The sequence below is a fragment of the Prunus avium genome, chromosome 1, assembly GCF_965620075.1.
Source record: "Prunus avium chromosome 1, drPruAviu1.hap1.1, whole genome shotgun sequence".
Taxonomy (NCBI): Eukaryota; Viridiplantae; Streptophyta; class Magnoliopsida; order Rosales; family Rosaceae; genus Prunus; species Prunus avium.
Window position 1 is genome coordinate 57273255 of NC_142284.1, and position 69356 is coordinate 57342610.

A 69356-nucleotide genomic window follows, 5' to 3' on the forward strand; every position below is an offset into this window, starting at 1 on the left:
TGCGTGAGTTTACATTTTTCTTTATTAAGTGCAGCTCATCTATATCTTGATGCAAACTATTTTCGAGCCTGATGCACCTGTTCATGCAGCTACATCCAACAACTGAGAGAAGGTGTCCACAACTTCTTTGTGACATTCATTGAAGTATTACGTGATAGGCCTCCTGGTCATGATTGGGAGCTTGAACCAGGCGTCACATGTGGGGACTACCTGTTTGGAATGCTACAGGTTTTTTATTATCTGGAGATGATATTTCTGTTTAATTGTTTTACAGCTTGCTCTCCTTTTATTTCCTGTCTACCTATATCCATCTGAACGAGTTTTTACAGGGAACAAGGTCAGCTCTTTATGGTAACGACCGGGAGTCAATTACGGTTACTGTGCAAGAAGTGACACCTAGATCTGTTGGTGCTCTTATAGCACTTTATGAGAGAGCAGTTGGGATATATGCTTCGCTTGTCAACATTAATGCGTATCATCAACCTGGTAAATAAATATGTTTATCCATCCTTGGGTCTGGAAGTGAGAAAGCTTTTCATCTTTGTTAACCCCTTCCATTTTATTCTTGGCTCAGGTGTGGAAGCTGGTAAAAAAGCAGCTGGAGAAGTTTTAGCTCTTCAGAAGCGGGTTTTAGCTGTACTCAATGAGGCCAGGTATGTTGTCAATTATTAGCAGTCCAGCTCATTTTGTGTATAGGTTCTGAAATGTGTCGACTCCGCAATTATGTGTGTGGTGGCCCTTGCAAATAATTTTGAATTTGTACAAAATTAAAGGAAAAAAGCTATTTGCTTTTGGAACAAAATTGGTGTCATTCAGAGACATCCTTGTGTCGACAACACGCCTGATTTTGAGTGCAAAGTTCATACAAATATGGGTATGGCAGGGAAAAAGAAGTGTGTGCAAGGTGTTCCTGCAATACTTTTGAGAATGTGACAACAGATCATTATTTGGAAAGATTCTTAGAAACAATCCGGATAAAGTAGTTTTGTATTTTTACAAAATTAAAAGGAAAAAGGAAAATTGCTATGGAACAAAATTGCTGTCACATCCTGGTGTTGAAATGCCTGATTTTGAGTGTGAATGTGTTTCAAATATGGAAAGAAAATATGTGGAAGGTTTTACCTGTTATCCTACTAAGAATATGACAACATTATCATTATTCGGAAAACAGACAAAACCCAGATGAAGGACCACCTCTACCGTGCCACATAAACTATAGATGTGACTGGATTTGTCATTGTTTTTAATTGTCACCATTCACCACTATCTTTCTGTTTTCAGCTGCAAGGAGCCTGTTGAGCCGTTGACGCTTGAAGAAGTAGCTGACCGGTGCCATGCTCCCGAAGAAGTATTTCCACTTTCTCAGTTTCATTCTTTTCTTTATGAAATCCCGTTTCAAAAATTAGTTAATTTCTTTGCTAACCTTGTTACATAATTGCTTCAGATCGAAATGATTTACAAGATCATCGCTCACATGGCCGCCAATGACAGAGCACTCATCGCCGAAGGCAGCTGCGGTTCACCACGGAGCATCAAAGTTTTCCTTGGGGAGTGTAATGTCGATGCGTTGTACTAAGTTTGTTTTCTCCTGTATTATGCATGTATTTGAATTTACACATCCGAAGATTTGATCTTCCTTCCCATTGTATCTTGTCTCTTATTTGGTCAAGTTAGCTTGGAAATAATAAAAAATTATGTTCCGGCATTTAGGAATAATAAGCTGGTTTATCAGAAATATTATATATAATATTCTCATAATCTTCATCCTTTGTCAACATTGTCTTCAGTGTGCCAACATTTTTTTTTTCTTGATCAATGTTTTATTTGATCGTAGTAATAATAATAATAATAATAGCAGACATTCCAACACCCCAAGCGCAGGAAAGTTTTGATGGTATGATTGAGGGCCCACATGGTAATATACACTTATTGTTCATACGCTTTTATTATAACGTCATAATTTTTGTTAAAATTTCAAGTGCTTTTAAGTGCTATGAGCTTCTCCGGAAAACTTTTGTATGTCTTATAAACACTTTAAAATTGTTTTGTCATTATAAAGGTCTAGGTTTGAGTCATGCTATTGACAATCCCTCTTTGTGGGTAATTTGTAAAAACCAAAAAACAGGATTAAGGGATGGCGTAGCCTCCCCTCCCCCTACACTTTTAGCAAGCCAAAAAAAAAAAAAAAGTTCCGTCAAACGCAATTAGAAACATTCTTGGCTCATTCTGAAGTACTTACAGAGCCAATTTTCAAATTTTCAAAATGCTTTTTGAAAATGGTACTCGACTAAAAATTGACAAAATAAACGGTCTCAATAATATGGTCCAGCACACAGGCTGCAAAAGACAACAATGGATGATTGTGTGTGTTGGGGCTCTGATATTGAAATCCACTTTGTCCATGTCACCGTCCATCTCCAAGATTCCAACTGTTGCCCACCCTGTTTTCATTATCAAACAGCACACGCCTAATAAATTCCTAGTACTAGTAATACTCATAGTCATTGTCTTAATTAAATAAGATAGTTTGAAAAGTGCAACGCTGGAAAGCTTCATCTTTGAATTTTTTTCCTTTATCAATGTATATCCATCTTTTGTATATCTTATGGAAAAAGGTATGTACAACTACGAGTAGCACTCAATTGAGTACGGACAATCCAAAATTTTTAGATATGACCTTAGGAGACTTTACCCATACAATATCCATATAGTCAAGATACATATTATTTTCACTCTTGTTTTTGGAGATTTGTCGTATCGCTTACGAAATCGGTATTTTGTATTCATATATGAGTAAAAGAGTCAATTATACTCTCAAGGAAATTGTTATCAACGCCTTGAAATAGTCATTGTGTACAAATTACTCTTGTATATTCACATGAGAAGAGAGATAAAAAAAGACATGAGTAGTGACCCTTCTAGATGTGAAGCTCATGCATCTCACCCGTTTTATGTATCAACGTTTACCTAACAGACACAGAAAAAAACACACCACAAGAGAGAGAGAAAGACTGAGGTTTGGTTGGCGGTGCGAGTCGCATGTGGTCGTAGTGGATCCCAGCCCATGCAAAAATTAAAATAGCTTAAGGGCTAAGGCAACAGCCACATTCAATCTAGTAATAATTTAACGATGCACCAAATTAATCACACTTAAAAAGTACAACGACCATACTAAATTACTAATTAAATAATTTCCAATTCCATTTGCAGTGGTACGAACAAATTTAGAAAAATAATTTTATTTTATTTTTTCAAATTAAAGTGACCAGAAGCCCTATCCATGATTTCACATTCTACCCATGACCAAGCAAACAAAATAAGTGCCAAAAAAAAAAATTATAAAAGAAGAAAAAGAAAAAGTTGGGCCGGCGGGACCCACTGGACCACCACCACCCATGTGACCGGATTCTTTAGTTTAGCGCGAAATTAGACCAAAAAAAGTCTGTCTGTCCCCACCTCCAACGTTCGAAACTTGTTTTATTTTCTTCGACTTAATAAAATACTAAAAAAAACAAAACATTCAATTTATTATTCAAACAAATTAAAAAAGGTCAAAACAAAAAATTGGAGCTCCGGTTTGCCACGTCAACTACCCGTTACTTTGTTGACAGCTACGTGCGCTTTATTTCCGGAATTTTATTTTTCATCATTAATAAATCTATGTTAAGTACGTTGAATCAATAACACAAAATCCACTTATTTCGCTCGCTGCTACGTCGCCGTTTCGATCTCAAAAATATTCTACCGACCACGTACGAGATTTCTTGGGGAGATTTTTGAAATCCAAAAAATGCAAAAAGAAGAGGAAAAAAAGAAATCCCATTAAATAAAATAAAAGTAGAGAAACAAAGAAAATATAGTTCACAGTGAGAGACTCTCTCTCTGACTCTGAGTAACGAAACAAAACCCACCCCGCAGATTTGCAGAGAGAAAGATCAAAAGAAGCAGCTTTAGGGTCTTCTGATAGCTTTTTGGAGAAGCCAACTTTCTCTTTCAAATTCTCCTGCATTTAAGTTGATCTTCACTGAAAATCTCTCCCTCTCTCTCTCTCTGTGTTGTTTATATAGCAATTCACATTTGGGCTTTCGGCATTGTTGTTGTTGAGCGTTTTCAGTGGTGCAAACCCACAAGTTTGATTCATATGTGAGTTGTTTTTCGGAAGAATCTGTGAAAAAGTTAATTTTGGACTTTTGGTTTCTGGGTTTTGAATTTTTTTGACTTTTTGTGCAGGTAAAGGAACAACCCAGAAGATATGTTCACTGAAGGTCTTGATAGGAGCGCCCTTCGTTGGGTTAGAGAGGTTTGCTTCACAAACTTGTTTACCACTTTCCTTTCCTCATTTGAGAAAAAGTAATAAAAATTAAATAGACTTTAATTTGTACTATTTTTAGAGTGAGTGCTGTTTCTTGTTCTAGTGTTTTTATGATCTGGGTATGTGTTAACTTGCATGTGTTCTTTAAAGTTGACAACTTTGGTTTGAAATTTGACTTTATGGGTTTTGTTCTTAATCAGAAGGATGTTCCATTCTCGAGTTCTAATTTGAGACCTCGAATTGATCCGATTACACACATTCGTAGTGGTAGTGGCGGCAGGGGATTTGGACTGCCGCCAGCGTCAAAATTTAGAAGTGGACACTTGCCTTCCAATGCCATACCGGTTCGGACAATTCCAGCTGATGGGGATGAGAGTGCGTCTGCTTCTGATAATGACAGAACCACTGATTCAGAAGACGGCATTTATGGAGGTAGATACTCACTGGATTCATCACCACAAGATGATAGGGTTCCCAGTGCTTCTGCTCATAGGTATGGGAAGCCGTCGCAAGGGCAACCCCATTATGGCAGTGATTATACGTACTCAGATGTCAGTTCATCGATGGACACTGTTGTTGGGAGACATAAACCTGCGGCCGAGAAGTTGGTCAGGGGAACTGGGAAGTATCCAGTTGCAAGGAATGGTTACACTGAGGATGAGTCATCAGATTCGGCTGCAAGCTCAGAATATTCTACTTCACAAGCAGGAGGAAGCATCAACAGTGGGGTGCCACGTAACAGAGCTTATGTTTCAGAGGGATATGCCTCGAGCGTGCCTTCACAGAGGAACTTGGAAAGCTCTGCCAAAAAGGTTTGTGACTTTCTATTTGTTTAATTGTGCTTGGATTGTTGTTTGATGTCAAAAACACCATGCAATGAGGCTTTAGCGTTATGGTGACTAAACAATTGGTTTATATTAGTTCATAAATGTTGGATATTATTTCCTATTTTCCCTCTACTTAAAAGGTTGGCACAGGTAAATTGTTGAGGAATAGTTTAATTCATGTTGTAAGGACTTTCTATCTAACAAGCTGGCATTTTCTTTTACATCAATGTCGATAAATAATGGTTTACTCTTGTAATGATGCATAAATCTGTTGATTTTGCAGAATTTTAATTCCACAAACCTGCAGAGTGAAAAGTTATCGGATGATGATGTTCCTAGTGCACCACCTTTTTGTGGTGCAACTCAGGAAATTAAACAGGATGATGAGATAAGTCCATCTAGAGTACATAGGACACCACATGCAACTGCTTCATCTGAGTTCAAAACAACCCCTGGTAGAAAGCAGGAGGGCAATATTGAAAATGGCAATCTTGGCCAGTTTGTAAGGTCTGTATACTATTTAAATACTTCTCTTTGGGAAAATGAGATGCAATGTGCTTATGTTGGAAAGAGACATGACACTTGTGGCTTCACAAACATAAATATTTGAGGCATGCTACTCTGGTTTCTATGTTTTTTACACTAATGAATACACATTTGTCATATATATATGTATAAATTTGGTTCAGCTTATGTTAATCTCTGTTCACAGAACTACCACTAGTTCTGAAGCTGCTGTGCCATCATGTCCTGCTCGCCTCCCCACCTTTTATGCAAGGTATCTGTAACCAACACCACAATTGTACATGCTTTTTTATGTTGTGTACAAACCTTTTGTTCTGCCATCTAAACTTTTATTAACTGTGCATGTGCCATTTGCAATGCAATACTAGTGCTCTAGGGTCATGGCATGCTGTTATTGCGTATGATGCATGTGTGCGTTTGTGCCTTCATGCTTGGGCAATGGAATGCATGGAAGCTCCCATGTTTTTGGAAAATGAATGTGCTCTACTACGCGATTCATTTAGGTGAGTCCACGCTCTTCATCACCTTATTCGTCTATCTTGCCTTCAATTTAGTTGGATTTATGATATATTCTTGGACAGGACCCTTTGCTGTTGCCAGTTTGGTGTTCAAATCTTTGCATAAATTCCTATTGTAAAGAAAGTTCTGTAGATCACTGCACTAGGTCATTCAGTGCTATCCCTGATTTCTTTCTTAGCCAATTTTGTTTATTGTAAAAAAAGAAAGAAGAAAAAAAGAAAATTTATTGCTTAAGCTAGGTTTGCGATATATAAAATTAGTATAATTGAGTTTGTTGCTGCAACTTTATAGTTTGGCTAAGACCAAAGTTGAAAAGTTAGGTAATGCTAGGTTTTCAGATAACAAATTTGAACCTTATGGGAGTTCAATCCTGTTGAAAATGTTTTGATCTGAATAGCTAGTAGTATTTAGTGCTGAAATTTTGACAACAATGTCTGCGTGATATAAAAGCTTCTGACTTTTATCTATTCCATTATTACACGAACTCCTAATATTGTTAAAACTTTGTTCTCAAAACTGTAGTTTACGACAAGTACTTTTACAATCAGAGGAAGAATTGTTGTCAAAGCAGACTTCAGAGCTTGCTGGTGAGAAAGCTGCTCCAAAGCCCAAGAAAATTGTTGGCAAGATGAAAGTGCAAGGTAGCATTTCTCGCCCGTTTATAAAGTCACTGTTTAAGTAAGTGCTTGGTTACAGGATAATCCTGAATTCTTTTTCATTTTGCAGTGCGTAGAATGAAACCGGGCCTGGACCCACCTACTGGCTGTAGTATTTCGTCTCTAAGGCCACCAGTAATCAAACTGGAATCCATTCGATATCGTCTCTCCAGCTTCCAGTCTACACTCGCTTCTGGATGGCAAGCCCTTCGAAGGATTCGAGTTGTACCTCGTGTACCTGCAAATGGTTCTTTTTCACGTCAAAGCTTGGCATATGTGCATGCTGGTACTCAGTATATAAAACAGGTGTCTGGACTCTTGAAAACTGGTGTAACAAGTCTGCGGGAGAGTTCGTCCTCATATGAAGTTGTGCATGGTATGAGAATGGCAATTTCATGATCTCTCTCACTGTGTATATCCAGATTATTATATGCTTCTTTTGTCATTAAATCATTGAGTTATTTAATAAATATATATCTTCCAAAATGATGAAAATTTAAGGGCTGCTCATGAGGCACCCTTATTCTTTTTTGCTTGCATGTTACAAGTTGCTGATATATACTGCTATGTTTGTAATGTATAAAGTTCCATTCTCTTCAAATGTTTTTCATGAGTTACTTGAAGTTTTAACCCTCACTCTTATTGGCATCAGAAACGTACTCTTGCTTGTTAAGACTGAAAAGTTCAGCTGAAGAAGAGGCTGTCAGGATGCAACCTGGATCTGGTGAAACTCATGTCTTGTATGTTCTCTTGTCCCTACTCTTTTGAACTATATCTGCTGGAAAAAGGTACTGACAACTCGTACAGCTTTCCAGATAGTTTGGGAGATGATTTAATAGTTGAAGTACTTGATTCGAAGGGAAAACATTTCGGAAGAGTCCTTGTTCAAGTGGCAACTATTGCTGATGACCCGGTAAGACTTTCTTGATCCTGATTGTAGCTATAAGGATAAATTGAAATGGTAATGGCTATGGTAGAAAGGCTCATCTCAACGTTGACTGCAGGCTGACAAGCAACGCTGGTTCTCTGTCTATTGTGAACCTGAACATGAGCTTGTGGGGAAGATACAGCTTTCTGTATATTATTCAACGAGTTCAGATGACAATCCCAAGGTGTGCTTTTGTTACTTTAGGAGCCTTAAAATATTTCATCCTTGTTTATCATGTGTTTTTCGTTGTTTCATAATTGAGTTAGCCTTTTGTAATCTAAATCAATGGTAAACCTTGTTTAAAAAAAAATAAAAATAATCAGACAAGGTTACATAACAGCCGTATCTTGATGGTTCAAGATTGTGGGCAGAATAGATGAAGACGTGATCTTCCAATTACTTTTCATTATCGTGTTTTGGGCCCCTAGGTATATCATTTATATTTAGGCTTGAGTGATAGGACATTAAAAACGGCATCTCTTCAATTCTCTTTTCAACTGGTAGCTATTTTTTTTTGGTTTGAGCTCAGGTTTTTCATCAAATAACAAAATATGCTAACATATACCCTCACTAAATATTGTGCTGCTGGAATCTTCTAGGAACGATAATAGTTTGAATATTTTCTTGAGCAATTCTAGGACTATTCATCAGTAATGTATGTAATCCCCCCACTCCCCTCCCAGTCTTGGGCCCAAAATGGAAAAACGAAAAAAAAAAGGGAAGAAAGTATAGAGGTTTCTTTATTGTTTGGACATAGTAATAATATTGTGTAAAGAATGATCCTTATTATATTACCTGAATGTGGGAATCCGATTACTTCATTTTATATAATGTATTCAAACTAGATTTATGATATTATTTGTTTTTGCGGTTCAGTGTGGCTCTGTTGCAGAAACGGTTGCATATGACCTAGTTTTAGAAGTTGCTATGAAGGTTCAGAATTTTCAACAAAGGAATCTATTGTTGCATGGTCCTTGGAAATGGCTTTTAACAGAGTTTGCATCATATTATGGTGTTTCTGATGTATACACCAAGCTGAGGTAATGGAGTGTTGTTGGGTAGATTGCTTGTTCCTGTTAAAATGATATGGCCATGTACTGTCAGTATTATAAGTCCTTTTTGTTCACTGATTCCATATCTGGAATTTCGATAGATATCTCTCTTATGTTATGGACGTAGCTACACCAACAGCTGATTGCCTCAACTTGGTCTACGATTTGCTAAAGCCTGTTTTGATGAAAGGCCACCATAAGAGCATGTTGAGTCACCAAGAGGTACAATTGCACTTGTCTTCAAGCATGTATTTTTGTTGCTTCTTTTGATATTGACCTTTATGTTTTGACTAGCTTATGCAGGTTTGGCTTGCTTTTTGTTTTTGTTTTTGTTTTTTCATTCTACTTGTCATTCTCTTCTAACAGAATGTCTAATACTTTTGGTTGTCACAGAACCGAATCTTAGGAGAAACTAAGGTTCAAATTCAACAGATTCTTGCTCTAGCTTTTGAGAATTACAAGTCCTTGGATGAGTCATCGCTTTCAGGTATTTTGGAGGTTTTTCGACCTGCAACTGGGCATGCTGCACCTGCATTGGAGCCTGCTGTGAAACTTTACACGCTCCTTCACGATATCTTGTCTCCCGAGGCTCAGACTGCTTTATGCCACCATTTCCAGGTTTGTGAAACTTTCAGTTTATTTAACAATTATTTCTGTAGTTGATATATCTATTTGCTACTCTAAGAGGTAGTGTGACTTGCCAGGTTGCCGCAAGAAAAAGATCAAGAAGGCACTTGGCTGAGACAGATGAATATGTTACCAACAACAGTGATGGAACTTTGATTGATACTTTGAGTATGACGACAGCGTACCAGAAAATGAAATCCTTGTGCCTTAACATTAGGAATGAAATCCTCACTGATATTGAGATCCATAATCAGCATATACTCCCCAGGTATGTACTTCAAACCGTCAAGTGGTACTTTCAAATATGGTTAATTATGCTGTAAAATTATTTGTCATTAGAGCCGTATCATTTTTTTATGCTTTTCTTAATTTTTGAACAAGTAGGCTGATCTTATATTAGCAAAATGATGTTCCTAAAAAGATATTAGCAAATGATGATAAAAATCTGTCATGCATATTGTAGGCGTCATTTGTGGATCACAGTACTGTAAGCCCACATGAATTCATATTTTGACATTGGATATTGAATTTGTGTTGCCACTTGATTTTTTTAGTATATGATACAGTTATGTCGAACTATCGTTAGCTTGAATAATGATTTCATGTGCATATATGCTCTGAACCATTGCAGTTATGAACCACTGAAGACAATCTCCTACTGTAGTGAACTTTGCCATATCTGCATAATTTCCTTGCCATAGTTAAATGCCTGCTTTCTGTTATTTGTTCCAAAACATGTAGGTTGGAATCGTTACTTCAGGTCATCCTTTATGTTTTCAGATTGCTTATCTCACAGCTTTTTCCTGGTGGTTTGTCCGGCTGTCTGATGTTGGATTGATAAGATTCTAATGCTTTAACTTTCATTGAACAGTTTCATAGACCTCCCACATCTGTCGTCATCAATATACAGCACAGAGCTGTGCAGTAGATTGCGTGCTTTCCTCATTGCATATCCCCCAACAGGTCCTTCACCTCCTGTAGCGGATCTTGTTATAGCCACAGCAGATCTTCAAAGGGACCTTGCCAGCTGGCACATCAGGTAATGTTAATTTTGTTGCTACTACTATTATTAAAACTTTATAATATTACTATGTTTGCATGGTTCTAACCCATTTTTTATTATCTCAGTTATGTTAAAGGTGGAGTGGATGCAAAAGAATTGTTCCACCTATACATTATGCTGTGGATTCAAAATAAACGCGGTTCTTTGCTTGAAGCATGCAAACTAGACAAGGTAAGTGTTATATATGTAATCCTTAAGCATGGATACTTTTGGATTATATGGAGATAAAACAATTTGATTACACTGATGTATCTCAAATGAGTCTGTATTCTATTTTGTGGGTGGTCATTAACATTTTTACCCCCACCGTTTTGGAGGACTATGTTGAAGGATGCTTTTGAAAGATTTCTGTAATTTTGTAAATTGGTGTATGTTTTAACGTTGCAGTTAAAAAAGGCATCTAAATGTTATGCACTTGCAGGTAAAATGGTCAGGAGTTAGGACACAACATTCCACGACTCCTTTTGTGGATGAAATGTATGATCGTCTGAAAGAAACTTTGAGTGACTATGAGATCATCATTTGCCGGTGGCCTGAATATGCCTGCATTCTGGAGAATGTAAGTCAGATTCCTTGTGTCTCAAAATCTTTATAATTACTTTCGTATTTTTCATCACCATCATCCATTATGATCCCAACAATTTATTGTTGGAACTGCACATGTGTGCCCCATCCATGAATGTAGGATCCATGTGGGGCTCATGCGTGCCTCAATGAAATTGATGGTAGAGATGTAAATGCGTGCACGTACCTCAATTGTTGGTGATTCTCCCACCATCACCTCTTTCGTATTGATTTGCTTACTTAATTTAATCCTTTCATACATCTGTGAACTTGATGATTGAAGAATAAAAAACGGAGCTATTCATTTAGCTTATCAGAAATAGGAAAATGCTAGTTAGTTTTATCTTACAACAGTGTTGTTCACCCGCACATTTCTATATTCAGTTCATAATAAATAATGTTTTCCTTAATTTCTTAAGTTTTGTCGTGTTTTTACTTTTCTTGGTTTAATTTAAAGAGTGAACTTCTTAAACTTGTTTTATAATTTCAACTATGTTTCTATGAAAGGCTATTGCTGATGTTGAGAAGGCAATAGTAGAATCTCTAGACAAGCAGTATGCAGATGTCCTGGCACCATTGAAGGAAAATTTGGCACCCAAGAAATTTGGCCTCAAGTATGTTCAAAAACTTGCCAAAAGGTCTGTGAGCTCTTATACCGTCCCTGAAGAGGTTAGTTGATTTTTCCAAATTTTTGGGTTAGATTGAAATACGATTGTTTGTATTTTGAAATTCGATAATTGCATTTCAGTTGGGAGTCCTGTTAAATTCCTTAAAGAGAATGCTTGATGTCCTTCGGCCCCAAATAGAAGTTCAGTTCAAATCATGGGGTTCCTGCATCCCAGATGGTGGAAACACAGTTGCTGGAGAGCGTCTCAGTGAAGTTACTGTGATGTTGAGAGCCAAGTTTAAAAATTACCTACAAGCAGTTGTGGAAAAACTTGCAGAGAATGTGAGTATCATTGTCGTTTGGTGCATTGCTGTTTGAAGTCTTGTGAAAGTGTTGTAAAATTAAAAAGCATATGTTTGGAGAAAAAATAATTGATCTGGAGATCATCTAAAACTGTCAGTCTTGCGGAGAAAGTCTTGTTGAGGGAATACATTAACTGTCAATCTTTCACGAAATAATTAATTGATCTGGAGATCTTCTAAGTATAAATAGATGCATCTGCAGGGACAACGTGTTTGGGATAAATAGTCTTGTTGAGTGAATATAATATAAACTGCCAATCTTTCATAATGTACAGAACGCCTTATTTGTCCTTAAAGAATAATAAAAGCCAGGTAAGGTCTGTCTCATACAGTAGTGTGTATTTATGCATGTTCTGTGTGTGCGTTTATGAGACTAGATTCTCGTGTATAAAGATCTCAGTTGCTGGTACATTAGTGTGTAAAGAGCTGAATAACTGGTGTCCTCTTGGCCAAGAGAAAGAATTACTTGGCTGGCCAAGCTAAAGAATATGGATGCTTTAAAATTTAGTTATTTTGTAAAGGGCCACTGATTTTCATCTTTTATTCCAGACAAAGTTGCAGAGTTCTACAAAACTGAAGAAGATTCTCCAAGATTCAAAAGAAACTGTGGTAGAATCTGATGTGAGAAGCAGAATGCAGCTTTTGAAAGACCAGCTGGCAAATACAGTCAATCACTTACATACAGTGTTTGGGACTCACGTCTTCATTGCAATTTGTCGAGGTTATTGGGACAGAATGGGACAAGTAAGTTCTTCAATCTAGTCTTTCAAGAATCCGGGCAATGGGCTCTCGGCTGATGCCTTTTCTTATCTAATGGAACTCTTTTCTGTTACAGGATGTGCTGAGTTTCTTAGAGAACAGAAAAGAAAATAGATCATGGTATAAGGGTTCACGAATTGCTGTCTCTGTAAGTAGTGGCTGAACCCCTCCAACCTCCCACCTTTTTTTCTTCTGGTTATGGTAGTAGTTTCCCTTCTAATGTGCAACCTTTCTTCGGTTTGCAGATTCTAGACGACACTTTTGCATCACAGATGCAGCAGTTGTTGGGGAATGCACTGCAGGAGAAGGACCTGGAGCCTCCTCGATCCATCATGGAAGTCCGATCAATGCTTTGCAAGGATGCTGCCAATCACAAGGACAACACCTATTACTTTTAGGTGCTTATTGTGTTAAATGAGTGAAGAGGACATGGAATGCATCATCAAGAAAGGTGAATGCTGAACAAGTTGGGGAATGAAAGTGCTGAAAGATCAGCTTTTCAGCCTGCATGTTCAACACCATATTGCTTTAGTTGTCAATGTGTATAAGCCGGGTGCTGCTAATTTTGTAGAGGGAGCAAGCAACTCGGCTGCTCCGGAGTCACAATTCTGCTATGTTCACATATTTATTGCTCAAGATATAGGTGCTGCAAAATTGATTCACATTTTTTTTGTAATTGGCTTAATAGTTTTGGTTTAAGCAGTTTTGTACAACTCTTTTGAATGTGCCGTGAACTCACGCACCGAAAATATTAGATGGTCCACTTTCACAGAGATGATATTATTTAACCCCTCATGCGATGCATCTATTAAAATATATACATTTATTCTTTCATTTGCGCTAGCGACCAAGCAACCTTGAATTCACTTTTGTTCTTATCGCAACAATTTCAATGTATAGAACCTTATACTGTTGACCCAAAAGAAAAAACCCTTACACTAATGGTTTGAAGTTAAATCTTAAACCGATAATTATGTCAGCTTGGTTCATTGGCTATGTTAAGATGCCAGTTAATAGTTAATAGTTAATAGCATTGGCACGACCAAGTTGGATCAAGACCCTGAAAAAAGCAATGGATGCACTTAGGTCAACTGCAATTACAGATTTGGCCAATCATCAGCCACCGACACGTAAAACGTAAAGGCATACCAGGGCAGGGAAGAAAAATTCTGTTTATTGAAGAGAAGTTCCAGAATCAGATTGGATCATAAGCTCTCAAGGCATAACAGCTGAAGCACATACTAGCACAACGGTTTAAAAGAAGGGGCTTCACAACTTAAACGGAGCCCTACAATCCTATAGTGAATGACTGAATACAAGCTTTCATTAAAACTTGACCTAAAAAACCTGCTGAACTTGTGAATGTCAAGATACATGAACAGCAGAAAAATCCGAGCCACTCTTACATTACTTGTATCTCACTTTGTCGAATATGCTCAAAAGCCACGCATTATAGACATTTCAACTATAACTCACTCCTTCACCTCTTACAACCTCACCGATGCGGTAAGCTTTATAAGCTCCATTTCCATCCTCAAGTATCCTGTGGGATGCCTCTTTACTCACAACAAGAACCATCCCAATACCCATGTTAAATGTTCGCATCATCTCAGCGTCTTCTATTCGTCCCGCCTGGTGTTAGAAATAAGTAAAATCAGAAAACAACTACAATCCATAATTTCGAGATGCCTCCTAAAAGACATTCATCCAATATGAAAATTTAAAATTTTAAAATTGGGATGCTGGATGAAAAATATTTTTACCTCTTGGATCCATTTGAAAACGGGTAGGATTTCCCAGGAACCATTAGAGATGACAGCTCCTAGGCCTTTTGGAAACACTCGAGGTATATTGTCTGTGAAACCACCCCCTGTGATGTGGGCTACCCCCTTTACACCTCCCTTGCTGATAATGTCAAGCACCTGTTTTTGGTGCAGGAAAAAATAAGGAGAGGGGAGCATTTTCAGCAGCTAGCAAAACACAAGATAATGAGCATATGCACAAGACAAGGAGATTGGGAAGCAGGATTTAATGTTGACCTGCTTAACGTATATCACAGTTGGGGCCATCAAAGCTTCACCTAATGTAATAGCTTCACCAGGTAGTTGGTCCTTCAGAGATAGCCCACTATGAGCCAGTACCCTGTCAAGATATACCAGTAGGAATTTTGTCATGAGTTTCTAAAGGGTCAGACTGCAAGGAACATTCTTCAAATTAACTGCATCTATTGCATTTAGCATATAATGTTTTCTAAGCAGCACCAACCTTCTTACAAGAGAGAAACCATTAGAATGAACCCCACTGGATGGTAGGCCAATGAGGACATCCCCAGCCACAATGTTTTTCCCATCAATCACTGAATCCTTTTTCACAATTCCCACCGCAAAACCACTGAGGTCATACTCTCCGTCTGCGTAAAAATCTGGCATCTCTGCAGTCTGAAGTAATATATATGCAATTCAGTGAGCCCTACCATATCAAAATATGTACAACATGTGTGTGCAAAAAATAAAAGCGAAGACTATATTTAAACAATTAACTGCAAGAATACACGCTTGATGTATGTCTTCTCCAGATCACAGGACAGTGGCAATTCACAAAACAACAAAATCATTTTAGAATACCTCTCCACCTAATAGAGTACAGTCAGATTGTTGGCAGCCATCGACAATACCTTTTACAACCTAGAAACAATAAAACAAAATTTCAACAAGCTTCAATTAGTGGTATGAATTTACGCAATCAAAGCACGTTTTAGGCACACTGCGACCTCTACCTTTTCAGCAAGATCAACATCAAGCCGGCTGGTAGCAAAGTAATCAAGGAAAAATAGCGGCTTTGCTCCAGAAGTAACAATATCATTGACACTCATAGCAACCTGGGAGTTGAAATTGATCAGAAGAGCAATTTTTATTTATTTATTTAATGACACGTGCACCACATGAAGTTTCACTTGAAACATTAGCATTACCAAATCAATACCAATGGTTTCATGAATTCCAGTATCAAATGCAAGCTTAAGTTTTGTTCCAACACCATCTGTACCAGCAACAAGATATGAATCGCCTGTTCACCAAAAAACTCCATCAGCCCAAGTAAACAAAATTCAAACAAACAGAGCACAACCCAAAATGGGTAACACATATACACAATTAGCTAACAATATATTCAATACCAAGAGGGTAAAGACCCCCAAAGCCTCCAATCCCAGGAGCCATTTTGGCAATTCGTCGAACAAGTTCCGAGCCAGCATCTATATCAACACCAGCATCCTTATACGTCAAACCACCATTTCCACTTGCACTTTCTCCGGACTCGTTCTTCGACAGTGAAAATATGGGTCTGCTGCGGGAAATTTCAGTTGATGGAGCCATAGATAGGCCGGAGAAGGTGTTGGAGAGAGACCCAGATGAGAGTCTGCATAGCTGGGTTTGGCTGGAGTTGGGTTTGGAATAAGAGGGTCTGAGGGAAGAAGCAAAGCAACAAGATAGCTCTGTGTTTGGGTTGACGGAGGTGACCATGGCAGCAAGTGAAAGAGGCCCTGAGGCAATGTTCCACTGACTTGCTGCTGGGTTTTGCCGAGAGTGACGGAGCTGAGAAAGAGAGAGAGAAAGGGGCGGGAATAAAGTAGGAAGCTAGGGTTTTTGTTTATGTAAAAATACGTAAATTGTGTTGCTATTTGAGTGGAACAATTATTAATTTAACTTCTATTTTTAAATAATTATTAGTTTTTTATTTTTAATACAAGTCATACTGTATTGGGGGCAGGGGAGTTGAACCTAGAATAATTATTTTTCGACTAAAATGTCTGTTTGTCATTGCTTATTTGGGGTGATAAATGATTTTTAAAAAAAATTTGGAAAGTCCAACTCATTTGGTAAACTATGAGAAAATCACTTATTGTTAAAAATTATTGTGAGATAAAATTATAAAGGAAAGTAGCTAATTAGATGCTTTCATTCTTCGATTATGCAGAAATCAGTTTTGAAGAGGCGTTGAGTTTAATGATTATAAGGGAATCATTTTCTGATTATGTGGGAATCAGTATCAACACTTTTAACAAAAATTTTATCAAACGCCAAACTGCTTTATCTCACAGCTGCTTTCTCTCAAGCTATAGATAATTATTACATATGAATTTGTAATACCAAATCAATACCGATGGGGGAGAGATAGAACTCGATATTCTAACCTTTAAAATATTGTTTTATTTATTTATTTATTTTACATATGAATTAGTTCGTATTTGCAATTGTTTTTTTTTTTTCATGACACAGGAAACAGGCACTTAAGCTGTTCATCGATTTTGAACCAATTCATTTTAGGGATAATTCAAACGGTCCAATTAAAGTTTTTGGTTTTTACACAAGAAAAAGGCACCTTTATTTTTGTTTTTTCTGATAATCTGCTGCATATAATATTGCTTGAACAAAGAGAAGTCTTTTCTCAAACCAAAGTCGACAGAATTCCAAACCAAATGAAAACACGTTTGAAGAAACGTAGATTGAGGACATTTAGATGCTTTATGAGGTTTAACTTAAATGGTATCTTTTGTTTGACTTTCTTCTACATGTGAAAGATTGGAAGCAACACAAATTTTTTTGAATCTTGTTATGAGAAAGTGTGCTAAATGTGATCTGAAGTTCGAGTTCTGGCAAACATGCATCTTGTGCTCACCAGTATTGGTGAAATTAAACTGCAGTCATGAGGGAACGAAAGCATTTCGATGCTATGTTACATAAATTTGAATTGCACTCTCCAACCAGAAGAAAATATTTACAAGATTAAATTTGATCAAGGAATCAAGCCATCTGTAGCAGGAAAAGAATTGCAGTAATGTTACAGAATTTTGGGAACACGGACGAAGCAGAGTCAGCAGTTCAAAGCACCAAATACAACAAGCAAAGTCTGAGCACTAATAACCCTATCCCCAGCAGCACACACAAATTAGAGAAGCTTTGATATAACTTGACAAGATGTCCAGAAGGCTTTCGTGGCGGCCCTTATTATTACAGGGTTTTGGTATATCCTGTGAATAATGAAAAACATTAGAGGTCGAAGTACAGTATAAATGTAAATTAAGACTGAGACAATGATTGATGTATACATGAATTCTAATTATAAATTCGGCAAGCAACATGACTAGATTACGTTAGTGATCAAAGACACGCTGCACAATGATGGCGGGAAACTTTAAAACCATCAGATTAGGTAACATTAGATTTAAGTAAACTACCCGATGGCGGTTGCCCCCCATGATGCTACATTATAAATGACTTTGCTTCCATCCCAAGCCTTTCGAAGTTTTCCCTTCTTCTTTCTCACTGAGAATGTTTTGCTAAGGGCTACATAAGAAATAGGAAATGTAAGATTCCATTCCTAAAATGTGGGAAACAAACTTGGTCAAATAAAGCACAAAATGCACACAGAACAGATTTGAAGTTAAGAGAATTTTTCAATTTCTCTTCAAACTTAGGAAGCAACATAAAAACAAGTATCAGACTCACCATCCTGAAGTTGATTAGGGGTCAATTCCTGAAAATCACACAGCAATCAATTAAAAAGAGTCAATACATCATATCTACTACATAATCCAATTTGGTGTATAAACCATGCTCAAACAACAAGAAAGGCCGCATATGCACAATCTGTTCAAATTGTTTGACAATCATAGAAAGAAATTGTCCACATGTCAACTAGACATGTTAAAAATGCCAACACTAGTGCTAATGTGTAATGGTTCATCACAATAAATTCAATGGTTCCACCTCTTAATCTACTTGCATTGCTCTGCGCAGTTAATGATAGATGTAAATACTGGGAGCGAGAGAAGATGGTAAACTATGAATGCAGTGAAAGCCTGATCTCTTAAGGTCTGTCATGATCATTAGGTCATACATCAAATACCTACCTTATAAAAGAATACCAAAATAGACTAAAAACAAAAGTTCTAAAGAACTCTCACTAAGCAAACTATTATTTTATGGGACTCCTATCAGGGAAAAAAACAATTCTTTGCAGGATGATGTTGGGCTTTAAAGCAAAAGCAAGAGCAACATACCCTCCTAACAGAGATGAGAACATTAAGAAGACAAATGATAAGAATGGGAATGCTAAGATGATGAGTAATACGAATGACCAGAAAAGATCAAATTAAAAACATATGTATAAGAGACAGATTAAGAGTGGAACCTATTAATTGTAAAGTACAAGAAGCTAGCCTATGTATTAGCAACACATCCATGTAACATAGAGAATAATGCTACATTGAGAGTGCCATGTATGAGTAATAAGATACAAGAAACAAGGCTAATGCATAGGTGCTCTCATAACAAAAGGAAGACCAGTAATACAAAAGGATATGAACGTACTACATGCCCACGTATTGGCCATGCAGGTTATCGCTAAATATTAGAATAGGATGAAACTAGCACCAATAGTAGGGCCAAACTTTTCAATTGGCATAATTCATGTTTAACCATAACATACTGCATCACAAAAATCCACCAAGCAGGATAGACCTGTTTTTGTTTTGTTCATTTGGTTTGTAGAAAAGTAACTGGATATGGCTAAACACAATATTCTGGTAGACAGTCATGTTGGGGTAAGTTTCTATATATGCGTCGATCATAGTTGTGGTAGTATAAAATCAAATGAAGTCTAATAAAATTATGTTGAGCAGAGTTTCAGGGTACCTTAGTCTGTTTAAGGGATAACAGGTATGCAGCCATAAAGCATGCAATACCCTCTACTATATCTTCTTGCCTAACAAGAACATAGTCTTCTTCACCCAAGTCGCTATCCTCATCTTCCCATAGATCATTCTCATTAACCAAATCCCAAGAACTACCTTCTTCTGCTGCCATACAAGAATAGTTTAGCACGGCACCATATAGAGAACATAGTCAAGAAGAAGTCTAAAAAGTCTAATCTTCATAATGCAGAAGACATATCACATGGTTATAAAATTTCATTCTGACCATATTCAGATGCATACCAGCCATATTTTGGGAAACTGATGATGCTTGCGCGCATTCTAGCTTTTCAAGGAAGTCGGGACATTCAACTCTAGATTTTAGAAGATTGCATAACTGCATCCAAATGCAAATGACTTGTGAGTTAGAATATGGAAAGCTTTGATAACAAGTAGTACAGTGTCTCCCCTTTATTCATCATTACAATTCAATCGAAAAAGCAAAGTCAGCAATATAAGGTTTCACTTGGGATTAGACTCAAGGTACCATCAGAAGTGAAATCTGAAATTTTTATTCCTACAAAAAGACATTATGCTGTGAGCTTAGGGGAATCAGTCTACCGCCACAAAGAAACCAGAGAACATATTGGTTAGGCATTATATGGTTTTACTGAGCTAGTCGAAGCAATTGTGTTGATCATATAAAAAGCTTAATCCTTTAACCTTAAAAGCAACACTCCACACAATTGTCAAGCTCAACAATTGCCATTAATCATACTAATAAAGTACACGATTCACCATTAATTATTGATTAAACCCTTAACAGCTCAATTGCTCTTTGCTTAAACATTTAGGAGAATAGCGTCTTTTAAAAAACCCTTAATCCCAATCTCAATCATTTAACCAAAATTTAACATTTTCCAGTATTCAATCAAAAAGTTCCAAAATCCCCAAAACACCAGAATTCAATCAAAATCGAACCCTAAAATTGAGCTCAAACCCCACACGGAACCCCAATCCATACCTCGTCGGCTTCGCAGTCAGGACGCGAACTCGTCGATCTGCGGCCTTGCTGGCGCTCATCGTCATCGACAGCACCACGAGAACTGTTATCATCATCATCGTCTTCATCCTCACCGTTATCATCTCCATCGCTGTCGCCGTCAGCACCCCCAGTGGTATCGAGCGACTCGAGGGCTCTCTGGCACTGCTCGAGAACAGCCTGCAGAGTTTTCCGCTTCACGCGGAGCTTATCCTTCTGCGAATCCGCTCTCCTCAATTTCGCATCGGCCGAGGGATTCGAACCGGAGACCTCGACCTCCATCCCCAGAACAGAAAGCAAGCTCCGAAAGCCTTGAAGTTTGTTATGCGATCGCCGACGAAGAAGGCCTGAGAAGGATTGAGGGTTTTTTCGAAGAGAAGAATTATTGGGGTGGGTTTTCTTCTGCTTCTGCTTCTGCTGATGTTGTTGCTGAAATGCAACAACATGAGATTGATTAATGGTGTTTTTTTATTTTTGTTTTGTTGGGTTGTGTTTTTGTTTTAATAATAAAAGTGGTTTAATTAGTGTTATGATTGAATTTGGATTTGGATGGTTGGGTTGCGGGTGGGATTGGATTTTGGAAGGGAAGAAGGACTAAATTCTAACATACACTGTTGGGCTGTTTGGTTCCGTGGAAAAGAATATCTCCCACTTACCCAGAATGACGGAACCGTTTGTTTGTTTTCTCAATTATATTATTATTCTTTGGTTTTTGAGGTTTTCTATTCCTTAAGTTATCTATCTCTCTTGCTGTACTAGGTTAACCCAACTCTAATCAAATATAGCCATGTGATGTATGTCACAATATCAATAGATTATGATTAATATGTACCCTAATAGAGAATGATCAACTCATTGATCTAGGGCTGCACACGGGTCGGGTCGGATCGGTTATGGGCCCAAACCGTACACCGAATCGGGCCATGTTGGCAGGCCCAAATGGCAAACTGCACACCTGTTTCTTAAGCCCATTTTCGAGTTAAATCGAAACCCGAATTAGGCGGGCCGGTTTGGTTCGGTTTGGATGTCTGCCGAGGCCCAACAAAAAGCAACAATTAAAGCTGTTTTTTTTTAAAGTTTTCCAGGCCCATTCTCCTTTTTTGGTAAGATTTCGAGGCCCATTCTCCTTTTTGGGTCAGATTTCCAGGCCCATTCTTCTTTTTTAGTCAGATTTCCAGGCCAATTCAAATTTTAGGGTTCCTTACGTTTTTCCAGGTTGTTTAATTTTGCATATTTAAAGGACTTGGGAAAGCTAAGGATTGTGGGCTTTGTTGAATAGAGGAACATGCACTCATATTTGTTGGAGTGCCTGCAATTTCCATTGGAGATGGCTTGCATCCCTGTATCCAAAATAAAATAGACATTTAAAACAAAAAATTAAACAAGTAAAATATGAATGAAAAAAATGGATTAACAGAAAGCTAAATAATAATAAAAAGTCTGCTTGGAAAATTAGGGTCTTTTGTTCAAATAACAATTGGATTTCAACAAATTAGTATTTGAAGCAGGGTAAAGTGATGACCTGCTGGATACAGATCTCACCCACAATTAAAAAAACAAAATTGCATGACCAAATCACAACCTTTTCATCCTTAACTATCAACAAATCATAACCTTTTTTTTTTAAGTAACAAAATCTAGTGAGAGACGAAAAGAGAAAAAACCGTTTCAATATAGTCCAGATCCTAGCTCATAGCAATACCAAAATAGAGAAACAGATATGCAACATGCATGTGCTATTATTCAATTACAGAGAAAACAAAAATAAAAGGGGGTTTTTGCATTTGTGGAACAGATTAATTTGGGAAAAAATATAAAAATCTTTCAAACAATTAAAATTTTCTACAATGATAATCCAAGATCAAAATCCAACAGGGATATATGTTCGGTTCATTTTTACACATGATTTTTCATGTTATTCACCCACTATTTTGAGTTAGTTCTTGACATTTTATAGCTTTTTACTTCCTTTTTGTGTTTTCTTAGATTTTACCTTGGTTGGAATGAAAATGAGCTAAAAGTGCATTATTGGTTATAAACTTTATTTTTGTTCATTTTCGTAGGTCAACTTCTTGGCCTGGGATCAACATGCTCTGGTGCTCGGATGAGGTCATGATCTTCATGAGACTTGTTCCAATGGATGTTAACTACAACATATCCAAATTTGAGCTCCATTGGACAAGTATTGCCTATCCAACCAATCCAGCATGTTACCACAGCTCTGGAAATCCGGAATTGGCCAGCTTTTACCCCCATTGTGTCATCTTGATTATTCTTGTTACCATAACACTTGGTAACAAGAATTTACCTTAGTAGATGAGATATTTTCTGAAGCATTTGGCATCTTTGTGAGGACAAGGCTTCATCATTTGCAAGGGGACAAGAAGACAATGGGTGAAGACTTTGCATTAGAATACTAAAAGTAAAAGCTGGAAAGGAGGAGAGAGGGAAGCAAAAGGAGTGCAAAGAGCATCAGCCATTGCAATCAGAATCATTCCACAATTTGCAGAGATTTTAGAGCTGGAGATGAAGCTTGGAGCTAGGGAGCTCAAGGAGGAAGACAAGGGCAACAAAGCAAGAAGTGGAAGAGATTTCCACCATTGAAGACCTTGAGCTCCCATGTTCACAAAATCTGTAACTTCTTTCTAGTTTTGTTTTGAGTTTGTATTTGAAATAAGTATGAGGAACTAAACTCCATAGCTAGGGCTTAGGTTGAAGCCCTAAACATGAATACCTTATTGTTTTGATGCTTTGAGTGTATGAATTTCTAGATGTTGTTGATGAACCCCATTCACTAATTGAATCTTATGATATGTGTTTACTTCCTTTGCTTAATCACCTTAGGTTGTATGCATGTAGCTAAAGTTGAGAAGTTGTGTAAGATAACCAAGAACATAATTTCTAATTAGCAACAAATGATTGAACTTGTTTAAGTGAGCATCATGTGAATTGGTTTCTTGACAACAATTGATGAATTCCAATTCACCAAATTAATCTATCCTTGATGTGTGTTTTCCTTGATTGATTACCTTTGAAAGCATGCTTCTTGAGGTTGTTGGGATTATCTGTATCTTCATGTTTTCCTAAGCAATAAATGGATGGAGTAAGAACCATCCATGTGAATTGGTTTCTTGAATACCTAATGTAAACACCATGCTATTAGGATTCTTGTGATGTTCATATTCTCTTTGAACTTAATGGGTTTTCCTTGTAATTGAATCGAAGTACGAACCATACCTAGGTTCGGTTATGGGGAGGGCACAAGTATTGTAGCACGAACCATGCACTTTACGTATATTAGAGAGAATCAATGCGTCTTGAGCCACGACCCATGGTCTTGATTGCGAACATCTTCATCAATACGTTTAGAGTTCATGACTTGAGTATCCATGAACATGGGTAGAATTGTTTAGGGTGGATTCCGAAACCCTAGTGTTTGTTACATTTTGATTCCACTTTTTGATAATTCATCTCTGCCATTCTCATTTAATTTCAAGGTCCATTTACTTTCATGCAATAGAAATAGGTCACTTGAACCAAACCAAAACCCCCCCTCCCCCCCCCCAATGTGTGTGTGAGTTGTGTGTTTGATACGTTGTGTGTCTTGTTTACTGAATTCTGTTTATTTTCGTAACTGTTTTGGACTTTTGGTCCTCGTTGTGTTCTTCGTTTTTGTGTGCTGAATCAAACCGTATAAAGAACGTGAATTTTGGACAAACGGTTGGAAAGTTATAAGTCAAAAACTGGACAGAGGTCGAAACTGAAAAACAGAGTTTCGACTCTGTACTAAAACGACCGGTCGCCCTGTTCATACGACCGGTCGCCAATCACTGTTCACGACCGGTCGCACTGTTTATTTTCACTGTTCATGGTACTGTTCACAGGTGATAAAAGGGTGATAAAAAATGATGTTTGTGTTTTTCTTTAGTTTTCTTGTGTTGTTTCATTTCTTTTACACTTCTTTACTCATTTCTAGTTTCCCTCTTTCATTTGTGCATTTGTGGTGTGTTAATTAAGTGTTCTCTTTGTACTCGAATTAGAACTTATAGGAAACCGACAAGTTCTTCGTGGGATCGACCCCGTACTTACATAATCTATACTTCGATAGATTCGTGCACTTGCGGGTATTTTTAATTGGTTGTTTGCACATTAATTTGTGTCCTTTTAGGAATGCAACAATATAGCAAGAAGGCAAGGATTTACAGATTCAACATGATGTGCATGCAGATCTATGAACGCGAAAAGCAAAGCCCAATCTAAGAAAGAGCTGATTCAGCTGAATCTGAATAACAAGGACACCAGAAATTACAATAATTTATGTCCCAAAATCAATTCTATAATCCTACATATTACCATAAATTACAACAACACCAAAAATAAATCAAACAAAAACAGAGTCAGATCAGAGAAATTACCTAGAGCAAGCCAATCGTTTCCTATGCTCCCAAAATCAATTATGTCCACCAAAAATCACAAGAGTCAGATTAGATAAATATAATTAACAAAAAATTGTCAAATCCCTAAATTTTTAGGGTTTACACATATACCTCAAACTGAGAGAGAGAGCGAGAGAGACTCAGAGAGAGCGGGTGACAGAGAGAGAGTGACAGAGAGATCGGGTGAGAAAAATCTGTAAAGAGAAAGAGAGAGAGCGGGTGAGACAGAGAGAGAGAGAGTGAGTGACTGAGAAAGAGCGGCTGAGACAGAGAGAGTGACTGAGAGAGATTGTTTGATGAATCTGGATGAGTTTCACGGGCAGAGGTGAGAGTGATTGTGAGAGGCAGAGGTGAGACTCGAGAGGGAGTCTGAGAGAAGAGAAGGGAGGAGGCGGAATGAAAAAATCGAACGAAGTTAAAACTTAGGGTTTCGCTCGATCTGGTGTAGCAAGAGCAGCGAAACCGGCTAAAACTCCACCAATCATAACTTGACACGTGTAATACTTATTATTTTAATAATATAATTTAAATATGCGGTTCGGTCCGGTTTTTGGACAATTAAAACCGGTCCAACCCGATTCAGGGGCGGTTCGGGCGGTTTTTTTTACTGGTTCTTCAATTTTACAGCTTAAAAACCGAACCAAACCACCTTAAACGGTCTGGTTCGGGCGGTTCGGTCGGGTTTTCGGTAATAATGTGCAGCCCTGCATTGATCTAATATGTTCTACGTTCTATTTGAGATACGATTTTAATTATAATTAGTAATATACGATTTTTTTAATTATAATTAGTAATATACGATTTTTTTAATTTATAAATGTTTGTACCATATCTGATCCTCCACTCATCCATTGACACGTGGATCGCTTAAACTCCCCAAATGCCCAAAGGCTCCGAACAATCGGCATCGGTTACCAATGATATTGTCTCAAAGCAGCAAAAGATCGCTACAGGCCCAACACAGCCTACAATCGGTATCCCTTACCGATTTTGCAGAATCAACCTTGAAGCACCCGCCCGAAGTATCTAAGGACTCGTGTCAACCTCATAGGGCCCTCCCATGAGTCCCACATCGAAATTAAGTACTAAGAGCATATGAAATGCCCTCTATAAATAGGCCCCTCCACTACAAGGGCAAGACTTTTCAGCTTGACTTTTATACTTTTATATGGTCAACAACAAGAGCTCTTAGAAACAAATTTACTTTGGCATCGGAGGGTCTTAGGCTGGTTCCACACCGGTTCCATAGACCTCACGAGTCTCAACTCTCTTCTATTCAGGATCTGCATCCAAGGACAAGAAGAATCTGCATCTATCATTCAATCGATCTGCTAGATCGTCCTCACTACTTGTAAGTTGCACTCATCTCTATCTGTTCAGTTTTAGTGCCAACAATAAATATGGTGAAAGTTTGGCCACTATAGAGTATTTTATATTAATTATTTAAAAATTTAAAGTGTGTTTGTACAATATTTGGCCAAGCATTTCCAAGCTAATCCAAGCAAAGGAAAGGGAGTCCCACATCGACAAAACACAAGAGAAGGGGACTCTCCCTTCCCTATAAAAGAAGACCCCTCTCCTTCAAGGGAGAGGGGGAGGAAGAAAGAGGTTGGGCAGGCTACTAGGGCCTCATGGGCTTACTCATGAGCCCATTTACAAGCCCACGAATCATCGGCCATCAGCCAGATCATCTGCCTTCGGCCATCAGCCTTCGGCATCTGCCTTCGGCCATCAGCCTTCGGCATCTGCCTTCGGCCATCAGCCTTCGGCATCTGCCTTCGGCCTTCGGTATTCTTCCTCTTCCCCTTGGGTCTAACCCTATGTACAATGTATACACACATTATTATAATGAGAACATACTTCTCTGTGGACGTAGCCCATTATTCGGGTGAACCACGTACATTTGTCTTCTGTATGCATGTCCATTTATTTACCGATTGCTCTTACATACTGAGGGTCCTCACCCTCAACATCCACCTCATCTTTAAGTTGGCCTACATACTACCTGTCTAGATTTAGCGCAAACAAAGTGTTTTCAATAATAGGTGAAAAATATGTGAATTTTACCTATGTTATTCATACATCTGTAAACATATGTGTATATAGTTTGTTTGGTTTTTTTTTTAATTTTTAAAAATGTGTATTTTACTATACTTTTACAATTATACATAAATTGAAAGTGTTTTTTTTGAAAAATACATATCTTCGGCCGACTAGGGTTTCAATAACTAGTATGCTAACCTTGATCACACTACATGCCACTAAGCTAATAGGTAGTTGCACATAAGTTTTAATAGCATCTCCTCCAGTCATACTCTAATTTCAAAACTAAATCTTAACTAAAAAGACTATAAATATAAATTTATTTTAGAAGCTTTTTAAGTTGGATCCGGATTATACTCAACTGTGTTTCCTGGTTTAAGGAGTTATATTGAATAAGAGCCAATATGAAATAAAAAAAATTACACCCTCAGGTATACAGTTCATCTAGTTTGGGTCTTGAGTTTGTCTTACACAACTAACAAAAAGAAAAAAGAACAAAGATCAATAAACCACCTTCCATTGTGCTATTTCAATTACAGTAACTTCTCTTTGTAGTTGGTTTTAGAAAAATATTATTGCATGTGACGGTAGTACCATGTCGGTCAAAAACAATAGTAGCAACTAGCTTACTAGCTGATATTTTATGAAAATAATAATACCATGCACGGTGTTTTACCGTTGCACATAATAATACCATGTGGGTTATAAATGATACACAAGATTAAAGGGTGAGCCAAAAACAGGCATGAACCCCACCATTTGCACAGAGTATGATTTGATTTCCAACAGAAGTCCCAGATCAGTTATACAAACAAGAAGAGTAAAATGATGCCGTTACAGTGGGGCAATATTGAAGCCACTTTAGCTCATCTTTTTGGGTAAAGCCAAAAAAAGCTAATGGCCAAGAACACTCATTGCATTGCTGAGGATAAGGTTAATTATGTGCCGTTATAGGAAAACACTGTTTTTGCCAAAAAGTAATGCCCGCTCTACTGGATTAAAGCAAAACCAAGCAACTTTAGTACAACGTTCGAAAACCTTGCTATAAAATCTGGTGCCGGTGAGGCTTCTTACTTCACCAACAATTATTCTTTTGAGTCTCTCTTGCCATTAGCTTTCGAGATCTGTGCTCTGCTTTAATCATATTTCCCAGTTGTTCATCTGCACTTGGCGTATTTTCCCTGTTGTATTTCCACCATCAATAGCTGAAGCACTTGTTTCCGTGGTCCTAGAGCAGTTGGCTTCCATCACACGTAAACAGAGAGAAGAAGAGGTGAGGCTGGTCGTGAATGTTGACCGAGAAGTTGAAAATCTCATCTTCCATTTCAATGCTATTCAAGCTGTGCTCTAGGATGCAGAGGAGAGGCAGGTGAAGGAGGCCAGCGTCAGAAACTGGGCGGAGTCTGGAAGATGTGTCGTACGACATTAACGATCTGTTGGACGAGTGGAACACTGAAATTCTCAAGCACCAAATTGAGAAAGAAGAGAAAGATGCCCTTACAAAAAGGAAGAAGGTATGCCTCTTCATTTCCTCCCCTAGCTTTTGTTGTGGTTGTGGTCCAATTGATAAAGTAGTTAGGCGTCATGACATTGCTAAGAGAATAAAAGAAACACATGAAAAGTTAACTGAGATAACCAATTTAAAACAAAATTATAACTTTCATGAGCACACAATTAGAGCCACTGAGAAACTTGAACGGGTTGAAACTTCTTCTTTTGTCGAAGTGTCTAGTATAATTGGTCGTGAAGAGGAGAAAAAAAGATTAATAAGCATGTTGTTAAGCGAGAGCAGTCAACAAGGGAAGAGCCCATTTGTTGTGATCCCCATTGTGGGAATGGGAGGATTAGGAAAAACTGCATTTGCCCAGTTAGTCTATAATGATGATGAAAATATAAAAACTCATTTTGACACTAGAATATGGGTTTGTGTGTCAGACCCTTTTGAAGAGATCAAGATTGCCAAAGCCATTGCTCAAGCTCTAAATAAAGATGATAATCGAATTAATTCAACTAGTTTGCAACCTTTGTTGGAATGTATAAATGAATATATTAGTGTGGTAAAAAGTTATTCCTTGTTCTAGATGATGTGTGGAATCCAACCATATTGATAATTGGGAACCATTAATGGGAGCTTTACAAAATAGTGCTATATTGGTGACCACACGAAAAGAGACGGTTGCTGCTGTGATGGGAGCAACCGCTGATCACGTAATCCATTTGAACATCTTGAGTGATCAAGATTGTTTGCAATTATTCAATAAAATTGCTTTCTTTGATAGAGAACGAGATGATCAGCTTGAAGTTATTGGGAGCAAAATTGTTAAAAAGTGCAATGGTTTGACTCTTGCTGCAATGACTTTAGCTAGTCTTATGCGATATAAGAAAAACAGACAAGAATGGCTAGATGTTTTGGATAATAAGATATGGATTTAAAAGAGATTGAACAACAGGTTTTTCGATCCCTATTCCTAAGTTATTATGAGTTGGCTCCGGCAGTTAGACGTTGTCTTTTATATTGTGCCACTTTTTCAAAAGATTATAAGTTCAAAAAGTTGAATTTGATTCAGTGTGGATGTCAAATAACTATCTTAGTACAGAAGGAGAAAATTATATATATACTAAACGGCAATTCAACTAAACACTGTTCTTAAGCACAGTGAAATTACGAGAATGCCCCTCATTTTACTTCAGCACAGTGAATTGCCGAAAATGCCCTCCACTAAACCTTTTCTCCTCTTCCCTTTTTGCCCCTTCCCATTCGCATCTCCTCCCTAGCGAACGTTTCGTTCGCTCAGAGATTTCCAGTCCATTTCGAACCAGCTGGTTGGGCTGGTTTGGGGCAGCCATGGAAGATCAGAGTTCACTGTTCTGCATGCGTGGGGGGCCGTCGATTTTCGTTTGGGGAGGCGCGCTGCGAATCCAGCCGCCCTTTTGGTCTTTATCTCATCGGTTTTCCTCTCAGATGTTGCGTTCGAGTGTTGCCATTCCAGCTGCGCTTCATCCTTCTTCTCCTCGCACGGGTTTAGCTCAAAGGGATTTCTAGGTTTCGTAAAAAAAAGGTTGGTTTTAACGTTCTTTTGGTTTTCTAGGTTTATTTATTCATTTGTCATGTCGAAAATTGAGAAGTAAATCAGAAATTGAGTTTGGTTTGGTGTTACAGGTAGGAAAATCTGGAGTAATCAATATGAGAACCCCCAGTCTGCTCATCAATCTGGTAATTGATGTCTGTGTGGCTGATTTTCTTTTTGCGTGTGGTTATAGACTCCTTCTTTTTTTCTTTTTTCTTTTTTAATGACTCCAGATCAGAATTATAATTCTAATAGATGTTATAGAATTTCTGTTTGCGTGTGGTTATAGATTTTCTGTGTGGCTGATTTTTTTTTTCTGTTTGTACTTATCAGGTTTCAACTTTGATCTATTCATAGTTAAACATTTCTAGATTTTTACTGTCACTTTTGATAAATACCTGCATACCTTTTTATACTAACAAAAAATATATTTTATTTTCAGCTTTATAATACAATGAGTTTCGTTCACATTCGTGGTTTGGAACCATTCCAATTTAACAAGAAGATCAAAGTTCGAGTCTGTAGAATATGGCGACCAAAACTTATCGGATCGGATGATCAATACAGTGGTTTACAGTGTGTACTGGTTGACCAAATGGTGAGCAACTCTCTTTATTATATTATTTCAATTTAATTATGATAACTTCACTTACAAAGAATTAAATCCAACTAGATTCAATTTTACTATGCATCTTTTGCTCTCATGTTAAAGTCAACTAATATATTTGAGAAATTAGTTCTTCTTTTGCCATAAATCTGTGTGTTTCTTTTAGAGTTGTGCAGGAAAGCTACTGGTTGCTAATTTTGTTTAGTCTTTTTTCTCAAGTTATAATAAATATCTTAACCAGTTTTTGGGTGTTAACTGAAGTTCAAGATTGGTAATTGATATTAACTTCTCTTCATATCAGTTTGTGCTTCTTTTTTCTTTTTCTTTTTTTGTGTTGGGGAAAAGTTGGAATCATGAAAGCTACATACAACATGTGATTTGCAAATTATACTTGTTCATTTTCTCAATTAGTCTCATGCAATAAAGGGTAAAATCAAATTGTTGTTGAATCATTGTTTTGATTGATCATTGCAGAATTCAGTTTGTGGGTATGGAAGTACTCTCATACAGTTCTGCACCATGCTGTAATGCTGTTAATTAAAGGTGGAAATTGATTGTGAAAATCTCAAGTTCACATCAATTCAGTCTCCCAGGTTTTAGAAAGAAAAAAAAAACTGAATTTTTGGTGCTAAATTTGATGGGAGAAGGAAGTTTTTGAGCTGTTACAATTTAGATCAGCCTTTCTTGAAGCAACTAAATCACCAAGGAGGTTTTAGGTCATTAAACACCAGTGAAAACTTCAAACATGTTGATCCAATTTTGTCAAGTGGAAGCTCTGATGGCTACATAATTGGAGAGGAAGAGGATGAAAGTATTTCAGAAACAGGGGAACCAGTAACTAAAGTTTTGATTCCTGGTCTACCAGATGAATCCAAAGGCGAATTGGGTGCGCCAGTAAGTAGTTGCTTTTGGGAATGGAAGCCCAAATTCAATGTGCATTATGAGAAAGCTGGATGTGAAACCTTAGCAGCTGAATGGATGGTATGTACTGGGATTCATTGAAACGATTAAGATTGACTGCCTATATCTTAGCAGCTGACTTTGAGCCTTAAAGTTTTCAGATATTTATGATGACCCATACTTGGGTCCGTTGCAGTAATTGAGATTTGAGTGCCTAGGTCTAAGCAGCTGAATTTGAGTCATTAATTTTTCAGATGCATATGATTTTGAGTGTTCCCTCAGGTTTCTTTATTAGTTATTTTCCCCTAATGACAATTCTTTCACTTCCAGAAACTAATGGCATCATTCGTTCATTTTGCAAGGTTGGTGTATACTATGGTACTCCACAAGTGACATCTGGAGGAATTGCATTAAAATTCTTTGCCACATTTCGGCTTGAAATACGTTCTACAGGGAACATAAAGTCTGTAAGAACAATAGCCATCGTTTCTTATTGCATGACAGCTATTTGATGGATGAGTATATTTATCTCTGTACGTCATCTAATATAGTTTGATCTATGTTGTTTGCTCATAGAATGTACTCCGTTTTGTTGCACTGTTTCTTTTCTTATTCTTATATGCAGGGATGATTTGTTTTCTTTTCTTTTCAGTTTCAAACAGATTTACAGTTCTTTTCTCTTGCTTAAATTTGTGAAATATATGTATATGGAGAGCCCAGATTAAGAAATAGCGGTTACGCATTATGTAGCCTTTTTATTGGGTTAAACGATGGAGTACAATGTGTTCATTTGATGTTTTTAGCTGAGATTGTGATGATTTTCATTTTGTGGATTTTCAGTTTTTGCAAGATGGTAGTAGTGTATGAGAGCGTTAAGAGGAGGCTGTGAGTAGAAGGTGGTTCTTTGCAGGCTAGGCAAGGTTGAAAATGGTTTTTATTTTATTTTATTTCTCCTGTTTTTGTTAGACCCTTTTTGTTCACTCATTCTCCCTGAATATTATGCCCAAAGTAGTTAAATAAATTATCGCAACTATTCAAAAGTATATATATGTTTGGTATCATCTCATGTTGCGTACGAATTGAGCAATGAAAATGTGAAAGATCAATTACAGAGAAACAGGTGGTGCAAATGTTACATTTGTATTTTTTTGGTTTCATTCTTTTGTTTTACTAATGCCTCATTGCCTTTTTTTTTTCCTTCTCTGATGTGTCTCTGGAACCAGCAAAAGTTCACTCTCTGGACTTGCTCCACTTGAAGCAGTGCTATTTGATATTGATAGAACTCTGTGTGATTTAGACCCCATTCATTTCAATGCCTTCCACAAAATGCTTCCATAGGTAAAGTGATTGTTTTATTTCCTACTATTCTGTCATAAGGAAAATATGCAGGATTTATCTGGTCATAACTTGACATTTTTCTTGGGTTTTATGGACTACAATGTGTTCAATTAGAAAGCATTAGTTCATTTGGTGTTTTTAGTTGAGGTTGTGGTGATATTCATTTATTTTCTTTTTGTGCCTTTTCAGTTTTTGCAAGATGTTAACAGTGTACAAGAGAGTCAAGAAGAGGCTGTGAGTAGAAGGAGGTTCTTTGCAGGCTAGACAAGGTTGAAAAATGTTTTTTTTTAATTTTTCCTGTTTTTGTTCGAAACTTTTTGTTCACTTATTGTCCTTGAATATTATGCTCAAAGTAGTTAAATTTTTGTCCAAAATGTTTTATTTGTGTTTCTTGATTTGACTGAAAGTTTGGTATTTCATCCTTTTTTTTGGAATTTTCTTTTAAATTTGTTCATAGCCAACTGCTATTATACCATTTTTAATAATTTGTTACAAACTTGATTTTAACCTATGTATTTGCTTGAACATTAATTTCTCACCATTAACACAGGTCTTATTGATCAGCTCTTATCGTTAATTCTGCGATCTACCATATAGGCTAATTACGTCATTTTATATTTCTTGAGTTGTAGCTATTGTGCTACAAATTTCAAGTGGAACCAAGTGTTATTCTACTAAGATTTGTAGGTGTTGGGACATAAATGGCAATACAGTTTATTTTCGTACTACATCAGCTTACTTCTTCATTATATTAACTTAACCTATAAATGGCAATATTACATGTATTAGTTTTGACCATAGGTGTCTATAGATTATCTCTGCTTATGTACAACAAACTTGCGAAGGATTTGATTCTATTATGGGTATTTGATTTGATTCTATTAAAGTTTGGATCTTTTGGTTTCATTCTGTTATAGGTATTTAATAATTTGTGCAATGACTGAAATTATACTTTTGTCCACCAGATTCGTACAATGCTTGGCGTATTTAAATTGTGGTTTATGCAATTGATTTTTTTGCCTTCATTCTATAATAATAGTCATTGTCTTCGCTAAAATTTTCCCATTTGTCCACACTAAGACCTACCATTTTCCAAATTTGTAGCAACAGAATCAACACCCCTTGATTTGATTCTATTAGAGCTTGGGTGTTTTGTCTTAATTCCCTTATACCTATTTAATAAATTGTCACAGTTCTAAATTTGTTATCAATTGATTAAATAAACTGAGCTTATACCTTTGTCCATCAGATTAATAGAATGCTTGATGTATCTAAACTGTTGTTTGCCCTGTTGATTTTTTAACTTAATTCTGTGATAATAGTTATTGCCTTCACTCAAATTTTCCATTTATCTACACTAACACCTGCCATTACCGAATTTGTACCAACAGAGTTAAAACTCCTGCAAAAGACAAGAAAGAAAGAACAGAAACCACTTCTGCAGTAGAGCAAACAAGAGATGGATCTAATTTCAACAGACATCAAGGCAGAAAAATCCCCTTCCCCCACCAGTGGCATATATGTAAAGACATGTCCAAACTCTTTTGAACAAGGAGCAGCTCAACTGTTGATATTTTGATTGCTGCTTGGTTTAATAAAATATGATCAATATTTTAAGATGACAAGCAACATATAAAACACGTTATTAGTCTTTATTTTGTAACTTAAACTTGCTACATATTTTCATAACTTTGTACACATTTCAAACGGTTTTAAAACCCGCAGTATCGCGCGGGCACCTTTGCTAGTGAAAAAGAAACACTAATAGGTCAAAGCTATTTTGATAACTTAGTAATGCGGTCTTTCTTTCAAGATTTTGATAAAGATGCAGACGACAATATTAAAAGCTGCAAAATGCATGATATTGTGCACGATTTTGTACAGTTTCTGACAAAACATGAATGTATTGTTATGGAGGTTGGGTGTGGCAATGAGAGAAACAAGGTATTGAATGATAAAGTTCGTCATTTGTGTTTAACGTCCATCTCAGATAGATCATTTCCTGTTTCAATTTACAGTTGCAATAGATTACGTACTCTTCTAGCTTCTGGGTTGAGACTTTCTGCATTAAGCTCAGATTTAGTTTTACAATTGAAATGCCTTAGGACATTAGATTTGAGTCACAACTCGATAACAGATGTTTCTAAAGAGATCGGGGTACTAATACATTTGCGGGATCTCGATTTATCTGGCAATGATGAATTGGAAGAATTACCCGATACTGTGGGTAATTTATACAATCTGCAAACGTTGGTACTCTCGGATTGCATTGCACTTGAAACACTACCAGTGACAATAAGAAAGTTGATTAACTTAAAGCACCTTTATCTTTGGGATTGCAATAGTCTAAAAGTACCAAAAGAGATTGGAAGACTAAAAAATCTGGAAACACTTAACGGCTTAAGTCTCTACGATGATGTTGACGAGAATAAAGGCTTGATCAAGTTAGGGGATTTGGGAAACTTGGATCAGCTTCGAGAGATTTGGATATATAACTTGAAGTCAGTGCAAGATGTGAGTGAGGTTAATAAGGCACAATTTGTGAATAAGAAAAACCTCAATACTCCGTTTCTAATTTTTAGTCAGTCAGATTATGAAAGTGAAAGCGAAAGCGAAGAAGGTGAGCTTTAGTTGAAAAGTTGGGAGTTGATTTCCAATTAAGCGAAGAAGGTGTGGCATAACAAGTAAATTAATTTATTAATACTAGCTAATTGAAAATTAACTCCAGAGAGATTTAACAAAACAAACATCAAAGCACTACAACTGCCCAACAGGAATGCGAACAATTAGTTTTACTTTTAGTAGAAAATTAAAAAGGAAAGTACCTTTTAAAGAAGATGATCAAAGTACCTTTCATACTCATCTCAAGATTATATATATGCCGCCGAGACAGATGTTACCATAAATGTGCCTAGCGAGTCACCATCTTCTGAAGATTTTGAAGGAAACAAATAAGATCATAGTTGGAATTGATACATATGTATGTAAATAAGAGATTGCTAGAGCTCAATTACCTGGAGGAAATGCGGATGTTTGGGTTGTAGCAGAAATCTTGGCCCACTCTCCATTGCCTTCTTGGTAACGCTCTAAAAGTCTCACAGATCCAGGGATGCGAAGAGTCTGCAGTGGTGTTTTGAAGACGAAGTCTGGCAGTGCTTTTAGCAATTTGCAGCGGTAAATTGTTAACTCAGAAAGGCATGGCATGATTGTAATTTCAGAATCCTCTTTCGTCCACTCTTCCACGCCTTCCCACTCTTCCCAAAACCACATTTCGGAAAAGTAGAGTCGTTTCAATTTTGGGAATAATATCAGGGGTGGTGATATGATTTTGAATGAGGTTTGATCTTCTAATCCCAAAAATTCAGCACCGACCTTTCTCACTCCATCCATCCCGAATAGGGTCAGTCTTTCAAGGTACTCCAATTTCCCAAGAGGCCAAAGTTCACACTGTGTCCCATTACTAAGAGTAAGGATTCTCAAATTGTGTAAAGACTGCATCCAATTGGGCCATGTGGTGCCATTATGATCCCAAATCTGTAAAGATTCCAAATCTGGGTGCGGTTGTAAGGCATTCAGTATTTCTACACTACTACTACTGTTCCTCTGCCTTTCAAAATCAACGTTGAGATGAAATAGCTTTTTGTCCCACAATTGTGCTTTCTCAACCTCGCTCTTATCTGTCGCATCCCCCACAAATTGTATTGTGAGACTTCCCTCAAGGTTCAACTTTCTCAGATCCCCAATTTGAAATGCTTCATTGTTGTTGCCGCCACACCGACACACATCTAGTGTTTGCAAACTTGTTAATCTCCTTATCCCTTTGGGCAAGAACTCCAGAGCTTCACACTCCTCAACATAAAGATGCTTTAAGTTAATCAAGTTTCCCATGTTTTTAGGCAGTGTTTCAAGTTTATAGCAATTATAAAGGGATAAGGTAGACAAATTGTACAAACCACAAATAGTGTCAGGTAATTTCTCCAAATCTTCATTGTAAGACAAATCAATATTCCTCAAATGTATCAATTCACCAATCTCCTCTGGGAGTTCTTTGATGGAATTACCACTCAAATTTAATGTCCTAAGACATTTCAATTGTAAAATTAAATTTGGATCTATTGTAGTAATTCCTGAATCGAAAGTTGTGAGCGTGCGAAGCTTTTTGCAATTGTAGGATGAGATAACAAGTGGACCTTTAGGAACATATCTCAAGGTCAAATGGCGAACCTTATCACCCAATACCTTTGATTCGTTGGTAGTTTCCTCACCATGATCGATAATCAAACACTCATTCTTGGTGAGAAATTGCACAAAGTCATGCACAATATCATGCATTTTGCAACTTGTAATTGTACCAGTGTCAGGATCTTCATCAAAATCCTGGAAAAATGATCGGGCCACTAAGTTGTCAAAAACTGCATCACCCGTTGTTCCCTTTTCTTTATTCCCTTTCGAAATAACATAGTCTTGTGCCATCCAAAGTTTAATCAAATCATCTCGTTGAAACATGTAATCTTTAGGAAAAGTAGCACAATATAAAAGGCAACATTTAATTGTGGGGTCCAAATCATAATAACTTAGGAACAGGGGTTGGAAAACATCTTGCTCGACCTTCTCTAGATCCCATATCTTACTATTCAAAACCTCTTTCCATTCTCTCATTGTTCTCTTATTCTGCATGAGACTACCTAAAGTCTTTGCAGCAAGAGGCAAACCCTTACACTTCCTTACAATTTTCTTACTAATATCATCAAAAGCCTTAGACTCATCTACAACCCTATCCAAAAAGGCCATGTGATTGAAGATTGACAAACAATATTCATCACTCAACCCTCCCAGATTGATCATGTTTCTTGTTGCTCTCATCATTTTAGCAACCTCATGTTTTCTTGTGGTCACCAATATTCTGCTGCCTTCAGCACCACTTTGGATTAATGGTACCTTTAATTGTTCCCACTTTTTAGGATCATCGGTCCATACATCATCCAGGACAAGGAGAAAACTTTTGTCATGGATAAATTCAGACATACATCGCAACACCTCATTCAACTCATTTGAATTTGGGGCGTCTTTACCAATAATGGCTTTGGCAATCTTAATCTCATCAAAAGGGTCTGAAACACAAACCCATTGCCTCATATCAAAATGGGTTTTGACTCGGTCATCATTATAGGCTAGTTGGGTCAGAGTTGTCTTTCCCACGCCTCCCATCCCTACAATAGGGATGATAAGGAGCCCCTTTTCTTCTTCACTACTATCACCCAACAACTTTGTTATCAAAATATTCTGTTCCTTTTCACGACCAAATATCTCAGACATATTGACATAAGATGCAGTTTGAGGTCGTTGAGGTTTTTGAGGTTGTTGAATGCCTAATTCTTTGCGTAGGAACTGGTACTTTTTTCTTTCCTCATAAATCTCAGTTAACTTATCATTCAGATCTTTTATTTTCAGAGCAATGTCACGGCGAAGAATCAGCCGACTGACTTTGCCAAAACAAAAGCAACGGGAGAAACTAGAGAAACGTACCTTCTTCTTTGTAACAAGAGCATTTGGATCACCTTCTCTTTCTTGCTTCTCAACTTGTTGTTTGAGAATGTCTGTGTTCCACTCATCCAGCACATCCACCATCTCGTAGGATATATCTTTCAGCTTATCCAACCAGATTTTGACACTTGCCTCCATCACTTGCCTTTGCTCTGCATCCTCAAGCACGGCTTGAATAACTTCCAGAGTCCCAGTGAATTTCTCAACATCTTCCTTAACGTTCAAAACATGTTTCAGCTCTCCTTCTATGTATTCATAAGTTGTCGAGGCCAACCGTTCCAGCAGCATGGAAATGAGCGCATCAGCCATTATTTTGAGCTTTAGAAAATGGTTGACAGCAGTGTTTATGAAGAAGAACTTATTGCAGGATGATTGTTTGTGTTGTGGTGTTCCCTTTCTTCTGCCCAGTTTATATGCTGTGTAAGTCTTCAAGGCAAACTCCAGGTCAATTTTAAAGTGACAAATTGACACTATATTAGAAAAGCGATATCTAATCTGGGGCTGGTGAGTGTGCCAGACTGTCTTTCTTGACCTTACCATACAAGACAAGATTAACGACTTGTTGAGGCGTGGATGATGTAAACTAGCTTAATAATTGATCGAGTTTTTTTTATATAAACTTGTTGAAGCATTACCAAGAGGTAGTGCATAAATCTCCAACAAGGCAACCATGGCCAAAGAGTGGCTAGTATATTATACTTACTTTTCTTATTTGGTTATGCCAACTTTTAAATCAAGTTTATGTTTACTGTTCTCTAGAGAGATATGGGAAATCTTAGGTTAACGATCCCTTTTAATGTAACAAAATAAATAATAAATAATTATCTCCAGATCAATTCACTTCGTTTAGTTGTTTGAGTTGAGCTTTGTACATTTTTTCATAAAAAAATCAATATTAATAAAACTGAAACTGTATGTCACCAGATTTTTGCCTTGTGCTTTCACCCTTCTTCTAGCCCGTTTCTATAGCGAGTAAAGTCAACTGGTCCACCAAAAGAAAAGCAACCAAGCCATTTATATAATGTATCCGAATTTCCAACTCCACGCCAATCACTAAAATAAAGCCGCCTTTGTTTACCGGTGACAACAATTTTTTTGTCCGCCTCTAGATGGAGGTATGATGCGTATTACTTAAATTTAGTTCAATTGACTATGAGGATTTATTTACTAATTCTAAGTATTAAAATCAAGGATCAAGGTAATTACATATGAAATTTCGGAAAGTGATTTATGAATTCGTTTTCAGAAAGTGAATTGTAATTGATTGTCGTAGATCCACAAATGCTTTTCCATTTCTCTAATTTTGGTTCTATGTTAGTTTTTTGTGCCTCCAATTTTTTTTAACGTATATGTTATATATATTAATATGTTAAATATTGTATATATAAAACCCGCGTAGGACATTTACACAAAGTGATCAGTCAGATGCATTTCAACACATCTTAACCATTCACATATGATTTAACCAACATACATGTGGCTTTCGAAAAATGGGGAAGAAAATAACTCGATGGGTAGCAACTATTTCAGTGGACGATTCAAAAACTACTAAAGTACGTAGTTCCTCAGAGTACATTGCACGAATTAATGACACAAAGGAAGATTTGCAAATGATCAATACACCAGTAGATAAAAAATTAATAGTAGCTTAATAGTGCCAATTGGTTTTTTTTTTTTTTTTTTTTTAAGAATTAAGAAAAGATAAAATGGGTAGTTATGTTTTATAAAAATAGGACCAATTATCTGATTTTATTTTTATTTTTATTTTTTTAATAGGAAAAATATAAATTGGCCATATTATCCTCATTTAATTAATAATTTCAAATTTTAATATTTACATTAACCAGGGGTATTTATGGTATTTTTAATGTTACACCATTCTCTGCCTTTTGCTTTATATATATAGATTACTACCACTCTCAGTACAAATGTATGCATTCAAAAACATATTATTGAACTAAAAAATTTAAGCATGGATGTCCTTCAATTAAAAAAAAATCATATAATTATATTTTTTTAATAGGAAAAATATAAATTGACCATATTATACTCATTTAATTTATGTAGTCTGTTTCTTGGGGCTTTGCCCCCTTACTTAATAAAAAAAAAAAAAATCATATAATTATATATTTTTTCAATAGGAAAAATATAAATTGACCATATTATACTCATTTAATTTCTTAGAAGAAGGAAACTTAAGTGGTTTAGTAATAATCAATAAATTATAAAGCTTTGGTTTTCCTTTTCTTATTCGATGGCTAACAGTCAGTCATCACTGAAAATACTCCTTATGATTCATTGGTCTCGAATGGAATTTTAACAATGTGTCAATACTTTTTCTCTTCACACTTATTGAAGTGTATTTTTTTTTTTCCTCTTTCCCTTAAACGTCAGAAGCCAGGGGATGAGAAGATGGAAATCCTGAATCATTAGGAACTCAAAGAAGCCAATAGTTCATTGGGCAATTTCCAGGACCATGCCCAAGCACAAAAAATGAGACCAATGCTGCAGGAAATTAAAAAATGGATATTGGACCAAAGGCTTGTTGCACTAAGTTCCATGTCCAAGAGACTAATGGGCCTCGTGAAGTATATTTAGAGCAAAGAAAAGAAACCCCATTAAGAAATCAGTTACCAAACAACTTATGTTCAGTTCACTTTTCACTTTTTATGAAACTGAAATTAGTACCAAACAAGTTTTCAGTTTTTAGTTTTTACAAATGAAAACTGAAAATTGAAAATTGAAATGGTTATCAAACGGCCCTAAACATTTCAAACTTAGTTTTGTCTATTTGATTTTGAAGATCCATTAAATTAATTTCAACAAAAAAAGAGAGGTTAATTTCAAGTATAGTGGAACAAGTTGCAATAAGTTGTAGTGCCTTGGTTGCTTGCATTTGCTCTGCATCCCCAAGCGCGCGCAGCTTGAATAGGTTTGAGATTGCCAACGAATTGTTCAACTTGTTTCTTCACGTTCAAAACAAGTTACCTCTTCTTCTATGAATTAGTTGTTGAAGGCAAGGTTAACGAAGACTTTTCTAGCTTAAGAACACACACCAAATCAAAGTTACCGATGGCAAAGAAAAGACACCTTCTAGAGGAACAACAAAACACACCTTCTAGGTAAATTGCAAACCCAAATTCACCAGTTCCTCAAGACTAGATTTTACGAATTAATGACACCAAGGAAGTTTTGCAAATGATCAATACACCAGTAGATTAGTTATCTGTACAGTCGATGTTGCCTCTACTTAAAAAATAAGGTGTTCACCAAGTTTCTGCTTACAAAAAAAAAAAATCAGGGCACTCATCAATGTTTGTTAATCAAAAGCTCAGTAGACCTTCGAAATTCATCATGTCTCTGTCAAGTTCACAAGGCAGTGGTGACTTTGATGGTTTACATCACTCCGTTGGCTTCCATAGAGTCCCTGAAATGATGAACGGTATTAAAATGAAGGAAGGAGTAGAAACTGCTTGTCCAGTTATAGAAATCAATTCATTTGCTTCTTGCAATCATTTCTCAATTCGGGAATTAAATTTTCTGAGAAACAACTAAAGCATGCAGATTAAACAAAACAACGAACCTTTATTGAGGTTTAGTTGAAAAGTTGGGAGTTGATTTTTTGGGAATAGATGATCAATTGGAAACGCCAACAATATTATTCCCGAAATTGAAAAAACTCTGTTTCGAAAGCATGGTGAAGTGGGAAGATTGGGAAGGAGTTGAAGGGCACAGGGAGGGAGAGGATTCTGAAATTAAATTAATGCCATCTCTTTCAACCTTAAGAATCAAGTTATGTCCTAATCTGAAAGCAGTGCCGGACTTCCTGTGGAAGACGCCTCTGCAGAAATTAGTCATTAGTAAGTGTGAGAATATTCTCCAAGGTTGCGAAACAGCAAGTGGCAGGGAGTGGGACAAGGTCTCTCACATCCCAAACATCAAAATTAATTCTAAATTTGTACAAAAAGACGGAGTTCGGATGGAGCCAGAGACAACAGAGATTTCATGATGCTGAACTGATGAAGATGACGATGATGGGCTCTGCAAATCTCATCCACCACTTCTGGTAAAATGTCAATTAACCCCCCTTCCTGTTAATTATTCATGTATTAATTTTTCATTATTTACTTAGATTTCTAGTTGCTACCATCTTCAGATTTCGTTTTTGCTTTCAATTCAAGTGGCTGCTGCATCCTCTGTAATCTTCCAACAGTGCATAATCTTCTGTGAGAAGAAGGTAAGTTTTTCCTGCTACATTAGTTTCCTAGTCAAAATCACTTCGTTTTAACATGTTTATCTAGCTCCGGAGAATTGATGATGATGATGATGATGGGCTCTGCCAATCTGATCCACCTCCTCTGGTAATCTTTTCCATCACTGCATAATCTTCTACGAGAAAGAAGGTAATTTTTCCTGCTATATTGTACTACAATTCACTTGGAGTTAACACCTACTAACTTGAGCGTCGGAGTGTTTTCTTGCAGGTATTCCCTCCTCCCTCGTGGCTGAGTGTAGATGGTGTCCTACTTCTCAAACACAATTAGACTACACTAGACGATTACTTGTCAGACAACCCGAACCAACAATAACTTCTCATGGAATGAGTGCCTCTGCTAGCGTAATTAACTTTCTCAAGATGGACTTCTTGATTACCCATTTTCATCACGTCTGTCAAAATTGAGATGAAGATGGAGTTCTGATGGAGCCAGCACAATAGAGAATTCATGATGATGAAGATGACAACGATGGGATCTGCCAATCTCATCCACCATTTCTGGTAAGATATGTTAATTAACCCCTTAATTATTCATGTAGTCATTATTCGTTTACCATATTTACTTCCAGTTTCTAGTTGCTACCAACTACAGATTTCTTTGTTTTCTTTTTCCTTTTGATTCAAGTGGCTGTATGTATCCTCGGTAATCTTCCAACAGTGCATAATCTTCCATGAGAAGAAGGTAATTTTTCCTGCAACATTAATTTCCTAGTCCTAGTCATTTCGTTTTGATATATAATTATCCAGCTTATTGTGAAATTTTCTTAGTTTGTAGTTATAAGTTCATTCCTTTCGGCTTCGTTTGTGAGTTTTGATCTTTTGTTCTATACTTTGGAATAAGGAGAGCCAACACAACAGGTCTTTACGAGTCCTTCTCCGGATGCCTAAATAACTTGATCAAGATGGAATTGGGCAGAGTGTCTTGAGATCCATAGAAGGCTTGTTCCTCTCCAAGGTATCTTTGCCTTTAATTGTACGCATTGGAAACATCAACTCTTATTTTCCCTTCCCTCATATGTGTTAACTTAATTATTCGAGGAACTTGTTTTGCTTCATACCTTATACATACATATGATTAAGGTATTCTGTTTTGAAATTGTAATCACATTCTAAGTAGTTTTCAATTCTTCCAGTGTGCTCCAGATCCAATTAATTGAATTTCTCATCAACTTCGCCTTATTGTGTCTAAAGCAACTACCTTTTTTTTATGGAGACTCAATTGAGTGGAAATTACTTCAGTTTCTTAATGCACCTGCAATTTTTTTTTTGTAGATCCAGCAGGCTTGCAAACTGTGCTAGGATCATTGCATCTCAATCAATGCATGTGGAGTTGATTTGCTCACTTTTTTCAATAAAAGAAGTGAATTTTCCAAAGCAAAGAAGTTAGTTTGCTCAATATTCATGGAGCCCAAGTGCTTAATCGGCTCAAGAAAAGTGCAACCGAACATTCTGCTGAAAATCCAATTGAGTGGATATGCACCAGTTCTCCAGCTACAATTTCCAGTCCAGAGAGCACGATTTCTTGATTGAGTGTTGGATGTCACAAGAATATCTTAGTATGAATGGAGAAAAAGAAAGAATAATAGGCCAACAGTACTTTGATAACTTAGTGATGCGTTCTTTTTTCCAAGATTTTGTTATATATGAGAACAAAGATGATATTAGCACGTGCAAAATGCATGATATTGTGCATGACTTTGTACAATTTCTCACCAAAAATGAATGTTTTATTATGGAGGAGGCGGAAAATTGCAAAGAGAAAAATATGGTAGTCGATAATAAGGTTCGTCATTTGAACATAATGTCAACATACAATGATTCGTTTCCTGTTTCAATCTACAATTGCAAAGGATTATGGACTCTGGTAATTTCTACTTCGAAACTTCCTTCGTTACCCTCGGACTCATTTTCAAAATTGAAAAGCATTAGAACATTAAAGTTCAAAGGAAACTCAATCAAAGAAGTTCCCGAAAGTATTGGTGGACTAGTACATTTGCGGTATCTCGATTTAAGTGGGAATGGGAAATTGGAAGAATTACCTGATTCTGTGGGTAATTTATTCAATCTGGAAACATTGCTTCTTAAATGGTGCTGGGGACTCAGAGAACTACCGGTGAGCTTAAGAAAGTTGGTTAACTTAAAGCATCTTTATATTGAGGAGTGCGATTGTCTAAAAGTACCAAAAGAGATTGGAAGATTAAGAAATCTACAAATCTTAGATTTTGGTTGTATCTTCAAGACGGTGGCGAGGATGATGAAGGAATTTTCAAGTTAGGGGATTTGGGAAACTTGGAGCAGCTTCAAGGGAGCCTTTGGATAGGAAACTTGAAGTCATCGAAAGATGGGAGTCGTTGACTCTAAATTTTTGGCACTTTGTTGGAGATCTGGTGAGAGCTGAGGCAGATATAAAGGATGAAGAAATATTGAATGGCTTTCAAGTACATACAAATCTGGAGTCGTTGGCTATCATTAGGTACCACAGTAACACCCTATGTCCCAGTTGGATGATGAGCTGTTTGGTTACGTGGAAGAGAATATCTCCCACTCACACAGAATGACGGAACCGTTCGTTTGTTTTCTCAATTATACTATTATTCTTTGGTTTTTGAGGTTTTCTATTCCTTAATAAAAGTTTTCTATCCTTCTTGCTGTACTAGGTTAACCCAACCCTAATCAAATATAGCCATGTGATGTATGTCACAACATCAATAGATTATAATTAATATGTACCCTAATAAAGAACGATAAACTCATTGATCTAATATATGTTCTATGTTTTATTTGAGATACGGTTTTAATTATAATTAGTAATACACGATTTTTTTTTAAAATATTGTGAAAGTTTGGCCACTATAGAGTATTTTAATATTAATTATTTAAAAATTTAAAGTGTTTTCAATAATAGGTGAAAAATACGTGAATTTTACCTATATTATTCAGACATTTGTAAATATATGTGTATATAGTTTGTTTGGGGTTTTTTAAAAATGTGTATTTTACTATACTTTTAACAATTGTACATAAATTGAAAGTGTTTTTTGAAAAATACATATCTTCGGCCGACTAGGGTTTCAATAACTACATGCCACTAAGCTAATAGGTAGTTGCACATAAGTTTTAAGAGCATCTCCTCCAGTCATACTCTAATTTCAAAATTAAATTTTAACTAAAAAGACTATAAATATAAATTTATTTAAGAAGGTCTTTAAGTTGGATCTGGATTATACTACAACCATGTTTCTAGCTAATATGTGTACACTGGGAAATTATGAGCAACAAGAAGTTTGCTAACGAATGTAGAAAATCACGTATGATATTTTACCGTTGCACACAATAATACCATGTGAGAGATAAATGATACACAACGATTAAGGGGTGAGCAGAAAAGACCCATCAACCCCACCATTTGCACAAAGATATGACATGATTTCCATCAGAATGCTCAGTTACACATCAAGAATAGTACAAAGAGCCGTTACAGTGGGGCAATAATGAAGCCACTTGAGCTCATGTTCTTGGGTAAAGCCAAAAAATGCTAATGGCCAAGAACACTCATTGCATTGCTGAGGATAAGGTTATGTGCCGTTGGGAAAACACTGTTTTTGTCAAAAAGTAATGTCCCGCTCCACTGGAAAGCAAAACAACTTTAGTCCAACGTTAAAAAATACTAGCTATAAAATCTGGTGGTGGTGAGGCTTCTTACTTCACCAACCATATTCCATTATTCTTTTGAATCTCTTGCCATTAGCTTTCGAGATCTGTGCTCTGCTTTAATCATATTTTCCAGTTGCACTTGGCGTATTTTCCCTGTTGTATTTCCACCATCAATGGCTGAAGCACTTGTTTCCGTGGTCCTAGAACAGTTGGTTTCCATCACCCGTAAACAGATAGAAGAAGAGGTGAGGCTGGTCGTGAATGTTGACAGAGAAGTTGAAAATCTCGTCTTCCATTTCAATGCTATTCAAGCTGTGCTCCAGGATGCAGAGGAGAGGCAGGTGAAGGAGGCCAACGTCAGAAACTGGCTGCGGAATCTGGAAGATGTGTCCTACGATATAAACGACGTGTTGGATGAGTGGAACACTGAAATTCTCAAGCACCAAATTGAGAAAGAAGAAGAGAAAGAAGGTAAAAATGTTGCCCTTACAAAAAGAAAGGTATGCTTCTTCATTCCTTCCCCCAGCGTTTGTTTTGGTTCAATTGGTAAGGTAATTTTGCGTCGTGACATTGCTACGAGAATAAAGGAAATAAATGAAAAGTTAACTGAGATAGCCATTTTAAGAAAAAATTATAACTTTCATGAGAACACAATTAGAGCCACTGAGAAACTTGAACGGGTTGAAACTTCTTCTTTTGTCCAAGTGTCTAGTATAATTGGTCGTGAAGAGGAGAAAAATAGATTAATGAGCATGTTGTTAAGTGAGAGTAGTCAACAAGGGGGAAGCCCATTTGTTGTGATCCCCATTGTGGGGATGGGAGGATTAGGAAAAACTGCCTTGGCCCAATTAGTCTATAATGATGAAAATATAAAAACTCATTTTGACACTAGAATATGGGTTTGTGTGTCAGACCCTTTTGAAGAGATCAAGATTGCCAAAGCCATTGTTGAAAAGCTAAACAAAGGTGATAATCGTATTAATTCAACTAGTTTGCAACCTTTGTTGGAATGTATAAATGAATATATTAGTGGTAAAAACTTTTTCCTTGTTCTAGATGACGTGTGGAATCCAACCATTAGTAATTGGGAACCATTAATGGAAGCTTTACAAAATAGTGCTATAGGCAGTAGAATATTGGTGACCACTCGAAAAGAGACGGTTGCTACTGTGATTGGAGCAACCGCTGATCACGTAATCCATTTGAACATCTTGAGTGATAAAGATTGTTTGCAATTATTCAATAAAATTGCCTTCTTTAATAGAGAAAGAGATCATCAGCTTGAAGATATTGGGAGAAAAATTGTTGAAAAGTGCAATGGTTTGCCTCTTGCTGCAAAGACTTTAGCTAGTCTCATGCGATATAAGAAGACAAGAAATGAATGGGTAGATGTTTTGGATAATAAGATGTGGGAGTTAGAAGAAGTTGAACAACAGATTTTTCGATCACTATTCCTAAGTTATTATGAGTTGAGTCCGGCAGTTAGACGTTGTCTTTTATATTGTGCAACTTTTCCAAAAGATTATATGTTTGATAAAACCGATTTGATTGAGTGTTGGATGTCACAAGAATATCTTAGTATGAAGGGAAATAGGGAAATAGAAAGAATAATAGGCCAACAGTACTTTGATAACTTAGTGATGCGCTCTTTTTTCCAAGATTTTGTTAAAAACAAAGTGGATGATGATATTATAGGCTGCAAAATGCATGATATTGTGCATGACTTTGTACAGTTTCTCACCAAAAATGAATGTTTTATTATGGAGGGGGAGGAAAATTGCAAAGAGAAAAACATGTTTGATCATAATAAGTTTCGTCATTTGAACATAATGTCAACATGCAATGATTCATTTCTTGTTTCAACATACAATTGCAAAGAATTACGGACTCTGGTAATTTCTACTTGGAAACTTCCGTTGCCCTCGGACTCATTTTCAAAATTGAAAAGCCTTAGAACGTTAAAGTTAAATAAAGACTCAATCAAAGAAGTTCCCGAAAGTATTGGTGGACTAGTACATTTGCGGTATCTTGATTTAAGTGAGAATGGGGGATTGGAAGAATTACCCGATTCTGTGGGTAATTTATTCAATCTGGAAACATTGCGTCTCAATAGGTGCTTGAGACTCAGAGAACTACAGGTGAGCTTAAGAAAATTGGTTAAATTAAAGCATCTTTATATTGTTGGGTGCCGTTATCTAAAAGTACCAAGAGAGATTGGAAGATTAAGAAAACTGCAAATCTTAGATTTCTTGTATATTCAAGATGGTGGCGAGGATGACGAAGGAATTTTCAAGTTAGGGGATTTGGGAAACTTGGAGCAGCTTCAAGGGAGCCTTTACATAGCAAACTTGAAGTCAGCGAAAGATGGGAGTGAGGCTAAAAATGCAGAATTGGTGAACAAGAAGAACCTCCTTCATTTGACTCTACATTTTGGGCATTCAGCTGAGGCGAATTTAAAGAATGAAGAAATACTGAATGGCTTTCAAGTGCATACAAATCTAGAGTCGTTGGCTATCCGTAATTACCAGAGTACCAACCTGTGTCCCAGTTGGATGATGAGCTGTCATAATCTGAGAAGGCTTGAATTCTCTAGGATTCCATTTTGTGGGGTTTTGGCTCCTCTGGGGAAACTCCCGTCCCTTGAATATTTAGAGATTAGTTGGATGATCAGTGTGAAAAAGGTGAGAGTTGAATTTTTGGGAATAACAGGCGAAACACCGCAAACATTAATAAACTCGTTTCCGAAATTGAAACAACTTCGATTTACAGACATGGAGCAGTGGGAAGAATGGGAAGGAGTAGAAGAAGAGGATTCTAAAATTACAATAATGCCATCTCTTTTATACTTGTTATTCTGGAACTGCCATGAGCTGAAAGCATTGCCGAACTTCTTATGGAAGACCCCGCTGCGGGAATTGAGAATCTGGAATTGTTCGAATCTTAGACAATGGTTCGAGACGAGATGTGGAACGGAGTGGGTGAAAAAGGCATCTCAAGTCCAAGACATCAAAATTGATCGCAAGTTCGTGAAAAAAGACGGAGTTGGAATGTTGGAGGAGGATTGATGATGGGCTCTGCTTGGCTGGCTATCTGATCCACTTCTTGGGCTAAAATGGTAATTTTGAACACCTTCCTTGTAAATCTTTAATTTTATTTAAGTTTCTAGTTGCTACCATCTTCAGATTTACTTATTTTCTTTAAATTAGCAACTATGATAATTAACTATGATAATGGTTATTAATAAATTCAAAGGAGGAATTTAAATTAATTATTGCATTTGTTTTCAATTCTTTTCAATTGGTTAACTGTTCTGTTTTTGTTGTTTTATTTTTGGAAAATAAATCATGGGTTTGCTTGTTTGATTTGGTATTTTTGCCGTTTTTGTGGGTTTGGTTTGGTTGGTTTCTGGGTTTGATCTTTTGGGTTACATTCTGAGTTTTGATCAATGTAGGCGCGGGGTGGTGTGGATCCATGTGGGATATGTTTCTCTAACTCTGGGATTCAGAGGATGACTAACCGAATCACGGAAACGCCTCAGGTACATTTTTGGTTCAATTTTATGACAAATGCTGCTTTTTTCCGTCAATAGCTTGAATCTATAGGAAGGAACACACATGAACATTGTACATGCATAGTCACACAAATGTACCATACAGACAATTCGAATGTGCATTATTTGTGGTGGAAAGGAAATTTATATGGTGGTTGTGTGTTTCAGGGAGAAGGCAATGCTCCTCCTCCTCCTCCCCCGCCTGGTAGCCCTGGTCGACCTGAATCGCAGCCTTCTCGTAGTGGCAATACGGTAATGTCATGTTATCTTCAATCATAACAATATTGTGGCTGAAGTTTATTTTCATACCATCCCTGGTTTGTATGAGCCTGTTATCAGTGAGTTCACGAAACATAGTTGTCATTATCGGGATTTGGGATCATTATCATCACTTGATTATCATCGCCATTTCCTTAATTGCCATTGTAGTTGATAGGCTCATATTGAAACTTAGAATTTGTATGTATATTCTGTTAATATACCACATATGAAACAAATTTGTTGACTGTATATTTTCCTTGCAGTTAAAATATTAAGGATAAAGTTTGTTAAGAGGAACAGCAATATATGATTGCAATTCTCAGAGAATTTATAGCTTTATATTGTTGCATAACCTTGCCTTTACCAAAAGACAAAAGCTTTCTATACTATTTGTTTTCATGTAATCTCTTTTCTTTTTTTTAATCTCCGGGTTCACCAAAGTGAAACTACCATTCTGAAGTATACACTGTTTTGCAGATTTTCAAAAGTGGGCCACTATTTATATCATCGAAGGGAATTGGATGGACATCTTAAGGAATTAGTTATCTTTCATCACAGCAAAATAGCTGCAAGGAAACATTTGACGTATTATTGTCATTAAGCGCTTCACTGAGCTTTTCTTATAAAAAAGCTTGCAATGCGATAATGACAAAAGCATGGTGCCTATGAACTCTTCATGTTAGGACTTATAGTATGTCCCCTCTAGTCCTGTTGCAGGAGTTTTATTGTGTCAGATCATTTATCTGATTGACAGTCATTTGGTTTGTAGAAAATAAAAATGTATGGCTTCCACACACAATATTCTGGTAGACAGTCATGTTGGGGTAATTTTCTATATATGTGTCAATCATAGTTGTGGTAGTATAAAATCAAATCAAGTAACAATGAAATTATGTTGAGTAGAGTTTCAGGGTACCTTAGTCTGTTTAACAAGAACATATCTTCTTGCCTAAGAAGAACATAGTCTTCTTCACCCAAGTTGCTTTCCTCATCTTCCCATAGATCATTCTCATTAACCAGATCCCAGGAACTACCCTCTGCTGCTGCCATACAAGGATAGTTTACCACGGCACCATATAGAGAACATAGTCAAGAAGAAGTCTAAAGAGCCTAATCTTCAAAACGCAGAAGACATATCACATGGTTATAAAATATCATTGTGACCATTTTCAGATGCATACCAGCCATATTTTGGGAACTGATGCTTGCGCGCATTCTAGCTTTTGAAGGAAGTCGGGGCATTCAACTCTTTTTTTTATTTTTTATAATAGAAACATTGTATTGATAATCAAGAGGAAAAAACCTCGATCAAGCAACAAAACCTATAATGAAGAGTATCTGACCAACTAAGACAGAAAGATTCTGTAATTAAAAACACAAAAACATAAGTAACATCATCTTAAGACAGCCGTCATGTCTCTCAAGATGATAGAGTAGTGATAATCCTTAAACTGCCCCGAAACCGAAGCCCAAAGAGATGCCCAAAATTTAATTCTATCCCATAATTCCTCAACCCTTACTCCTATATGACCCTGAAAAATTCTTCGATTACGCTCCATCCAGATATTCCAGAATATAGCATGAACTAGACAATCTCGAAGGATTCCAGCTCTCTTCCCCTTCCCGACCCTCAAATTGATACTAAGGAGCTCAAAACACCCTTTAGGAATGACCCACTCCGCTCCGAGAGCACCCAACATCCTCCACCATAATTTTAGGGAGTAAGAACAATGAATGACTGCATCCAAATGCAAATGACATGTGAGTTAGAATATGGAAAGCTTTGATAAGAAGGAGTACAGTGTCTACCCAGCAAAGTCAGCTATAGAAGGTTTCACTTGGGATTACTCAAGGTACCATGACACACCAGAAGTGAAATCTTAAATTTCTATTCCCACAAAAGATCTAATACGGTGAGATTAGAGGAGTAAGTGTACCGCCACAAAAAAACCATATATTGCTTAGGCATTATATGGTTATACTGAGCTAGTCGAAGCAAAAGCTTCATCCTTTCAACCTTATAAGCAATCACTGTCCACACTCCACACAGTTATCAAGCTCAACAATTGCCATTAATAATACTAATCAAGGCGCAATTCACCATTAATTATTGATTAAACCGGTAACAGCTCAATTGCTCTTTGCTTCAACATTTAGGAGAAGAACGTCTTTAAAAAAACCCCTTAATCCCAATCTCAATCATTTAACCAAAATTTAAAAATTTCCAGTATTCAATCATAAAGTCCAAAAATCCCCAAAACACCAGAATTCAATCAAAGTCGAACCCTAAAATTGAGCTCAAACCCCACACAGAACCCCAATCCATACCTCGTCGGCTTCGCAGTTAGGGCGCGAACTCGTCGATCTGCGGCCTTGCTGGCTCTCATCGTCATCGACCGCACCACGAGAACAGTTATCGTCATCATCGTCTTCATCCTCACCGTCATCCTCTCCATCACCGTCTCCGTCAGCACCCCCAGTGGTGTCGAGCGACTCGAGGGCTCTCTGGCACTGCTCGAGCACAGCCTGCAGAGTCTCCCGCTCCACGCGGAGCTTATCTTTCTGCGAATACGCTCTCCTTAATTTCGCATCGGCCGAGGGATTTGAACCGGAGACCTCGACTGATAGATTCGTAAATTCAGAAAAGAAAGACATGAGCCCTCTTTTTTTTTTTTTTTTTTTTTTGTTCAGAATCAAGTTTCATTGATAGAAAGGCAATGCCCATTACAAGACAAACAAATACAACAGTAAAAGCCTACTAGAAATAAAACTTAAACAGGCATAAAGCCATAACACAAAACTGACATAAAGTCAGAGTACAAAGCTGGCATAAAGCCAGAGCCAACCAAAGGCAGAAACACCACCAAACGCCAAAGTACTGCTGCCGCAGCTTCCATGAAAATCGAGACATCGCCACCAGGACTAATGATGAGTGAAAGAACTGCAAACATAACAAAACACACAAAACAAAAACAAAAGCTACAAATCTGAAAATTCCTTGCAATACATAAACCGACCATCAAAGACCCAATAACTCCTACAAAAACGAAACCACCAAAGCACCAAGAGGGAACCAACAGCCAATCCAAGAGCAAACCAGGGAAAACACTTCCCAAAGCCAAAGAAACCAACATCCTTAGCAAGAAAGGAGGTGGTAACAACCCAAGAGTGGAAGGAGGTGGTGCAAGCACCCGAGCAAGAGCTCTACACATCTTCCGAAGGGGACACGAAAAATCGTGTTTGAGAGGAATCGCTGCAGCCCATGGGGTTCGATAGATCCAAGAGAGAGATAGAGTCCTTGAAGAAGCCATATACGGAGGGTGGAAATTAAAGGGGCTGGGAAAATAAAAAAGAAGATAACATAGGTGGAAAGAAGAGGTCTGACAAACAGAGGAAGAAAGGAAGATGGATGATAACAGAGATGGAAAGAAAAGGAAGTTGGAAGATGGAAGATGGAAATTGAAAAGGGGTGTAGGTACTTACATGATTCTGGATGATGCCATGTGATGCCACATGGAGTTTGGTTTTTAAAAAAACGTGTATTTTACTATACTTTTGAGAATTGTACAAAAATTGAAAGCATATCTTCGGCCGACTAGGGTTTCAATATGTGTACACTATTATTATAGTTGAATAACCAAACAGGGGCTGCTAATTCTCAGAGAAACTGACCCTTTAAACTTATATAAACTAGTTACACCCTCAGGTATACAGTTCATCTAGTTTGGGTCTTGAGTTGGTCTTACACAACTAACAAAAAGAAAAAAGAACAAAGACCAATAACTGCTAAAATATGAATACGGGTTTTCAATATGTTCAGATACTTTATTCTTCTCCATAAGGAGGTATATATATGGGTTTACAGAGTGCTTTACAAGGAATAAGATACAATCAGGGATTAGGAAAGTATCTCCTAATTATACACAGATTTGTCAACTAAATGGAATGGGAAAGTAAATCCCTTAATTAATCAAGGAAATAATTCTCCTTGATTAATTAGGAGACTCACGTCAACACTCCTCCTCAAGTTGGTGCATATACGTCACCAATACCCAACTTGGTAAGTGAGTCATAAAACACTCTGCTACAAACAGCTTTGGTTAAGATATCAGCTAATTGATCTTCTGATTTTACGAATGGTAGGCGGATGATCTTCTTCTCAATTTTTTCTTTGATAAAATGTCTATCCACCTCAACATGTTTGGTTCGATCATGTTGAACTGGATTATGGGCAATATCAATCGCTGACTTGTTGTCACAATGCAACTCCATTGGCTTTCCTGGCTTGAAACCCAGTTCTGTCAAGAGTCTTCTGATCCATAGCAATTCACAAACTCCATGAGCCATTCCTCGATACTCTGCTTCTGCACTAGACCGAGAAACCACATTTTGTTTTTTACTCCGCCAAGTGACTAGATTACCTCCCACGAAGGTGAAGTAGCCTGAAGTAGAGCGTCTGTCAGTAATGGATCCAGCCCAATCAGCATCTGTATATCCCACAACTTCAAGATCTCTATTTTTTGAGAACATTAATCCTTTTCCAGGGGCTAACTTTAAATACCTTAAGATTCGATCAACTGCATTCCTATGAGACACACTGGGTGAATGCATAAACTGACTAACCACACTCACAGCATATGCAATATCTGGTCTTGTGTGGGCTAAATATATTAACCTTCCAACAAGGCGTTGGTACTGTTCCTTATTGGTTGGTTCTTGATTCATACCTTCACACAACTTGTGATTCATCTCGATTGGTGTGTCAGCAGGCTTACATCCAAGCAATCTTGTTTCAGCAAGTAGATCCAATACATATTTCCTCTGTGACAGAAATATACCATTTGCGGACCTTGCTACTTCAATTCCAAGAAAGTACTTCAGATCACCTAAATCCTTCATCTCAAATTCCTGAGACAAATACTTATGTAGTTTCAATTGCTCTCCTGGGTCGTTTCCAGTCACAACTATGTCATCAACATAAACAATCAGTACGGTAAGTTTCTTTCCATCACGCTTCAGGAACAAAGTGTGATCCGCATTACTCTGTGTATATCCAAAAAACTTCATGGATTTAGTGAATCTATCAAACCATGCCCTGGGAGACTGCTTTAACCCATACAATGACTTTTTGAGCTTGCAAACTTGATTCCCTTTGTCACGAGTGAAGTTACATCCTGGTGGTAAGTCCATATATACTTCTTCTTCCAGGTCTCCATGTAAGAATGCATTCTTTACATCAAACTGATGTAATGGCCAATCGAGATTTGCTGCTAGAGACAGGAGGATTCTGATAGTTTTGATCTTGGCTACTGGGGCAAAGGTTTCTTGGTAGTCTATCCCATATCTCTGTGTGTATCCCTTTGCCACCAATCTAGCTTTATATCTTTCAACAGATCCATCTGCCTTGAGTTTCACAGTATATATCCATCTGCATCCCACTGTCTTCTTTCCATGAGGTAATGGCACGAGTTCCCATGTGCCATTCTTCTGGAGAGCTCGCATTTCTTCATTCATGACTTCTTTCCATTTTTGATCTTCTAGTGCTTCAGTTACACTGTTGGGAACAGGTATTTCGGCTAACTGCTTCATAAAGTGTACCAGTGACTCAGATAATCTGGTGAGAGATACATAATTGTTGATGAGATATTTCCCCTTTGCATTAATATCTGCTTCGTAGTGTACTGGGGGTTTACCACGATTCTTCCTTTTTGGAATCTGATATGTAGGCTCTGCGCCTTCTGAAATGCAATCAGTTATTTCATTAATGTTATCAGTTTCAGGTAGAGAAGTTACCTGAATGACGTCCTCAGCAGATGATTGGTGTGGTACTGGAGCTGAAGAATTTTCCGGAGCAGGCATAAACTCTTCAATTCTCTCCTCCTGAGTGTGATGGCTGGGATCGGACTGAAGCGGAACAATTTCAGCAAAAACTAGGGGGAGCGACCGGTCGTGAGGGTCAGGCGACCGGTCGTTTTCAGGCAGAGTCGGGATCGTGCGTTGCGACGTGCGTGGCGACCGGTCGTGAGAAGAATGCGACCGGTCGCTTTCAGGCAGAGTCGTTATCGTGGGGGGTGACCGGTCGTGAGATACCTGCGACCGGTCGCTTTCAGGCAGAGGCGTTTGCGACCGGTCGTTTGCAGCTGGCGACCGGTCATTTTCGTCGGGCGACCGGTCGCTATAGATCGACGACCGGTCGTTCTGAGTCTGGAACGAATCTGGAAAAAAAGCTGGAGTAAAAAATTCAGAAATGTGAGAAGGATCCTCCTGTGCATCCGAAAAATAGCTCTCCTGTTCCCGGAATGAAACATCCATGGAAGTATACACTTTCTGACTTAGCGGATGATAACACCGGTAACCTTTCTGATGAGGTGCATACCCAATGAACACACACTTGTCGGCACGGGGATCTAATTTGCTGCGTTGGTGATCATGTAAGTGGACAAAGACCACACAACCAAATATGCGGGGTTCCAGGTTTTGGGTGGGAGGTATTTGGCTATGGTATTGGAGTGTTTGAAGGGGGGTTCGGAATTGGAGGATACTAGAGGGAATCCGATTGATAAGGTAAACCGCAGAGAGGACGGCTTCGCCCCAAAAAGACCGAGGCATATTTGCACCAAAGAGGGATGCACGAACTACTTCCAGTAAGTGTCTATTCTTTCGTTCAGCCACACCATTCTGTTGAGGAGTGGACGGGCATGAGCGTTGATGGATGATACCGTGAGCTTGGAAGAACTCATTAAGATCATGGTTGAGAAATTCCCCGCCATTGTCAGACCGAAGAACCTGAATTCGGGTATGAAATTGTGTCTCCACCATGTGATAAAACTGTTGAAACTTGGAACTGACTTCCCCTTTAGTTTTGAGAAGGGAAACCCAGGTCATGCGTGTGCAATCATCAATGAACGTGACAAACCATCTAGCTCCCCCGGGAGTGGTAATTTTAGAATGGCCCCAAACATCAGAATGAACAAGGGAAAAATGAATTAAACTTTTATTGGAACTTAAGGAAAAGGGAACACAATGGCTCTTGGCCAGTTCACAAATGTCACACTTAAAACTAGAACTCTCTAAATATGAAAATAATGAAGGAAATAGCTTCTGTAAATATCCAAACGAAGCATGTCCAAGACGGCGATGCCATAACCATACTTCGGAAGTTTTCTTCTCAACACTCGTCCCCCCAATTTTGTAAGCTTGACTGAGGCTGGCTTCACTGTCAGATGCCAGGTCCAAATAATAGAGTTTGCCCCTCCTAGTACCACAACCAATCGTCTTGCTGCTGAGAATGTCCTGAAAAACACAATGAGTAGGCCAAAAGGTTACAGTGCAATTCAAAGCCGTAGTAATTTGGGCAACAGACAAGAGATTATGATGTAAGGATGGAATAATCAACACAGAATCCAAAGTGAGGGAATCCGAGAGAGAGAGGGAACCCTCCCCAATCACCGGGGAGGGGGTACCATTGGCATTAGACACCACCGATTGAGAAGGCGATGTATGAGAAATAATTTGTCCCGGATCAAAGGTCATGTGATCAGTGGCTCCGGTGTCAATGACCCATGTGTGTTTCTTTGAGGAACTATGCAAAACATAACCTTGGGTACCTGATGTGGCTACAGAGGCAGAGGCAGGAGCCGGTGCAGGTGGAGCAGCAGGACTTATAGGATCCGTGACGGAAGATGTGTGAAGGGAGGTGCTCTTATTCCTGCGAGGAGCTTTGGAGTGGTCCCACCAATCCGGGTACCCAATTAGTTCATAACAGCGAGCACGATTATGTTTGCTCCCACCACAATGAGTGCATTTGGTTTCCGGACGAGAGCTTGTGGTCTGAGTCTGAGAAGCGCCACCGGTAGAGGGTGGAGGGCCCCTCGGACGTTGAGTGGCCAGAACCGCAGTGTCTGGAGTACTGGCCATGGTCAGTCGTTGTTGAGCTTCGCGACGTACATATGCAAAAGTTTGGTCAAGGTCCAATTTGGGGTCTTTGCGCAGGATCTCCCCCCGGACTTGATCAAACTGAGGATCGAGCCCGGCAAGGAAAAGGTGAACACGAAGACGATCCAGTTCAGTCTGGCGCTCAGTGATGTCGGCGCCACAGTGCATGCGATTCGGGGTGCGATGATCAATCTCCTGAAAGATGGTCTGCAGTTGGCTGTAGTATTTGTGGACGGGAGCACCATTCTGTTTAATGGTGAACGCCCGTTTGTTGAGATCAAATAGAAAAGTTTCATCCCCCCCATCAAAGTAGGTTTTCTTCACGGTATCCCAGATTTCTTTGGCGGTACTAAAACGGATGAACCGACCCATCAAGTCTGGAGACATGGAGTCGATGAGCCACCCTTTGACCCGAAAGTTCGCCGTACACCATTGGTTGTAAGTGGAGGAGGACTTAGGGGGCTGCGGAGTGTCGCCGGTGAGGTACCCCAATTTTTCGTGACTAGCAATACGTAACTCCATGACCTGAGACCATAAGGCATAATTGGTCTCTGTCAAGGTGATGCCGGTAGGAAACGGAGCGTTGTCACTCTGAATAGTAACAATTTGGGGGGATGAGGAAGTGGATTCGGTGGTTTGGGAAACGATATCCATGGCAGCGGAAGGAAAATGGGTAGGGTGTCGGGGTAGTGTTTAGGGTTTCGGGATACAGGATTCAGGATTCAGAGTGTGTTTAGGGTTTCGGGGGTGTGTTTAGGGTTTCGGGATTCAGGATTCAGAGTTTCAGGATTCAGGGTTTCGGGATTCGGGATTCAGGATTCAGGGATTCAGGATACGAGGATACGGGTTCGTGGTTCAAGGAATTCGATACGAGGGATTCGGGTTTCGAGAAATTCAATACGAGGATTTAGAGACAACCTAGGATCGATTGCTCTGATACCATGCTAAAATATGAATACGGGTTTTCAATATGTTCAGATACTTTATTCTTCTCCATAAGGAGGTATATATATGGGTTTACAGAGTGCTTTACAAGGAATAAGATACAATCAGGGATTAGGAAAGTATCTCCTAATTATACACAGATTTGTCAACTAAATGGAATGGGAAAGTAAATCCCTTAATTAATCAAGGAAATAATTCTCCTTGATTAATTAGGAGACTCACGTCAACAATAACCACCTTTCATTGTACTATTTCAATTATGTTAGTTTGTTTTAGAAAAATATTGTTGTATGTGACAATAGTACTATGTCAGCATGTAACATCACGTGACATACCGATAATTTATAAAAGTCTTATTTATGTACATGACCCCTATGTTTTCAAACTTGTCTCAGATTACCACATGAGCTTTGAAACGTCTCAAAATACCCCCCACACTTTTAAAAACGGTCTCACGTTACCCATTCCGTCAGTATTATAGACATTCCGTTACGTGCTTTGGGCCCAACTTCGTTTTAATCCTTAACATTGGAGAATAAGGGTTTTTTCAGCTTCAGAAAAGGGGAAAGGGGGTATTTGGGTGAGAAGGGGAAATTTGGTTTTGCTAGCAATTTCAGGTTTAATTTATGTCATAAGAAGGAAGGAAGAAGAAGTTTGCAGAGCTGCTTGAAGATTGGGAGCTTGAGTATGGGCCTCAAAGGTTTAAATACAAAGAGTTATATATGGCAACAAAAGGGTTTAGGGAGAAGGAGCTTTTGGGAAGTAGGGGATTTGGTAAGGTCTATAAAGGCATATTACCTTACTCCAAAACTGAGATTGCAGTGAAGAGGGTCTCACATGAATCAAGACAGGGGATGAAGGAGTTTGTTGCAGAAATTATTAGCATTGGCAGACTTCGTCACCTAAGTTTAGTACCACTGTTGGGATATTGCAGAAGAAAAGGGGAGCTGCTCTTGGTCTATGACTGCATGCCTAATGGAAGCCTGGACAAATACCTATACGACCAACCAGTGGTCACTCTCAATTAAAATACCTATACAACCAACCAGTGGTCACTCCAAATTTCCTCTTTCCCCTTTTCTGAAGCTGAAAAAACCCTTATTCTCCAATGTTAAGGATTAAAACGAAGTGGGGCCCAAAGCCTGTAACGGAACGTTTATAATACTGACGAAATGGGTAACGTGAGACCGTTTTTAAAAGTGTGGGGGGTAGTTTTAGATGTTTCAAAGCCCAAGTGTTAATCTGAGACAAGTTTGGGGCATGTACATCAATAAGCCTTTATAAAAATAATATTACCATGCGATGTTTTATTATTGCACATTATAATACCATGTGGTTTATAAATGATACACAAAGATTAAAGGGTGAGGAAAAAACAGGCATCAACCCCACCATTTGCACAAAGATATGATTTGATTTCTAACAGAAGTTCCAGATTAGTTATACAAACAAGAAGAGTAAAATGATGCCGTTACAGGGGCAATAATGAAGCCACTTCAGCTCATCTTTTTGGGTAAAGCCAAAAAAGCTAATGGCCAAGAATGCTCATTGGCAGCCACTAATTTTTAAACATTCAAAAAATGCCAAAATTTTATATAAAAAAATTTGTTATTTCAGATAATATAAATTAGGCTTTTTATCACAAATAATCTTTCATATTTACAAAATTATCACGAATCATCCTTCACTCACCCTTCTTGTTGCTACCCATGAAGTTGGAAACCGCATCAGAGCAGACCAGTACAGTACAAAAATTAAACATTTGAAAACCTATTGAACCGTTGGTAGTAACATTGGGCGCAAAAACATATAAACAACTTGCAAGTTGGAGAATTAAAAACATTGGGAGAATAAACTCTGACCGAAGAAAACTGGATTAGGAACATTTTAAAAACAATTGGACCGTTGGTTTTAACATGGTAAAACGGTCAAATTAGTAAAATAAAAAGAAAGACAAAAAAACAAAATAATGTTACCCTCGTGAAATTTGTTATAAAAACCAAAGCTGGCATGGCAGTGAGGATTATTACTTCACCAAGCATTTTTCAGTCTTGCCACTAGCTTTCAAGCGCTGCTTAGATCATATTTCCTGGTTGTTTGGTCAAGAATCATATACTTCTCTGCTGTGCCATTTGGATTTCATATTGTCCTTTCGTTTTTCTACCACCTTTCAGTTTCTGACTCCAACATTACATCAATGGTGTTGAAGTGAGTCTCCTAATTAATCGCAAATGGCTGAAGCACTCGTTTCCGTAGTCCTAGAACAGTTGGCTTCCCTCACTCGTAAACAGATAGAAGAAGAAGTGAGGCTGGTCGTGAATGTTGACAGAGAAGTTGAAAATCTCATCTTCCATTTCAATGCTATTCAAGCTGTGCTCCAGGATGCAGAGGAGAGGCAGGTGAAGGAGAAGAGCGTCAGAACCTGGCTGCAGAATCTGGAGGATGTGTCGTACGACATAAACGACGTCTTGGATGAGTGGAACACTGAAATTCTCAAGCACCAAATTGAGAAAGAAGAAGAGAAAGAAGGTAAAAATGTTGCCCTTACAAAAAGAAAGGTATGCTTCCTCATTCCTTCCCCCAGCGTTTGTTTTGGTTCAATTGGTAAGGTAATTATGCGTCGTGACATTGCTGTGAGAATAAAGGAAATAAATGAAAAGTTAACTGAGATAGCCATTTTAAGAAATAATTATAACTTTCAGAACACAATTAGAGCCACTGAGAAACTTGAACGGGTTGAAACTTCTTCTTTTGTCCAAGTGTCTAGTATAATTGGTCGTGAAGAGGAGAAAAATAGATTGATGAGCATGTTGTTAAGTGAGAGTAGTCAACAAGGGGGGAGTCCATTTGTTGTGATCCCCATTGTGGGGATGGGAGGATTAGGAAAAACTGCCTTTGCCCAATTAGTCTTTCATGATGAAAATATAAAAACTCATTTTGACACTAGAATATGGGTTTGTGTGTCAGACCCTTTTGAAGAGATCAAGATTGCCAAAGCCATTGTTGCAAAGCTAAACAATGGTGATAATCGAATTAATTCAACTAGTTTGCAACCTTTGTTGGAATGTATACATGAATATATTAGTGGTAAAAAGTTTTTCCTTGTTCTAGATGATGTGTGGAATCCAACCATTAGTAATTGGGAACCATTAATGGGAGCTTTACAAAATAGTGCTATAGGCAGTAGAATATTGGTAACCACGCGAAAAGAGACGGTTGCAACTAGAGGTGTCAAACGGGCTGTGCCGGGCCGGCCCGTCCCATTTAAACTCGTGCTTTTAACATTTTCGTGCCGTGCCGGGCCGGCCCAGTTAACTTAGCGGGCCGTGCCGTGCCAGCCCATTTAGTAAAATCATAAATCCCAGCCCGGCCAAAAGCCCATGTCCAAATTGAAACGGACCGGGCCGAGCTCGTGCCGTGCCCGTGCTCGTGCTCGTGCCATACTCGGGCCCAAGAACCAACCCATTTAATTTGAATTTTTTTTTTCCCTTGATTTTTTTTCCACTACATAATTCATATTATAAACATAAAAAATATAATTAGAAGCAAGGAATGATGAATTATTTAAAAACATTAATCAATCAAACATCTAAACAATATGAAAGTTTGGAGGGCAAAAAAATAGCCTCATTAAAACCTTGCCTTAAAAAACCCCCAAAGGAGGAAAATCCGATCAAGGAAAAAGAGTACCATTGCCCTCCCAAATTACACAAAATGGAAAACAAAATTAATCTAGGACACCAATGCAGTCAATCAAATACTTGTCCAAAATTAATCTCAACTAACTTTCTTCATTAAGGGAACTTGTGCTGTCATCTTCAAAATATGAGAGATCTTCATCTACAAAACTTTGAGTTCGAAAATCAGCATCTTCCCAATCCTTAAAACACATAAGTGCCTCGCATATTTGAGGAGTAAGCCTCGTCCTCTTTTCGTCCAGCACACGACCACCTGCACTAAAAGCAGACTCCGAAGCTACTGTGGACACCGGAGTTGCTAGTACATCACGTGCCATAATGGAAAGCACAGGAAAGTTCTTTTCATGTGCTTTCCACCAATCCAAAATATTGAAATTATTTCTTTCTTCCTCAGTCATAAATTCAACAAATGCAGTATCCAAATACTTAAAAACTTCAGTACAAGAACTCATTACACTCTTTTGTTTTCCTTTGCTAGCAAGCATACCAAAAACAGCTGCACTACTAGATGAAGATGAACCAAATAAATGAACAGTTGGAGCAATTTGTGTAGCTATTGTACCATTTGCAGTTTTACAAGTCAAAGTATGCTTGCAATAAATACACATAGCCTTTGGAAGAATAGTCCCATCATCAAGTTTTTGGTCACAAACTTTAAAATGTTTCCAAACTTCAGAAGTTTTTTTTCTTTTTTTAACCTCAGTTTGATCAATGTTTTCTTCTTGAGTGTTTGATTCAAGAGACATCACAACATGCATAGGTTGCTCCACATCATTAGAGGTTAAGTTATTTTCATGATTAGGCATGTCATCAGGATTAAGATGTTCAAAATTATTATCATAATGCTCACCAAAATCAATATAATCTTGAGGATCCATTAACCAGAAAAATTAAATAAATACCTCCCTTTGTGATTACAGAATCTCCAGAAAAAATCTCAAATACCTCGAGGATCCATTTCAGCTTTCTGTCAAAATATATTCTCAATGGGGTTAATGTGTTGAGCTTTTTGTACAGAGTCTGTTAATTATATTAAGAAAAGAATGGTTGAAAATCCAAACCAGATACTTACCATTCAATTAGAACCCAGAAGGTAGAATCTGCAAAACCCACACCAAAAAATCAAAAAATTTAGACTGTTGTTTTGATAAATAATTAAAAATAAAAATAAAAACAAGATCAAACCCTACAATCAATGTTTCTCACAAATTTTGAGCAACCAAACATAGAAACTATATGTTAAAGCTCTTACCTTGCAAATCCAACTCTGTAGAATTAGAGAATTGGTTCTTGCTGATCAACAGAAATTGACACACAAGAAAGAATTCGAGCCTACATCAATACAGCAGAACAAAATGAGTAGGCGACACTTCATCACACTTTGAGATAACTACACTTCTTAGCTTAAGCTCCAATTTTCACAGATTATAACTAAGACATAGGTAAACAACTTTGATGTAAGGAACGAAGCCAATAGATCAGAGGAAGGCCACATGCAAGAGTGAATAAGGGCACACTAAAGCGAAACCAGCAAACAGAATGAAAGTGAAGACTACTCTCACCTTGAACACGATTTAAGGTAGATAGAAATCTCCGTTTGCTTTGAAATTTGGATATGTTGTAGATATCAACCTCAGAAACAATTGTTATGAAGGAATAGAGATGCAAATCGCAACAGAAACTCGCATGCAAAGAGACATCCGTGCTTAACACAGAGTATCAGACAGAGATGAGTTGTTCGTACTCCAACTGGGGTTTGAGGTGTTTATATTTCTCCGATTGGGCTAATTTTCCGATATGTTCTACTCAGGAGGCAGATGAACAGGTTTGAGGAAGGAAATATTTCATTTTGAGCTGAGGAGCTATGGGTTTCGAAGCAGTCAACAAGACTGACGTGAAGGAGAGCTGGAGCTCTCAGCCTTGAAGAGAATAATGGGGAAGCTTGTGTTGTGTCAATAAACAGACTTGGGAACTATAAAAGGTAGGCATGGGAGTTATAAAACTTGACCAGCCAGGAGACTACTGAAAATATGTGCGTGGGGAGGAAACCACGCATGGTTTGTTATTGAAAAGTACTTCACGCATGGTTTGTTTACTGAAAAGTACTTCACGCATGGCCTCACGCATGGTTTGTTATTCCAACTTTTTTTTTTTCTTAAAAAAATGCAATAGAGGCTTGAAGCGGGCTCGTGTCGTGCTTGAAGCGGGCTCGGGCCAAGTCCATTTAATTTCGGGCCACGGGCCGGCCCGGTCCATTGGACCTTTTTTTAAATCCCAGCCCGATCCAAGCTTTCGTACCGTGCCGAGCACGGCCCACTAATATTCGTGCTCGTGCCGTGCCGTGCCTCATTTAAACGGGCTGGGCTCGTGCCGTGTTGGGCCGGCCCGTCCCGTTTGACACCTCTACTCCAGATAACCAACGACTCCAGATTTGTATGCACTTGAAAGCCATTCAGTATTTCTTCATCCTCAGCTCTCTCCGGATCTCCAACAAAGTGCCCAAAATGTAGAGTCAAATGAAGGAGGTTCTTCTTCTTCCCCAACTCTGCATTTTTAGCCTCACTCCCATCTTTCGCTGACTTCAAGTTATGTATCCAAAGGCTCCCTTGAAGCTGCTCCAAGTTTCCCAAATCCCCTAACTTGAAAATTCCTTCATCATCCTCGCCACCGTCTGGAAGACACAACCAATCTAAGATTTGCAGATTTCTTAATCTTCCAATCTCTTTTGGTACTTTTATATCACCGCACTCCCAAATATAAAGATGCTTTAAGTTAACCAACTTTCTTAAGCTCACCGGTAGTTCTCTGAGTCCCCTGCACCAAATGAGAAGTACTTTTCAGTAAACAAACCATGCGTGAAGTACTTTTCAATAACAAACCATGCGTGGTTTCCTCCCCACGCACATATTTTCAGTAGTCTCCTGGCTGGTCAAGTTTTATAACTCCCATGCCTACCTTTTATAGTTCCCAAGTCTGTTTATTGACACAACACAAGCTTCCCCATTATTCTCTTCAAGGCTGAGAGCTCCAGCTCTCCTTCACGTCAGTCTTGTTGACTGCTTCGAAACCCATATCTCCTCAGCTCAAAATGAAATATTTCCTTCCTCAAACTTGTTCATCTGCCTCCTGAGTAGAACATATCGGAAAATTAGCCCAATCGGAGAAATATAAACACCTCAAACCCCAGTTGGAGTACGAACATCTCATCTCTGTCTGATACTCTGTGTTAAGCACGGATGTCTCTTTGCATGCGAGTTTCTGTTGCGATTTGCATCTCTATTCCTTCATAACAATTGTTTCTGAGGTTGATATCTACAACATATCCAAATTTCAAAGCAAACGGAGATTTCTATCTACCTTAAATCGTGTTCAAGGTGAGAGTAGTCTTCACTTTCATTCTGTTTGCTGGTTTCGCTTTAGTGTGCCCTTATTCACTCTTGCATGTGGCCTTCCTCTGATCTATTGGCTTCGTTCCTTACATCAAAGTTGTTTACCTATGTCTTAGTTATAATCTGTGAAAATTGGAGCTTAAGCTAAGAAGTGTAGTTATCTCAAAGTGTGATGAAGTGTCGCCTACTCATTTTGTTCTGATGTATTCTTTTCTTAATATATATTAACAGACTCTGTACAAAAAGCTCAACACATTAACCCCATTGAGAATATATTTTGACAGAAAGCTGAAATGGATCCTCGAGGTATTTGAGATTTTTTCTGGAGATTCTGTAATCACAAAGGGAGGTATTTATTTAATTTTTCTGGTTAATGGATCCTCAAGATTATATTGATTTTGGTGAGCATTATGATAATAATTTTGAACATCTTAATCCTGATGACATGCCTAATCATGAAAATAACTTAACCTCTAATGATGTGGAGCAACCTATGCATGTTGTGATGTCTCTTGAATCAAACACTCAAGAAGAAAACATTGATCAAACTGAGGTTAAAAAAAGAAAAAAAACTTCTGAAGTTTGGAAACATTTTAAAGTTTGTGACCAAAAACTTGATGATGGGACTATTCTTCCAAAGGCTATGTGTATTTATTGCAAACATACTTTGACTTGTAAAACTGCAAATGGTACAATAGCTACACAAACTGCTCCAACTGTTCATTTATTTGGTTCATCTTCATCTAGTAGTGCAGCTGTTTTTGGTATGCTTGCTAGCAAAGGAAAACAAAAGAGTGTAATGAGTTCTTATACTGAAGTTTTTAAGTATTTGGATACTGCATTTGTTGAATTTATGACTGAGGAAGAAAGAAATAATTTCAATATTTTGGATTGGTGGAAAGCACATGAAAAGAACTTTCCTGTGCTTTCCATTATGGCACGTGATGTACTAGCAACTCCGGTGTCCACAGTAGCTTCGGAGTCTGCTTTTAGTGCAGGTGGTCGTGTGCTGGACGAAAAGAGGACGAGGCTTACTCCTCAAATATGCGAGGCACTTATGTGTTTTAAGGATTGGGAAGATGCTGATTTTCGAACTCAAAGTTTTGTAGATGAAGATCTCTCATATTTTGAAGATGACAGCACAAGTTCCCTTAATGAAGAAAGTTAGTTGAGATTAATTTTGGACAAGTATTTGATTGACTGCATTGGTGTCCTAGATTAATTTTGTTTTCCATTTTGTGTAATTTGGGAGGGCAATGGTACTCTTTTTCCTTGATCGGATTTTCCTCCTTTGGGGGTTTTTTAAGGCAAGGTTTTAATGAGGCTATTTTTTTGCCCTCCAAACTTTCATATTGTTTAGATGTTTGATTGATTAATGTTTTTAAATAGTTCATCATTCCTTTCTTCTAATTATATTTTTTATGTTTATAATATGAATTATGTAGTGGAAAAAAAATCAAGGGAAAAAAAAAATTCAAATTAAATGGGTTGGTTCTTGGGCCCGAGTATGGCACGAGCACGAGCACGGGCACGGCACGAGCCCGGCCCGGTCCGTTTCAATTTGGACATGGGCTTTGGGCCGGGCTGGGATTTATGATTTTACTAAATGGGCTGGCACGGCACGGCCCGCTAAGTTAACTGGGCCGGCCCGGCACGGCACGAAAATATTAAAAGCACGAGTTTAAATGGGACGTGCCGGCCCGGCACGGCCCGTTTGACACCTCTAATCTGGAGGTACTATAGTACCACCCTGTGTCCCAGTTGGATGATGAGCTGTCATAATTTGAGAAGGCTTGCATTCAATGGGGTTCCATTTTGTGGGGTTTTGGCTCCTCTGGGGAAACTCCCGTCCCTTGAATATTTAGAGATAAGTGTGATGAAGAGTGTGAAAAAGGTGGGAGTTGAATTTTTGGGAATAACAGGCGAAACACCGCAAACATTAATAAAGTCGTTTCCGAAATTGAAAAAACTCCAATTTATGGACATGGAGCAGTGGGAAGAATGGGAAGGAGTAGAAGAAGAGGATTCTAAAATTACAATAATGCCATCTCTTTTGAAGTTAGAAATCAATTACTGCAAGAAGCTGAAAGCACTGCCAAACTTCCTATGGAAGACCCCGCTGCGGGAATTGAGCATCTCGTATTGTTCGATTCTTGCACCACAAGGGTTCGAGACGAGATGTGGAACGGAGTGGGTGAAAAAGGCGTCTCAAGTCCAAAACATCAAAATTAATGACAAGTTTGTGAAAAAGGATTGATGATGAGGTCTGCCTGCCTATCTGATCCACCTCTTGGGCTAAAATGGTAATTTTGAACACCTTCCTTGTAATTCTTTAATTTTATTTGAGTTTCTAGTTGGTACCATCTTCAGATTTACTTATTTTCTTTAAATTAGTAACTGTGATAATTAACTATGATAATTGTTATCAATAAATACAAAGGAGGAATTTAAATTAGCTATTGTTTTAAATTCTTTTCAATTGGTTAACTATATGCTAATTCATTCATTTTATAAAACACAACATATTTTACCAGAATTTGAATTTGAATTATATATCCAGCTTAATTAGTGTGAAATTTCCATAATAAGTTTTGATCATTCCTTTGGAGAGTCAACACAGTCCCTGGGTCTTTCAGGTCCGTCAAACTTGACACATCTGAGCTTTAGAAGAAACGATGCAGTTCTTGGCATGGAATTAGTAGCTTCGGTTGCTGTAATTAACTTGATCAAGATGGAATTGGACAGAGTCAGAGTGTCATGAGATCCATAGAAGACTTGTTCATCTCCAAGGTATCTTTGCCTCAAATTGTACAAATTGAGAATATCAACTTTATTTTTTCCTGTCACAACTATTCGAGTTACATATGTTTAAGGTTCTGTTTTGAAAGTGTAATCACATTCAAATCCAATTGAATCTCTCATTAACTTGACCTTGCAGTGTCTAAAACGACTACCATGTTCGTGGAGACTCTATTAAAGTACTTCAGTTTCTTAATGCACCTTCAAAACATTTCTGCAGGAGCAGCAGATTTGCGAATTGTGCTAGGATCGTTGCATCTGAATTAAGAGGCGCAAGTGGAGTTGATTTGATCAATTTGCTCAAACAAAGAATTGACGTCGCTAAAGCAAAGAAATTAGTTTGCTCAATCAAGAAAAGTGCTAGGGAACGTTCTGA

At 37.8% G+C, this 69356-nt stretch overlaps 8 protein-coding genes, 1 long non-coding RNA gene and 2 pseudogenes across 14 annotated transcripts in view; 7 read left to right on the top strand and 4 right to left on the bottom strand.

The window, feature by feature from the left end:
* The window catches only part of PGI1 (phosphoglucose isomerase 1), a 6005-nt gene extending 4230 nt beyond the window's left edge, over positions 1-1775 (top strand). The window contains exons 9-14 of the mRNA XM_021952492.2: positions 1-3; positions 90-228; positions 330-486; positions 575-653; positions 1282-1348; positions 1445-1775. The exon at positions 1-3 is cut by the window's left edge and continues 50 nt beyond it. Coding sequence (XP_021808184.1) covers positions 1-3; positions 90-228; positions 330-486; positions 575-653; positions 1282-1348; positions 1445-1576 — 577 coding nt within the window. The 3' untranslated portion in view covers positions 1577-1775. The remainder of the gene's footprint in view (positions 4-89; positions 229-329; positions 487-574; positions 654-1281; positions 1349-1444) is intronic.
* A 2028-nt stretch (positions 1776-3803) lies between these two features.
* Positions 3804-13635, top strand: LOC110751957 (pesticidal crystal cry8Ba protein). The gene is made up of 23 exons (XM_021952530.2): positions 3804-4143; positions 4231-4300; positions 4513-5124; positions 5423-5646; positions 5852-5917; positions 6033-6167; positions 6706-6824; positions 6910-7215; positions 7492-7579; positions 7647-7752; positions 7844-7951; positions 8644-8807; positions 8921-9041; positions 9213-9437; positions 9524-9714; positions 10318-10485; positions 10575-10680; positions 10931-11068; positions 11581-11742; positions 11822-12022; positions 12592-12786; positions 12878-12949; positions 13047-13635. The coding sequence occupies exons 2-23, from the start codon at positions 4253-4255 to the stop codon at positions 13197-13199; spliced, it is 3708 nt and encodes a 1235-aa protein (XP_021808222.1). The 5' UTR covers positions 3804-4143; positions 4231-4252; the 3' UTR covers positions 13200-13635.
* A 322-nt stretch (positions 13636-13957) lies between these two features.
* Positions 13958-16463, bottom strand: PUR5 (phosphoribosylformylglycinamidine cyclo-ligase, chloroplast / phosphoribosyl-aminoimidazole synthetase / AIR synthase (PUR5)). Its single transcript, XM_021952576.2, has 8 exons — positions 15977-16463; positions 15773-15867; positions 15578-15679; positions 15426-15485; positions 15067-15239; positions 14841-14943; positions 14565-14723; positions 13958-14433 (listed from the first exon to the last, which is right to left on the bottom strand). The coding sequence occupies exons 1-8, from the start codon at positions 16320-16322 to the stop codon at positions 14263-14265; spliced, it is 1209 nt and encodes a 402-aa protein (XP_021808268.1). The 5' UTR covers positions 16323-16463; the 3' UTR covers positions 13958-14262.
* Positions 16464-17566: 1103 nt separating this feature from the next.
* LOC110751964 (uncharacterized) lies at positions 17567-21174 on the bottom strand. 2 transcript variants are annotated; one of them, XM_021952537.2, is made up of 6 exons: positions 20520-21174; positions 19799-19892; positions 19497-19660; positions 18309-18336; positions 18038-18146; positions 17567-17830 (listed from the first exon to the last, which is right to left on the bottom strand). In XM_021952537.2, the coding sequence occupies exons 1-6, from the start codon at positions 20817-20819 to the stop codon at positions 17749-17751; spliced, it is 777 nt and encodes a 258-aa protein (XP_021808229.1). In that variant the 5' UTR covers positions 20820-21174; the 3' UTR covers positions 17567-17748. The 2 variants fall into 2 exon arrangements, with proteins under 2 accessions (XP_021808229.1, XP_021808230.1); XM_021952538.2 differs by having other exon boundaries at positions 19497-19657; positions 20520-21170.
* A 7362-nt stretch (positions 21175-28536) lies between these two features.
* On the top strand, positions 28537-34584 carry LOC110751991 (putative disease resistance protein RGA3; annotated as a pseudogene). Its single transcript, XR_015826100.1, has 8 exons — positions 28537-30075; positions 30177-30230; positions 30527-30682; positions 31166-31672; positions 31954-32511; positions 32815-32929; positions 33119-33198; positions 34321-34584. The product of XR_015826100.1 is annotated as a putative disease resistance protein RGA3 (transcript).
* A 139-nt stretch (positions 34585-34723) lies between these two features.
* Positions 34724-35560, top strand: LOC148298069 (uncharacterized). The gene has a single exon (XM_088249651.1). It carries the CDS (start codon positions 34724-34726, stop codon positions 35558-35560), a length of 837 nt encoding a protein of 278 aa, XP_088105777.1.
* A 379-nt stretch (positions 35561-35939) lies between these two features.
* Positions 35940-38820, bottom strand: LOC110751982 (putative disease resistance protein RGA1; annotated as a pseudogene).
* A 2880-nt stretch (positions 38821-41700) lies between these two features.
* On the top strand, positions 41701-44644 carry LOC110752007 (uncharacterized). 4 transcript variants are annotated; one of them, XR_015826113.1, is made up of 5 exons: positions 41701-42539; positions 42630-43250; positions 43375-43431; positions 43518-43704; positions 44022-44644. It is a non-coding gene; the product is annotated as an uncharacterized LOC110752007 (long non-coding RNA). The 4 variants fall into 4 exon arrangements; XR_015826112.1 differs by having other exon boundaries at positions 42630-42876; positions 42958-43250; positions 43375-43704; XR_015826111.1 differs by having other exon boundaries at positions 41703-42539; positions 43591-43704.
* A 1755-nt stretch (positions 44645-46399) lies between these two features.
* LOC110751965 (putative disease resistance protein RGA1) lies at positions 46400-51129 on the top strand. Its single transcript, XM_021952539.2, has 4 exons — positions 46400-49518; positions 49855-49941; positions 50122-50205; positions 50692-51129. The coding sequence occupies exon 1, from the start codon at positions 46577-46579 to the stop codon at positions 49466-49468; it is 2892 nt and encodes a 963-aa protein (XP_021808231.2). The 5' UTR covers positions 46400-46576; the 3' UTR covers positions 49469-49518; positions 49855-49941; positions 50122-50205; positions 50692-51129.
* A 306-nt stretch (positions 51130-51435) lies between these two features.
* LOC110751966 (uncharacterized) lies at positions 51436-53724 on the bottom strand. Its single transcript, XM_021952541.2, has 2 exons — positions 52543-53724; positions 51436-51952 (listed from the first exon to the last, which is right to left on the bottom strand). The coding sequence occupies exons 1-2, from the start codon at positions 52867-52869 to the stop codon at positions 51929-51931; spliced, it is 351 nt and encodes a 116-aa protein (XP_021808233.2). The 5' UTR covers positions 52870-53724; the 3' UTR covers positions 51436-51928.
* Positions 53725-61139: 7415 nt separating this feature from the next.
* LOC148298070 (uncharacterized) lies at positions 61140-68480 on the top strand. The gene is made up of 5 exons (XM_088249655.1): positions 61140-62366; positions 66413-66530; positions 66880-67344; positions 67434-67440; positions 67925-68480. Exons 1-5 carry the CDS (start codon positions 61326-61328, stop codon positions 68436-68438), a joined length of 2145 nt encoding a protein of 714 aa, XP_088105781.1. The 5' UTR covers positions 61140-61325; the 3' UTR covers positions 68439-68480.
* The last annotated feature ends 876 nt before the right edge of the window (positions 68481-69356 follow it).

What these genes read in the sequence shown, in the direction of transcription:
- PUR5 (XM_021952576.2), bottom strand. Translation starts at nt 16,322, where the DNA reads ATGGTCACCTCCGTCAACCCAAACACAGAGCTATCTTGTTGCTTTGCT. An exon ending in TGGGGGTCTTTACCCTCTTG is followed by an intron (nt 15,868 to 15,976) that starts GTATTGAATATA and finishes TTTGGTGAACAG; the next exon opens with GCGATTCATATCTTGTTGCT. An exon ending in GTACTCTATTAGGTGGAGAG is followed by an intron (nt 15,240 to 15,425) that starts GTATTCTAAAAT and finishes ATATTACTTCAG; the next exon opens with ACTGCAGAGATGCCAGATTT.
- LOC148298069 (XM_088249651.1), top strand. Translation starts at nt 34,724, where the DNA reads ATGCGGTCTTTCTTTCAAGATTTTGATAAAGATGCAGACGACAATATT.
- LOC110751957 (XM_021952530.2), top strand. Translation starts at nt 4,253, where the DNA reads ATGTTCACTGAAGGTCTTGATAGGAGCGCCCTTCGTTGGGTTAGAGAG. An exon ending in CAACTATTGCTGATGACCCG is followed by an intron (nt 7,753 to 7,843) that starts GTAAGACTTTCT and finishes CGTTGACTGCAG; the next exon opens with GCTGACAAGCAACGCTGGTT. An exon ending in GTTCACGAATTGCTGTCTCT is followed by an intron (nt 12,950 to 13,046) that starts GTAAGTAGTGGC and finishes TTCGGTTTGCAG; the next exon opens with ATTCTAGACGACACTTTTGC.
- LOC110751966 (XM_021952541.2), bottom strand. Translation starts at nt 52,869, where the DNA reads ATGTCTTTCTTTTCTGAATTTACGAATCTATCAGTCGAGGTCTCCGGT. An exon ending in CTAACTGCGAAGCCGACGAG is followed by an intron (nt 51,953 to 52,542) that starts GTATGGATTGGG and finishes ATTTGGATGCAG; the next exon opens with TCATTCATTGTTCTTACTCC.
- LOC148298070 (XM_088249655.1), top strand. Translation starts at nt 61,326, where the DNA reads ATGGCTGAAGCACTCGTTTCCGTAGTCCTAGAACAGTTGGCTTCCCTC. An exon ending in GGCCCGTCCCATTTAAACTC is followed by an intron (nt 62,367 to 66,412) that starts GTGCTTTTAACA and finishes ATATATTAACAG; the next exon opens with ACTCTGTACAAAAAGCTCAA. An exon ending in TTCTGTAATCACAAAGGGAG is followed by an intron (nt 66,531 to 66,879) that starts GTATTTATTTAA and finishes ATGGTACAATAG; the next exon opens with CTACACAAACTGCTCCAACT.
- LOC110751965 (XM_021952539.2), top strand. Translation starts at nt 46,577, where the DNA reads ATGGCTGAAGCACTTGTTTCCGTGGTCCTAGAACAGTTGGTTTCCATC.
- LOC110751964 (XM_021952537.2), bottom strand. Translation starts at nt 20,819, where the DNA reads ATGGAGGTCGAGGTCTCCGGTTCGAATCCCTCGGCCGATGCGAAATTG. An exon ending in CCCTAATCAACTTCAGGATG is followed by an intron (nt 18,147 to 18,308) that starts GTGAGTCTGATA and finishes TTTCTTATGTAG; the next exon opens with CCCTTAGCAAAACATTCTCA. An exon ending in TGGGGGGCAACCGCCATCGG is followed by an intron (nt 17,831 to 18,037) that starts GTAGTTTACTTA and finishes CATTATTCACAG; the next exon opens with GATATACCAAAACCCTGTAA.